Genomic DNA, 72,089 nt, shown 5'->3' with positions numbered 1-72,089 from the left:
AAGGGTCCTTTACAAGGACGGGAATCAGAGCGGGACTTGCTACTTGGAATTGGTGACTGGGCGAGGCGCCCATCCTGTGTAAGGTACATTAAAAAAACAAAACAAAACAAAACAAAAACAATACCTGCAATGGAATACTTTACAGAATAAAAGTAAATCTAAAAGTGACTTAAAATTTTCAGCTCTGATGTGTAAAGAGGTTAGAAGTTGTCACTCTCATCCTTGCCACAATAGTGAAAACGCTGAACCGGCAAAACATCAATACTTTTCTTGTATTCATCAGAGAACTGAGGTTGCAGGACAAACCCCCACCCTGAAATCTGTAGAGATCTATCCTGAGTCGCAGCAACTGAGATCAGCTCACCTGGAACAGAAAACACCAGAGTCCTAAACAGATAGGAATCTGTAAGTGGTCATTTTGAAGAATTGCTGAAGGCTGAGTGTGGCCAAGTGTGTGAATGAGAAACTCCAGGGGCCCAGTCTAAGGGGCCCCCATAGTTTCAAGGGCTGTATCTCTAGGAGTCCCACCAGGTACTCATGGCCTAGAAAGATCCCCTATTGGCTCTATCAGGGGTAGGGGATGGTTAATCATTGTGAAATGCACCCAGAGCATTCTCCGCAAAAATATCTAGACTCTGGGGGAAACGATTTTCACCAGAGCCATAGCCCACCTCTGGGAAAGGCACTTCTGATATTCCAACTCCCTCTTCTCTTCCTGTTTTTACCTAACAGGGGGAGCTAGGAAACACCTGTGATGGTCACAGCTAGGGACATAGGCCTTCAAAGGTTGAGGTTTCATCATACTGTTAGAGAATGCCTCCCACCCCCACTTTACCACATTGACAGGGCCCAGTATCGTCACAGCAAATTACAACTGAAAGAGCTGTGAGACACGGATTCTGTCTGAGGAGAACTCAGCAAATCCCAGAGTCAAGGGAGGAGACAAAAGACAAGGATGCTGGAGTAATTTGAACCTCTGGCACCTACAGCCACAGCAAACATTAAACACAGCCAACTCCTGGCCAGATTAACACACAATCTTACACCACAGGCCTAGACCGCAGATCCCATCACCCAGTACATCATGGTGGGCTTTGAACATAAAATGACAAGGCATGCAAAAAGGCACACACATACACACACACACACACACACACACACACACACACACACAGAGTCTGAAGAGGCAAAGCAAACAGCAGAACCAGAATCAAATACGACACAGATTTTAGGATCATGAGACGGGGAGCCTCAAATAACTATGATTAACATGCTAAGGGCTCTAATGGAAAAATTAGACAACATGGAAGAAAGGATTGATAATGTTAAAAGAGAGATGAAAACTCTAAGGATGAATAAAAATAAATCCACACTCAAACTTTTCCTAGTGAAACTTCAGAAACTCAAGGATAAAGAGAAAATATTAAAAGGTGTTAGAGATAAAAGTCATTTTAACTCAACAGAAAGACAAAGTGACAACAGACTTTAGCCACACCGGATGCTAGAATACAATGGAATCTAAAGGGAGTAACCTGAAGAAAAATAATTATCAATCTGAAATTTCGTGTCCAGCCAAACTTTTATTCAAGAGTTGGAATTAAATAAGAACTTATGGATGCATAGATATATGAAAGGGAATTTTCTACCCACAGACTTTCTCAGAAACCACCATTAACTGATGTTTTTTAGTAAAAAGAAAAAGATAGAAGTAGAGTAGGATAAAATGAATAATGACTAGCACAGAAATTGGTAAAATATGTAATTCTAATTAATGTTTGAAGGTAAACATTATCATAGTAACTATGTTATGAGAAAAATGTGGCTATTCTAATATTCCACATTGCAATGATAAGGACAATGAAGGGCATTCAGTCAGTAAAATGTGCTCGGTTTTGCCTTGTTTGGAGGCGGACGGAGATCTAACATACGCTTAGATACATGTTTAACAAGCTACAGTTAAGAATATACACTAGATATTTAAAAATAATAGGAAAGGCATAGAAAAGTTTCTAATATATTTGAATTGGAAAAGGGAAAAAAAGAAAAAAACTAAAGTAAAACATATGGCTAACAAGCAGAAAAAATGAAAGGAATGATAGAAATAAATGTAAATATATATTTAATCGCAATGAATAAAACAATTATTGTTAGGTTAGTTAAGGCAGTAGGTCAGAAACATTTTTGTAAAACAAAATGACACAAAGATTGAAAATAAATGGATATAAGTAAATATATCAAAATAATACTGATCAAAATAAAACTGATGTGGCAATATTAATGTCAAAGAGAATTTAAGGAGAACATTATTAGAGCTGAGGAAGAACATTAGTTTATAATAAATGGAAAAACAAGGATATTTCACAATCAAGAACTTAGGTGATCTTTTCAGCATCTCCTAAATACTTATTAGGAAAAACTGGCAGAACGAAAGACAAAATTGAAAAAAATTGTGGCATTTTCTACATTCCTATTAGAAACTTTTCTACCAAAAAGACCAGAAGTAAATACAGGAGCAACAGAATTAATAAGTTTGATCTACAAAGAACCTTGGTATACAAGAAATATTTACAAAATTTGAATAAGTACTAGACCATAAAATAATTCTTAAAACATTTCAAATAATTGATATCGCATAATATATTAACTCTGTCCATGATACCAAAAAAATAGGGATCGGTAGTAAACAACAGGCCCCCCCCCAAACCTTCCATGCTCCTAAATAACTAATGGATTTAAGAGGAAAACACAGTGGAAATTATAAAATATTTAGAAGCCCAATGACAATAAATGAACTACGCATTAACACTCACGGGATGTAGCATAAGTGGAACAAGAGATCCATTATAGCATTAAAAGCACTTTTTAAAAAGAACTATTAAAAATACATGAGTTAAGTATTCGATTCAAGAAGCTAGAAAAATAGTATAGACAGAAACAAAAGAATGAAGAAGAAAGGAAGTAGTACAGATAAAATTATGAATTAATAAAAATAGAGAAAATTAGAGATAATCAGCAAATCGGAAGCTGATTCTTTTCACAAGTCACAAAATAGCCTATCCTGAAGTAAGCTTGAGCAAAGAATGGGTCAGAGACAAATCAAGAATGAAAAAAAGCCGGGTATGACTACATATAAGATATTTTTAAAGTCTTTCAAAATTGGTTTGAACACCAACACTTGCCAATAAATTTCACATCTTAGAGGAATGTCGATATCGTGGAAAAGTATAAATTACCAGAACTGACTTAAGAAAGAAGAGAAAATCTAATTTTTTCCTCCAGGATGCTAATAAGCTTTATTTTTTAAGGTATACAACGTGATGATTTAATAGAAGTATACATTATGAAATAATTGCCACAATCAATTTAATTAATACGTCTACCACCTCACAGAGTTACCCCGTGTTGTGTGTGTGATGAGAACACTTAAGATCTACTCTCTTAGCAAATTTCAAGTTTACAATACAGAATTATGAAGTAAAATCACCATGCTGTACATTAGATCTCCAGGTTTACTCATCTTGTAATGGAAGGTTTGTTCCCTTTGGCTAATATCTGCCTATTTCTCCCACTCCCCAGCCCCTGACAACCACCATTCTATTCTCTGGTTCTGCGTTCAACATTTTTAGATTCCATGTATAGGTGAGATCACGTAGTATTTATCTTTCTGTGTCTGGCTTATTGCACTTCGCATAATATCCTCCAGATTCATCCATGTTATCACAAATAACTATATGTCTTTTTATATAGCTGATTATGATGCCATTACATAAGTCACATTTTCTTTATCCACTCATCCGTTGAGGGACGTTTAGGTTGTTTCCATATCTTGGCTATTATGAATAATGCTGCAATGAACATGGGACTGCAGATATCTTGTTGAGATCCTGTGTTTACTTCTTTTGCATATGCCCAGAAGGGGGATTGCTGGATCATACGGTATTTCTACTTTTCATTTTCTGAGGAACCTCCATACTGTTTTTCATGACGGCTATACCACTTTACATTCCCACTAACAGTGTTGAAGGGTTTTCTTTGCTCCACATCCTCGTGAACGCTTATTATCTCTTGTCTTTTTGATAATAGCCATCCTAACAGGTGTGACGTGATATCCCTTTGTGGTTTTGTTTGCATTTCCCTGATGATCACGGATGTTGAGCACCTTTTCATATACTTGTTGGTTGTTTGTACAACTTCTTTGGAAAAAAGTCTATTCAGATCCTTTGCCGATTTTTAATTGGATTATTTTATTTAATTTTTTTTGCTATTGAGTTTTATGAGTTCCTTACATATTACAGATATTAAGTCCTTATCAGATATATGGTTTTCAGACATTTGCTCTCATTCTCTAGGTTGCCTTTTCATTTTGTTGATTTTTTTCCTTTGCTGTGCAGAAGGCTTTGAGCTTGATGGAGTCTCACTTGTTAATTGTTCCGTTTGTTGACTATACTTCTGGTGTCATATGCAAAAAACCATTGCCAAAACCAACGTCAAGGAGCTTTTTCTCTATGCTTTCTTCTCGGGGCTTTATAGTTTCAGGTCTTACATTTAAGTCTCTAATTCATTTTGAGTTAATGTTTGTGTGTGGTGTAAAATAAGGGTCAATTTCATTCTTTTGCATGTGGATAACCACTTTCCCCAACACCATGTATTGAAGACACAATCCATTCTCCATTGTGCAAAATTGAAATTCTTAACAAAGCAAAAACTAGTTCAGAAGTTACATTGATGGTTACAAAAATTCCATCCTCTCTGTCTCTCCTAAGGTCACTGGCATCATTTATGCAACAAATCATTCCTTCAACAAATATTTATTGAAACCCTTACTATGTGTCAGACACTGTTCTAGGCACTTGAGCTCATCCAAGAATAAAACCAAACAACAAAAATACTACCTTTATGGAGTTGAAATTCTAGTGAGGGGAGCCAACAATAAACTATAAAAATAATAAGAATTATATTGTGTGCTAGAAGGAGATAAAGACTACAAGAAAAATAAAACACAGTAAGGGAGATCGAAGCTCTGGTCAGAGGTGAAAAGAAAGAAGGCTGCTGTCATGGAATTGTTTGCCTGAGATTTTTCTGAGGGTGTCCCTCAGAAAGCAGGTTCAGGAGGAGGGGAATCAGCCATGTTGATACGTAGACAGAGAGCATTCCAAGCAGGGGAAAGAGCTCCAGCAGAATGCCAATGGAAACAAGTTTTCAGAATGTTCCAGGTATGACAAAGGGGTCAGTAACACTGGAGCAGAAGGGATTGGAGGGGAGGTGGGGAATAGAAGATGACGTCAGATTGTTAAAAGATTTTTCCTGGTTAATTTTCTCTAAACCACAATGAAGAGAGAATTCTTCAAACCAGTTTCAAAGAGCAGAAAAAGGTTAACAAAAAAAAATACCCAACTTCTTTCATGGGACTGATTTAATCTTGACACCAAAATTAGATAAGTAGAGAACTAGATAATTATAGACCTATCAAACTTATGAACATAGATGGAAAAATCCTAATACAATATTGGCAAATCAAATCTAGCAACGTGTCTAGATTTAATCTTGCCTGAGAAAAGATTTGCTTAAGAATGTAAGGCTGGTACAACATCAGAAAATTTTATCAATGTATAATGTATTAATAAGTTAAAGAATAAAGTATATAATCATTTAACCAACTCTCCACAGTGGCCAGGATGGAAGTCACATATATATACACTGAACAATATGGACTTCCCCTCACCTGGGCTAGAATGGCTACTGCCCTGCTTCTTGCCCACATTTGTAAGCAGCAGTGAACGACATATCTATAGATATTACCAGCCATCAAGGGGCAGGTTGATTATATGGCAGCCTCTCATCAAGGAAGTAGGGAGTAGCAATTTCTCTTCACTCCAACAGGATTTGCTTATTCTGGATTGGATTTGCTTTCCATGCCTACCCTGTTTCTGCCCACAATATCGTGTGGGATCTTGTTGAATACCACGGTGAATGCTATGGTAAGATGACTGAGGCCTCATTCCCCCAACTTCTGGAAGGGTCGGCTGCTGTCAGCTCACAGCTAACAATCTTTCTGGAAATTGCTCCCAGGCAAAAGACCCGTCTTGTCTGAGTTTACAACGCATTCCTAGTGTAGCCTCAGTGACAGTTTGCGGTGGGGTACAAAGGCCCAGCCTTCTTGTTTGAGGGAAAGGCCATCCTGGCTCTGGAGCTCCCTGAAACACGCTCAGGCCTCTGTGGCAACTGCATTTCAGTTGAATTTCCCCCTATGCGTAATCCTCCTTCCTCACTCCTTACACCTGTTGTTCAGGAAAATACGCTCCAAGAAATCTGTACAGAGCTGCCTCACAGTCTGTTTCCCAGGAGATTTGACCAAAGGAAAATACCCAGCTTTGCCATTTTACTACTCCATATTATAATGCATTTGACAAAAGATCCTATTTTATGGAAAACAAAGCAAAGTGACAGCCTAGAATCCTAGAATTCATGACATTCACTGACCCTGCCGCGTGTCCCATCGTGCACTAGAAATTGGCCTTGCAGAGCAGTGGGATGTTCAACTGAACAGTTATGTCATCAACTGAAGGACACCACCTTGTATAAGAGTCCCTCTCTCCTACAAGATGTTTTATATGGTGCTGCTTCTCCCAAGGCTTGAATACAGGAGTTTGAGAACCAGGGATGGGAATAGGAGTGACACCTCTCATTATCGGACCTAGTGATTAGGCACAAAATTTTTGCTTTTCATTCAATGATTCTAGGTGGTATAGTTTTAGAGAACTTAGCACCTAAAGGAGGAATGCTTTTGACAGGGGCCACAATGATCTTTCCAGGGCAGTAGAAATTGAGCATGTCACCTTATCTGTTTAGACCCTCTTGTAATTGAATGGACAAGAAAGAAAAAAATAAGGAAGTCTTGACTGGGTTGAGTAATCTTGATTTATCACGGTAAAATTAAGTTGCTGCTTATGGTAGTCATTACATAAGGCTGTTCTCAAATATGTTTCTTCTAGGCATATGTATTTTCCTAATATGTGAATTTAGTCATGGCCTTGTTGGCTTAGTGACTTGGCCAAAGTCAATGAAATGTGAGAAGTATTAAGATATTTTAAATTATTTACCTTGTCCTCTTTCTCATGCCTCAGCCATCACGGAAGTGTGTGTCAAGTTGGAACCTCCATCAGCCTGGGTCCCTGAAAGACCTTGATGAGCAGAGCCCTTGCTGACTCAGGTTAGTCATATGACATGAGCAACAAATAAATGTTCTTTTTACAGTCGTTGGTTTCTGTAGTCCATTTTTCAAAAATGGGGGCAGGAAGACAATAGCAGCAGGGAAGAGAACATATGCAACCCAGAAGATAAATTTATGTCCTTCCTATTAGTAAAAAGATAATAGGAGGCTATGGCACACCACCTAGGGAAGACTGCCAAGACTCAGAGCCCTAGGGACTAAGAGCTCAATTATCCTGTTATGTAAAGAACTCACACCATGCATGTTGCTGGCTGGGGGTAAATGGAACGTGTAGTAGAGAATAGAAGTCACATGGCCTCATTGCAGACACAGAAACAAGGTCTGTAGTGTTTAACTTTATTTTCTTCCTTGTGGTATTATATGTATGTTTTATATAGGGTGTGATATTTAAGCTTATAATTTAGTCCATATTTATAAAATATCAAGACAATATTATTTTGGAACCAAAAATGAATTAGTATTACCCAAAAGTCTTGAACTTTGAGCAAGATGCAATAATTCATCAGATTTTTGGGAAAAGATGACTGTAGTTTCTATTTCTAGTCACAACATGTTAAAGCTGAATCTTTTATTATGTGTATTTTTGAGACTGTTGGGAAATTTAAATATGAAGAGGACTATGTTATGAATTTAGGTCAGCCAAGGGCCACGATAGATACTTATGTTTGTGGCTGGTGAGTGTGTGTTTATTAATATGCTTCTTATATTTGGAGAATTCCTACAACAGGAGTCCTGCGTCTTCAAAATAGAAGCGAGATCCCAATTTCCCAACCTCCTTTGAGGTATGCGGCTTGAATACATGCTGAAGATTCTGGAGTTGGGTCATCAATATTGTATTGAAACTGTACTGTCCAGGGTGAGCTACTACGTAGGGAAGAGGAGCTAAAGAAGTGGTATTTTCACTGCAGTGAGCCCCAGGGAGTGGAAGACCCATTGTTAGCGACTGCATACCATCCAAAGGCTCTGGCTTTCTAGGACACTCAATGAACTGATTAATATTCTTTAATAAATCTATGTTCTGCTTAACCTTACTAAAGTTGAATCTGTTGTTTGTAAGTAAGAACGCTGACTGAACCAGATGTACATAGACATTTTACATAAAAGGAAACCAGAATCTCCAATACCCGTATTGAAAGCTGCTCACCTTCACTGGTAATCAGAGAAATGAAACTTAAAATAACCATGATATATCATTTCACACTTAGCAGTAGATTAAAATGTTGGATAATTTGAAGTGTTGGTAAGAACTTGTGGAAACAGCAAGTTTCATAACCTACTCAGGTGAAGGTAAGTGATTCAATTTGGAGAAAAGTTTTGGCAATATCTAGTCAATTTGAAGGTGACTCAGTAATTCCACTTCTACATATATATTCTAAATAAACTCTCACACATGTCCCCAAAGGGCAAATACAAGTATGTTCTATTCATCAATGTATTATTTCTAAAAGAGAAAAAATGTAAGATAATTGTGAAATAAATTGTGTTACATTTAATGGCATTCTAAATTAATGAGAGCCACATACAAAATTCTGAAAGCATATTTAGAGTTTAAAAAAATGTAAGCTGGGGATAATATAATTCCATAGATATAAAGTTTAAAAACTCACAACTAATACTGTATGTCGTTTATCTTTGATCATATGTACAAACATAATTAAAATAGGAATGGAAAAGATATACACCAACTTCAGTATAATGAGTAAAATATAAACTTTTTTTAAAATCTGGGGTTATCTACATGGAAGTTGGTTATAGTTTTCCAGTTTTAGATATATTCTGACACATTTAAATTTTAACAAAAGGAAACTAAAGTTGTTTCTGTAATGCCCTCATATGGTTAACAAATTCCTTTCACTTTATGATTAACATCATAGATCTTTTTTTAATCTAAACAAAATATTGGAATTTTAGGTTCACAGATTTCAGCTGAATAAGACAATATTCTCAGTTAAAAACTTATAAATGCAGCTTTCTCTTTTCAGATGTCAGTTTTGCAAGTGAGCAAAGTGTAGGAAATTGAGTGCTTTAGCCTGACCACTTCCCTGCGCACTAGACCGTCAGTGGGGAGGGGGAAGTTTTAGTTACAACTAATATCCCATAGGGCGCCTGACCTAGAGCTCTGTAATACAAGGATTTACTTAAAAATACCAATATTATGAAGAAAAACCAAATAACAACCCCAACAAGCTTTAACTTAAACCACTGAGTTAATCATACTCTTTTTATTCTGAAAATAGCCATGGGGTAGCAGAGGGTAAGACAAGTAAACGCTGAACTCACAATTAGGAAACCCACATCTGAGTTCTCTTTGGAAGTTGTGTGAATTTGATCAGGTTAACCTTTCTGATCATCAGTGTCATTATCTAAATTGAGGAGGTAATGATACTACAGGGATACTCAAGAAAAATGTGTGATAAGGTGGTCAGTATTTGTAAATACAACAAAAACAACACTTACTGACCGATTATCATGTGCAGAAGGGTTTTATGTGAATTTCTTAATTTTATCTTCATGAAATCCTTATGAAAATGTTGATGGTACAAACAATACCACATTTCACAGATGGGGATCTGAGAAATTAAGTCCCTTGCGTACATTTTCAGAATTTCGTGGTGGGTGAGAATGCACAGCAAGTCTGACTGCAAGCACAAGATCATCTCAACAATAGGTTGTATATTTGCACAGTGTAGGGCGTTGTAAAAATATCAAGGTTTGCTATACAAGCCTAAGTTTCCTTTGAGAAAGTCTACTTGGAAATCTTCCTTCCCTCGGTATCTTTCTTATTTATTATGGTTTCCCATTTCAAACAGATGGTTCTGAGCCATAAGAAGCCGGGAGAGCCTGAGCGTCATTGTTCATTTCTGGGTTCCTCATCATCAGTAATCCTGTATAGTCCCTTACTGTGTCTCTCTCTTTCTCTTTTTCTTTTGTATTGAAGACTCTCAGCACTTGTCTCCCCTCGTTACCCTCAGTGGATTTTGTCTTCTGATTTCATTCATGATTTAAGAAGCTATGTTTTCCCTAAGGAAACTCTGAAATTTCTAAAGAAAAGTAAACTTTCTCACAGTATCACTGGAAAGATACTACTACCGAGAGTACCCGTCTCTTGCATGTTCTTGTTATTGGAAATAAGTATCAGCCGGTCACTTCATTTTTAAGTTCCAGCTACAGCTTTGTCACAGGGACCTATGACTCTAAAACAAAGACCACCAGGATGACTGATACCTCCTCCTAAACCAAGCCAGTATTGTCCATATTTTGAAAAGTGTTCATACACGTTTTCATTAATAACACAGTCGCTGGGTTTACTAAATTTGCAATTTTTACTTGAAGGGTCCCACGCAGGCTGAAATCCAAGAAAAGGGGAGGGAGGAGTTGCTTTGTGACCAAACTGGTGATCAGCTCTCCTTTTACCAGGGAAATGTAATCCATGGTCACAGATGACTCAGAGAAATTATCTAGCTTCTACCAGCTCTGGGCATCAGTCTGAGAGAGTGGCTGTATCCCAGGGACAGTGGGGTGAGCACAGAAAAGTTATGAGAAGAGGTCAAGATTAGCATGATGAGTACTTTTAGCTCATTGTAAGCCAGAATATCTCGTCATGGTTTCACTACTTTGTGTAAAGCAGCTTTCATATCCCATATCATGCAGAATGTTGGTCCTATGACATATTCTATGGGAAAGAAGCCCTCTCTTGAAGACACACAAATTACCATATAGAAACATAGTGTAAATTAACATATAGAAAACCTTAAAAAGCCCTCCCTTAAAAAATTCTGTTCAGCTTGGTTTATGCAGTATGCCCCAAACTTATTTGATCTAGGAATACATTTCTCTTATTCCATACTGTTTAGCATCCCCAAAGGAAGCATTTTGGAAATTCCAGTTGCTCTCAGTGCCCAGACATCAGATAGTCATATTAAATATAAATATTAAAAAATTAATTCTTTCTCACTGTTATCTACTAATTTTATGCATCTCTCATTCTACTCGTGAATAACTAAACAATATCACAAATAATTATGTAGCCAAATAGCAGTATCTCCTTATAAAACATTTTATATCTGCATCTAATTTTTATCTTTCCTCTTTGGCTATGCAGTTAAGCAGACTCTCTTTGCCTCTTGACTCTTTGGGTATTTCAGTACATTCACTTCTTTTAAAGTGATATGATGCTGATTATGGAGACTTGTGAAATGTTCATTTGAATTACAATAAAAGCTAAGCTGATTTTACTTTTTGAATTTTATACAAAGAGACACCAAAATTATTGGCTCTAATGAGGCAGACATTTTTTTTTCTCCCCCTGTCTCTTGTAACTATCCAGAGTAGACAGGTCGTCTCCCACTCCATTGAGTCACCCAGGGACCACAGCCAGTGAGGCAGCTCTGCTATTCTCAATCTAGGGCCTCTGTATTTGTTCTGGTCATCTCATTTCCAGGTAGAGGGAAGGAAAAGTGGAAGAAAATCTAGGACAAATACCTTTAAGAAGGTAACCCAGAAGTTACACATAGTATCTTTCCTTACACACCATTAGAGGGAAGGTAGTCACATGGCCACATCTAGCTTCAAAGAAACCTGGAAAATGTAATTTCTTTCTGATGCCCGTGGGACTAAGAAGAAAGAGAAAATAGAACTAAGAATCGGCAGCAACCTGCAATCTGCTATAGTCTGTCACTCTGGCCCATCACATAATAATCTGTACTCTCCTCCCCAAACGTAGACATTTGCCCTGAGGGAGACAGTACAAGGTCCCCTCCAGTTATTGCCTCTATTCCAAAATCCTGGGTCTTTGGGTGATATACAGTCCTCTTGATCAGGCCCAGAGATCGAGGGACATTAATTTGGGAGCTAAAAGAGAATTTGCCCCTCCCCCTTCACAATATAGGATCGTAGACCAAGAAGAGAATAACCCCAGTAAAATCTCCCACTCAGAAAAGGAGAGAACTGCCAACACAATGTAGTCATTGATTACAGCAATGAATGAATACTGCCGGATAGGAATTGAAGTCTTCTTACCCTAGGCAGTAGAGAAAGTTAGTAGGTTAGACACTGGCAAGCTCTCCTGGACGAACCGCTTTGTCCACTGTCCCCATGCTCCTTAGCCGTGCCCTCTGGGAGGTTCTTCCTGGCCCCATATTCTTGTGCTCACATCTGAAATGGGTGGTGGAGGATAAGCTTTCCCTGGAGGACACATAGTTTTCCTAGTATCCTTTCAGAAAACGCAGTTTTGAAAGCTTTTGTAGATCAGTCTTGTAGCCTAAAATTGCCTCAAAAGCTTAGTAGGTTGGAGCCAGCCCCATGGCCAAGTGGTTAAGTTCACATATTCCGCTTCAACAGCCTGGAGTTCGCCGATTCGGATCCTGGGTGTAGACCTAGCACCACTCATCAAGCCACGCTGAGGTGGCGTCCCACATAGAGGAACTGGAAGAACCCACAAGTAGGATATACAACTATGTACTGGGGAGATTTGGGGAGGAAAAAAAAGAAGAAGACTGCCAACAGATGTTGGCTCAGGGCAATCTTCTGGAAAAAAAAGCAAAAAAGCAACTTAGTAGCTTTCCGATCTATTTGGTACCAGTCAATTCCATGTTCAATTAACTTCACCCAAAGTCTTTTCTGGATACCTTCTAAAGTCTCCTTATATGCCAGAATCAGTATTCAGCCCATACCTCTCTCCCTCATTTTAATGAAGATACTCTATGGACATTTGAAACAAAAGGTCTTAGTGAGATACCAATATTAGTCTGATTTCCCTCACAAAGCTAAACCCTTTGGTTTGGCTGAAAGTCTTAACGGCAGGGCTTTGTGAAAGGCTGTGGCAAAACAGCCTTAGCTCTTGTTCTTTGTGATACAGAAGCACTTGTATTTTCCAACACCACTTATAAACTTCGCAATTCTTCCTTGCATTCGTCTTTTTCTTGGTGTGACTTGCTAAAAGCAGCAAGGAGTAGTCGACATACCATAACATGATAAGTCTATCCAAGTGCTTTCCATAAAGTTATAGTCTCCATAGGCACATGGTCGGCATTCTAAGTTGTCAGGAACGACAATTTTACCAAAAAGTTTGCTTTGGCATAATAGATATCATCAGCTTCCCAGCCTGCAGTATCTATTTCTTCACATCCAACAGCTAGCGTCTCAGACAATGCCGTGTACTTTAGGTTTTTATTACGTCAGAACCCTAATTCCAGATACTAATTTTTATTTTAGTTAGGGTCAAGTCTAAGCTTCTATATCAAATCTGAGTGGCTCAAACAAAATGCACGTTTATTTCACTTCCATAAAACAATCACTATGGATAGGCAGTCTCTGCTCTGTGAAGTGATCCAGGTACCTGGCTAGAGGGAGAGTTCTACCAACTCATCAGCTGCATCTAAGGTGTCTATAGTGACAGCCATGTTCATCCAACAAAAAGGAAAGATGAGAGTGAGTAGAGGAATATCGGAAAATGTAGTGTCTAGCTGAGTGGCCATGTGCCCAGGAAGGAATGGTAAACAGATTTGGGAGAAATTCTGCAGTCTACTATAGCTTTAGAACACAAGGTCAAAATCACTATATATACCAAAAAAAAAAAATGATTTGACATGATATATTATACGATGACATGTTCAAATAAACAATTTAACAGAAGCTTAATAAATTCATGTCTCTAACCCAGATAATTAGTTCTTTGAAGCTATGAACAGTACTGTGGCATTTAAAAATGTAGCACCACTTAGGATGAATAATCCAGGAAATTATGTTCTTGGACACTAATAAAAGGTGAATGCTAACAGCTTAATAAATCTCAAAATAACGTCAGTTAGTTTATTCAGTTATGGAAGAAGTTTTCTATATTGCAGTCATAAGATAAAAAGAATGGAAACATGAGATATTTGGGCATCACTTCAGAAAACCATGGTCTGGATGCTTGTCATAAGACCCAATAACAGATCTTTACAATGCCTGTGGCTAATATGACTTGAAAAGAGTAATCAAAGCTACAAAATTCAAAATGATATTAACTTTCCAAAGCCCTCAGATGTCCAGATTTAAGACCAAATGGAAAACACTCCTGAGGCAATCCTATCCTTTCTCATTGTTTCAATTTCTTTCCGTGCCTTGACGACTAAAAAACATATACACCAGACCCACACCTCTCTTCTGAGCTTCCGGGTCTTGTATCCATTTGCCCATGTGATATCTTCTCATGGATCTTCCTATGATGTCTCCAACTCAACATATCCCAACAATATGGTCAAGTCACTTGAGCTTGGTTCACTTTCAGTTTTCTTCACCTCAGTAAATGACATCCTCCTACACCAAGTTGCTCACCTCACAAACCTAGAAATGAATTTTGCAGCACTAAGCCCAGGATAATTTGACATCCAGAATAACACTACCCTTCTCAATACAAGAAAATTATTTTCAGTAATAATCATGAAATGGAATAAACAATAGTAAAGACAACAGAAACTCAGACAGTGAAACATGATTTTATTGAACTTTGCATATATGTAGTCACGCTAGAAATTAAATAATTAATATTTATGATTAAAAATTTAGGATTATAGTCAAAAAGAAAACAATGATTGCTTCATATATTTTAAGCACATTAGCATATTTTCTTTTTAATAAAAACAGGGGGAAAACCACACCTACGTATTTTTTGTTGCAGTAATGAATAATAATATAGTTTCTATTTCTGAACCTTAAATTCTGCAATTTGTCAAAACCAAAATGAATCTTTTTCGCATATTCATGCTTAATAGACAGTACGTAGATTTGTCAATCTTTCTTCACTCGTAATCGATTGCAGAACTTTTCTAATTTTAATTTTCATCATAACAACAAAGTCTTCCTTTTCCAGCCTTGTATTGTCCACCACCCAAGCTAGCACCCGCAAGATCCGGTCCCAGTTTCTGCTGGTACATGGTAGCAGGTGTGGCAGCTCCTTCAATGTCTAGAGGCAGCACTTTCCCCTTAGATCATACTTGGACTCAATCCTACCAATTGATCTAGTGGTCACGAGGGCAGGCAGGGGCTGATCTTGAAGAGAAAGGTATTGTCTTCAAAGGCATCTGCCCCTGTTAAGGACTCGATATTAGTCCTCAGACAAGGATGGAAATTACTATTCTCTGGCAAACGTGAAAGGATCACATTTACAGGGCCCTAAGGTCCAGAGAAACTGGAGTTTCAATATTACCAAGCAATTAAACATCAGAACATCAGAATGAAAGGAAGAAGCAAGTGTAGCAGGATTTCAGATTTTCTGCCTTGGGTGTCTAAACAGAGACTGGTGTTACTGCTAAGAGAAAAGAAGGTGGTGACTGGAATTGAGAGTGAATATGGCAAGTTCGGTTTTGTACCTGAGAAGCAACAACTTAAACACATGCAATAACTAGAAGGACATATGTGACGAGCTAAGCAAGAAATGTGTTCAGGAAATACAGAGTCAGGAGTTAGAATAAATGTATCCAACGTGGTTGAAGTCATAGGAGTGAATGGCATCGCTCAGAGAGTCTATATATGTAGAGAGAAGGAGACAGGATAAAGGTGAGGAACAGAACGCTGGTGAAAATACCTCAAATTAAGAGGGAGAATTCCACAAAAGCATGTCTTACAGATTAATCAGAACAAAGCTGGATAGCTAGGAGAGAGATTCTGGAAAAGGGACTATCCAACAATGTTAAAAGCTGAAGAACACTCAAAGAATATGTACACTGTGAAGAGTCATTGGCTATGGAAGAAATTATGACACTTTGACTAAATTTGCCAATACGCTTTCATAAAGTCTGTGTCTCTGGGGAAGAGGAGCATTGAAGCCTGACTCCAGGGGGAGGGGGGGCGCAGTGCAAGATGTTGACACTATTTTTGTTTTGCTTTGTTTTTGAGATGCTTGGCTGCTAAGGAAGCTGGAGGGAAATGAGAATATTTGGAAAGTATGCTTTATTCTGAAGTCATACGTGAGAGGAAAAGAATCCCAACGGTTGGAGTAGATGATAAGAGTTGAAGAAAACAGACTGAGTCCTTAGAGTCCTCAGAGAGAAAAGAAAAGGAGAAACTGGGAGCCAACTGGACCACTAGACGTGGTTCCACGTACTGAGCAATACACAGTCTCAAGGAGCTCCCCAATAATACTTCAACATAAAAATGAATAAAAAATTTTAAAGGTTGTGAGAAACATATGTATATTATATATATATGTATATATATATATATATATATATATATTAGCCTTATCTTAATGGTTAACATTATATAGAAAATTTCAACTTATTACGAAACACCAGTGATAACTTCCCTTTGAAAAATGCCATATATAAAACTATACTGAATTTCAAGGAATTGCAGTGGCCTAAATTTTATTGCTTGCATGTCTGTGGTCTGTGAGAGCTATCCTTCTTAGCATTCTTGATTTGGTCCTTTTATCAATATACGGCCTGAAAGCAACTTATCTGGATCCTATTAGACTAGTCTTGCACAGAAACCTCTTTACCGAAGATTGTTTAATACTATGTCATAGTCTTTTTGTTAAGGGTCAATAAAAATTAGCCATATACAACAGATGTTAGCTCAGGGCCAATCTTCCTCAACAAATAGCATAAAAAAAAATTAGCCATATAAATATATGTCAACATAACCTGCAAATTCATCATTGAAGACAACGTACATTGTATCCTGATGTGAGGACACAAACATTACCTTCTAATATTTATTTCCAGGAGAAGTGTTTCTCTGCCCTGAAGTCACTATATCTCTTGTAATCAGACAATTAAAATAGCACAAGCCTTCCTGTTCTATTTGTTACAGTTCCAAACAGTTCACTGATAACTTACGTTTGACGTGTCATTTCTCCTTATTTTTTTTCCTATTTCAACAGTGTTCCTTTTCTTTCATTGCTTTACAATTTCATTGCTTTCAATGCTTTTCTTTCATTGTGAGCTCCTTCAAAGACTTTAAAAGTAGACAGAATATAAATAATATATCCATAAACGCATTAAGGATAGATGTACTGTTAAACTTAAGTCTGAGATGGGGTGCTTGTCTCCAGTCTGGAAGACTTTGCTAAAGTACCAGTGGATGAGGATTGTTAAATTCTTTGAGTGCAAAATATGGAACTCTAGATATTATGACTAATCTAGCCCTCAACCATTCAAGATAGATTCACCAAAAGGACTAGATTTATAATACTTGGAAATGAATCTTCCTGATGCTTAGGAATTTCCAAAAGACGTGAGTGCAATGAATATACGCATTCACTCTCCGGTCACTTCAAGACCCACAGAAATCCATAGAAGTCTTTCATGTACAAAAAGCAAAATGAAATAGGATGGAAGAAGAGAAAATAAATTAAAATAAAATAAAAATAAATGTGAATTCGGATAAATATAGAGCCCTCAGATGATGCCAATAGCTTCTTCAAAGCAATATGGTAAAGTCCATTTTCTTTCTATGTGCCCAGAGGGCTCAGAGAAAGGACATGCCTCCCACTATTTTAAACATAATTTCAAGGACTTCAGATGGTGGAGAGAGGAAAACTAATTGTAAAAAGATAAAGCCTCTAGAGAGTTTTTGTTGATATTGCCTTCATGGAAGAGAAGTTTAAGACACAGTGATTATTAAAACAGGAAAACTCATCCACGCTCTCATTAAAGTAGATAACAAAATGATTTTGCTTAGAGCAACAAATGTGAAATCTCTTAATTTTCTTCCTAAACCATGTGACTCTTTAGCAGCTTAGATAAAAGAAGCAGTTAGAGCAGATGAGCATCAGATCTCCCGTTAATGCAAAGTAAATTGAATTCTAGAGAATCTTGGTTCTTTCAAGTTGGCTGAGGGTACCACAGTTCAATACAAAAACCATTATGCTTACTTACCACGCTACAAAGTCCTCCAAATCGTTTATAAGGGCTGAGCCCGAACGAATGGCCCCAAGCTTGCTTGCCTCATTGCCAATAAATCCAAGCCCTCCTCAGACATTATTGAATTATTCTGGCAGTCATACACAGCACAGATCTCCTTTCTCCTCTCTTTTCAAATCTCACAGTTGCCTTTTCTTGCTGACTTTTTCCTCTTCTTTTACCTGAAATACCCCTCATTTTGGCTACCAATGTCCATGTTCCTACAGTGCTTGGCGTGCACCCTGAGGTCAAGGCAGGGTACCCTGCAATCAACAATGATCTGCGGGAAGACCCAGCAATATATCATAATGGAACCCCACTGCATCCCACTAACTTCTCATTTCACACCTGGGAAACTCTCCATCAGAATGATTTAAGATTTCTCTCCATCCTGAACACTCACAACTGTAGAACCGGCTCTCTGTTCTAGCGCCAGGAGAATGGACATGCCTGCAGCACTTTCATTTCCACTTACCCGAGCTAACCAACTAGAGTGATACCAAAAGTAACCCAAATAGAGGACAAATTTAGTCTGGGGGATTATTACAAAATTTCTCTCTTATCAAGTATTGTTATTTTAAATTTGAATTAAACTTATGTCGTTATCCTTAAAGAGACACCAAATGAGATGGAAACATACTGATTAGAAGATAGTACAATTCGGATGTTGGCCATCACAAATCTTTGAAATGAGATACAGCTGGTATGTGGGATTGCCTGGGTCAACCTGGTACCATGGCACCCTGTTTAAGGCTGAAAATTGTTTCCCTGAATTTCTCTTCTATGCGATTTTGGGTTAGAACTGGTCAATGAGATGAATTCACACCACATTCTAGGGTGGTCAACTACCCTGATTTTCCCAGGACAGAAGGGTTGCCAGGGATATAGGGTTTTCAGTGCTAAAACTGGGGATGTTTTGAGCAAGCTGGGATGGTTGGTCACCCTCGATTTGGAAAACAGAAGTGATGCCAAGATCATTATTCTTGGAAAACCATGGGGGTCAGAGTGATGAAGAGATGCAGGGGTCTCCAGCAGGCCCCAGCTCACCTTTTCTTGCCTCCTGTTCTGATTCTAGCTAGTCTACCCAATCTCTGGCCCTGCCTCCTATTGGCCAATAGGAGCCACAAGCCGAACACCAGAGGCTTTGCTGCAAACTCAGAGGCAATGTTCCCACAGGAACATGGGTTGCCATAGAGGCAGCAGTTTCTACAGAGCTAACCACTGCTACCGACCTCTCCACAGGCTTCCCTTTTGTTGTTCTTACCCCCGAGGCCGAGGCACGTGGTGGCCCCTATATTCTCACAAGCTCCGACTTGCCCAGCTGCACCAGGGCTTCACACAGAATTCGTTACTGTTACTCTGACTCTCTGACCTTCACTTCCCAGCTCCTCCTACTTCTAGATAAGCTCCAGTTCCTACATTAAATATCTTATTCCCATAACATTTGTGGCGACTTGGTTTTCCTGACTGATCTCTGACTGACTCACCTGAGCACTGAGTAATCCTGATGTGGTAGCAAATAATCCCACTGCAGGAATCAGAAGCGCGCATCCTCAGGAGCCTAATTACACGCTCACCCACAGTGACTAAACTGGACTGCTTTTTCTTCCAAGAAGTTAATCCCACTGTCCTCTTCTCCCACTCCCAGTTTTTCTTTTCCCTAATCACTCAATCCTTTCAATTTTAGCCTTTCTTGCAACTTGTGAATTTTGTATTTATTTGTGTGATTATTAATTTAATGCCCGCTCTTCCTTACTACTTCACTGAAGGCTGGATTTGCATTTGTGCTGTTCAACAGCACATAAACTGTCTACCTAGAGACTACAGAATGCCTGGCACACAGTAGGTGCACAATAAAATACAATGAAGACGTTTAAGTGAATAAATTAAAAGAATTGCGATTTGGAACCTAGGACTCTCTTTAAGGAACACACAGCTGTAGATTTGTTCCTTAAGTATTAACCACAACATGCATCTTAGAAGAAGGAAATAAACAACCTCCAGCTCTAGACCTTGAGAGCCTTTTTACATTCCATCAGCAACATAACCCATGACCAGATAAATACTTGTCTTCTTTATTTCCCCCAACACAGAGAGTCAATTACAAACTTCTGTTAATCTCCTAAGCATAATGTACAATGTGAAGTCCATTAAAGGCTCAGAAGTTAGCAAGCCAGGAACAGAGAGTAACGTTGATGTTATTAAATGAATAATGGCTCCAAATTGTCTGGAAGAGGAGAATTTTCCTGGGTTGCCATTTGGTTTGTTTGTTAGTTGGTTTTAAATCATTTCATGGGTCAGGAAGATACTCTGCCTGCATGAATACTAATGTCCCAACAAGGCTACAGAGGAGGAGTGGGCCTCAGTAAAAGTTAGTAACAAATTGCTTTCCGGATGTCACTTTGGGATTTTGCCTTCTATAAAGTTCTGGAAGTCGCTGTAAAACTGTAACATCAACTTGTGCTAAGTGGATTTAAAAGTCTGTTTATTCCCCAATCAATAGGACACCGGGTAAAGGAGCCAGCCCAACCAAAACTTGCCTCAGCTCTAAGCTGGGAAATGCAATTCCTGAGGCCAAACATTTTCTAAGTCCAGTTTCTATTTTACTTTCAGAGCCAGTCCATTGCGGAGATCACTCATGTTTTTGTGACCAAAGTTGTTAATCACTCTCTGAGTATTAGCCAGAAATAGTTTTCTGACTGTGTCTTGGGACCTGTTCATCAGCCCAATCTTTCAGACATCTTCTCTCATCTGGTTATGTAAGAGGCAGATGGACACTCAGAATGATGACAGAGACTCTCTGAGAGTCACCACCAACAAGTCAAGTTCAGCAGTCACCGCCCTCTATTCACTGAGGCAGGGAAGTTAACAAACACAGCTCTCCTCAGAAAGTTACCAACATCTCACGGTGCATGGATCTGTGAGCAACCATTGCTCATTAGAGGAACGATGCCCATCCAAACACCATGTTCACTGTACAGATGGGAAAATGAAGACACAAGCAAGGAAAGGGACAATTATGAGATTTTATCTCAAAATAATAACAATAAAAATAGGGGCCAGACTCGTGATGTAGTGGTTAAGTTCATGCACTCCACTTCAGTGGCCTGGGGTTCACAGGTTCGGATCCTAGAGGTGGACCTACACACCACTCATGAGGCCATGCTGTGGTGGCATACCACATACAAAACAGAGGAGGATTGGCACAGATGTTAGCTCACGGCCAATCTTCCTCACATACACACACACAAAAACAACAGTAAAAATAAAAATAAAATGACCTCTTCTTAGGTCATTATTCTCAGTGTCAGAAGGAAATCTGCTTTTTTGTGAGCTACAAGTCACCTGGAGGGATGGAGGCACTGAAGACAAAAATGATGCATTGAGTGGCAACTTGATAGAGTTTTGTTTGTTTGCTCCCTGGACTTGGACACCTTTGCTAGACTCAGTGAGTCCTGGGCACAGTTGTCTCATGTAGTATAAATCAGGATGGGGCCAGATACTTTCCCTCTTCCTAGTCCCAGCATCTAGGATTCAGGATTCAGGTCTATTATCTCAGCTCAGCCAGTCAGATGCCTCTGCCTGGGATTCTGGATCATAAAGGAGTAAAAAAATAAAACGCAGGGACAGTTGAGAAATTATTCAGTAGGAGAACAGAGTGGTACCAGGACTGTGGGACAGTTGAGAAATTATTCAGTGGGAGAACAGAGTGGTACCAGGACTGTGAGACGACAGGGAGGAATTTGAGGTCCAGGGGCAGTGGCGGTGAGTGTCCAGTGCCAGGGCAGCATCCTAACCAGACCGTTCCAAGGCATGACTTGTTCCCGACTGGGATCTGTTCCAGTCTCTCCTTCCAAATGCTTCACCATTCTTCGTTCCGGCTCTTTTCTCAAATCTGGTTCTCCAGCCTTCATTAAATTCAGAGATGATATATTCCTCTTATGTTTGGTTTTGCCAGAGCAGATCTGTGACTTCACAGTCTGGCAGTGGCAGTTATGATGAGGCAGAAAAACCTGTTCTAGATGAGGTAAGTGAGGTCTAATGTTGGCTTGACTGCTCAATGGCTGTGCAGCCTTGGGCAAGTCAATCCCCTTCGCTAACTTCCTTATCCTGTCATAAAAGCACATTAGAATAGATGATTTCTGTCACCCCTACAGTATTACTGCCATCTTTTCCTTAGTACATTGTTATTGATGCCTAAGATGATGTCCCTAAAGTTCTTAATATCTCCAATGAATTGATTCAACTTAACAAATCTATTGAACACACATTTTATGTCAGGCAGCATGCTAAATGCTGGAAATGTAACAACAAGTAGATCAGTCATGGTTTCTGTCCTCTTGGGGCTTATGAGGAAGACACAAGCAACTGCCAGTCAGTTTCCATGGAGTCACGTATGCATTACGTTCTGAAAAGGATGGGATGTACTCAGACAAAAATCAAATGGGGGCCTACCCAGATTTTGGGAATCAGGGAAGTTCCCCCGGAAAGTGTGACTTCTAGACTTTTCTGGCAAGAACTGAGGGATAAGTTAGATACGATGGGGAGACAAATTGTTCCAAACCTAAGAAACCGTACTGACATCTAAGACCAGGAGATACTGAGAGGGACTGCAGAGATGATGCTGATGATGTGAAAGAGGTAAGGAGGGGCCAGATCAGACTGCACTAGGCAGGCCCCATTCAGGTTTTACCCTAAAAATTAGGAGAATGTTTTCAAGATCAACTCTCCTTCCTTCCTTCCTCCCTCCCTCTCTCGTCCCCCTGCCCCTTTCCTTCTTTCCCTCCCTCCCTCCACCCAGGCAAGAAAGTAAACAAATGTGCTTTAGAATGATTTGCAGCAACACAAGTCGAACATATTTTTGGAATTAACCAGAAAAATTAAATTAAATTCCCCATTCCTTGAGTCTCTGACGCCTCTGACGCCCTGAAGTTTCTCTGAAGGTACACGTTGAAGCTATTCCTTGGGGAGCACTTACCCGGCCCTCAGTGCTAAGCTTCTCACAAGGCATACCTTTCTGCTCACCTACCTCAGGCTTGGGTTATTTGATGCAGATTTTCAAAAATGGCTCATGGATTACGAAGGTGTGAAACTGATATGGAAACCCACTGAAACAAAGCATTTGAACACATGCTCCCCTGGGGTCCCTGGAGCATCTTTTTCCCAGAGGGCGCCTCATTTTCACAAACAGCCACTCACACTTTGATCCTCAGAGCAGATAAGAGTTTTGCTACAAGAAAAGTAGAGGCAGTTTCAAGAAGAGTTAATTTTACCAGTTTCCCCCACAATGTGCTTTTTCGAAGGACATGGAACCCCTAAATCAGCTTAAAGAGCTTATAAACTTTGTTTTCTTAATGAATTCCCATGTTCTTAGGTTTCCTGCTTACTCTGAATCTTCTCCTTTGATCAAGACAGAGTCTATCCGTGTCCCTCCGAACATCTGACACTCAGAACCACACACATGTAAGATGTGATCCCTCCCAGTGCCACAGCACAGCCACTCCCTTGGCCTGGACTCTGCCCTTATAGCCATGTAGTTGGTTTGCAGTGGCCTTCTTGACATTCACATCACGCTGTGGACTCCCACTGAGCGTGCTATCAACAAAATCTCTAAGGCTTTATCCCACACATTGCAGTTTAGCCACTTCTCCCCCATCTCGTGTACAATTTGACTTTTGAACCCAAGTGCAGGACCCTCCATTTATCCCTATTAAATTTCATCTTGTTGGATTCAGGCTATTGTTCCGGCCTGTCGAAATCATTTTAGATCTTGGCCCTGTCAGCTGTCTCCCTCCTTGCTTTGTGTCATCTGCAAATTTGATCAGCATGCTTTCCATGTTTCCATCTAAGTCATCGATGGAAAGGTTGAGTAGCACAGAGGCGAGGACAGGCCCTCTGGGTCACTGGAGATTGCGCTCCAGGTTACTGGTGATCAATCAATCAGCATGCATTGAGGACTGTCTTTCATCCAGGTTCCAGTTCACTGAGCTATATTATCATCCAGCCCACATTTCTCCATCAAGTCCACTGCCATATCAGGGGGACTTTGTCAAACTCCTTGCTGATATCCAGTACCCTGTGCTAGAACATCCCTTTATCTAATGATATAGGGAGACTGGGTACAGAAAATCTACGAGCACTACTGCAAACATTGATAAATACGATTTATGTAGAGCAGGGATTCTATAAGAGGGTAGTGACAGATATAATTCTATCATTCCGCTAGAACATGAGCTCCCTAAAGCCAGGAAGATTTGTCTGTTTTGCTCGCAGCTCTTTCTCCAGCACCTAGAGCAGTGGTTAATGATAGTAGATACTCAAATATTTATTAAATGACTTAATTAATGAACACAGCTTGGGGTTAGCTGTAACCTAATCAATTCAAAAAGCAAAATATCTGCCTATTTCTAAATGAAGGAATGATAAGAGAGAATGCTGGATTTACTCCCTGTCACCTAGAGCAGGGATTAGCAAACTATGGCCCACAGGTCAAATCAGGCCTACTGCCTAGTTTTGTAAATAAAGTTTTATTGGAACACAGACATGTTCATTCATTAACATATTGTCTATGGCTGCACTCATGCTATCACAACAGAGTTGAGTATTTGTGACAGAGACCATGTGGTCCACAAAGCTGAAAATATTTATTATCTGGCTCTGTACAGAAAAAGTTTACTGACCACTGACCTAAGGACTTAAATCTAAACTCTTGATATCTAAGACTCTCTATGATCTAACTGTTTGTTAATTTTCCTACTAATCAAGATTAATGCTTTGGAAAAATATCCCCAAATGTATCATGCATATTATTTTCCCTGAGATTTTTTCCCACTGTTGGATACAGCCAGAATGTTCTGTGTTATCCAAGTCTTTTTCAACACTGCACGTGTACACACATAAGAACGATATGCAAAATAAAATAATTATGTAGCAAACCTTTACTGAATGTCTACTATAGCCTGAGCATTGTATTAAACACTTTATAATCTTCACAATAGTCTTGCAAAGTAGATGTTGTTATCCTATTTTTTTCTATTGAGCAAACTGAGGAATTGAGCAACTTACCCAATGATTCATAGAGAATACGGGGTTTGACTGAAGTTTGAGCTAAGATTTGTCAAAATCCATTTGCACTTTGGTTTGTTTTTGCTTATTGCACGTTCAGAAATAAGCCGGTTTACAAAGGGGGAAATGGGACATGCCTAATTTTATAAAAATCTTGATTTGGGGCTTAAAATACAATCAAATTAATTTTTAAAAATCTGTTGCTGTTTAAGTCAAAGTCAATTTGATTTTGAAAAGCCATTAACTAGCACAAATTTACACAATAAAGTAAATTCAGAAACTATTCAGTTAAAAAACTATGACAGCCATATTAATGCAATTGTATTTCAACTATTCTAAATATAAGTTCATTCATATCCAGCCCTAAATCATACTGTGCTCTTCACTCAGGCATCTCCCATCCCATCTGCCAAGGCACAGATGGGCTGGTCTGTGCCCACGAGCTCTTCTTTACACGCTGTATGTAATAGCAACAATGACAAACCTGGTGTGTCTGTCAGGAGCCTAACACGTAGCCCAGTTCTTCCTCCCAGTATCTTTGGGCAGCAAGTAAGCAACTGGCATTATCTAATCATAGTTTCTATTTATGTCCCTCCACTTCACATCACTTCTCTAGGCCAGGCTCGTTCTCTCCCTCCACTGATAACTAGATCTGAGCTTCCCCTTAAGATCATATTTCATCAGCTGCTGGCATGTCTCTTCTACTGCTAATGCCACACTGATCTTCTTTGGCCAGTGTCCAGACCTTCTTTTTACCACCTTAGGAGCTACATCCGAGCCAGGCTTTTCTCTCTACCCCTGACCCTTCCATATGCCCCTTTCCCTCACAAGCTCCAGCATGAACCCCCTGGCCAGATTTAATTTTTTATCCATGTCTACTCAAGCAGACATGAAAACAAAAATAGTATTTCCCTGGAAAGAGCTTCATTTCCCGTGGCCAAACTTAGCACTGCTCTCACCAGAGAGAAGCACTTTCCAGGGTTGGGCTGAATCCCTCGAGTGGACCTAGAGAAACAGTGAGACAGATGTAGAGAAAGGGAAAAAAAGTCTGCTGTGAAAGCACGTGTAGGATCTTCTGGGCATTTTGTTAAATAAACACCATAGGGTAATTCAGTATTTATGGAAGGATCAAACCCAACCTCAAAGATGATAGGGCATCAGCGAAATTTAATTACTCCCTTAGGCATCTGCTGTGCAAGGGAGTGTTCACATGACAACTTGGGTGGCTTGTTTTTATGTATTGCTTCTCTCCTCCCATGAAGGCTCTGATAGAAATGGCTTGTGGACGGAGGTGAGTGCATGTCACAAATAGAACTCACCCCCATTCACTCCAGTTCTTACTCAGCAAAAGGGAATGTGTGTCAAGTTTAGGAGATTAACCAGTGTTTTCTAGGGAGAACTGATCAGGAGGCCAGTTGCTCGGGACACTGATGCCAGGACAGACCCCTGCAGAGTTCCACAGTTCCTCAAGAAATAAGAGTGAGGGCGTCTGAAAGAAGGAATTCACAATCTGAATCTCCCTTCTCCTAACATTGCAGTGTTGTTTGCAGGATACTATAAAGGATGGGTAAGGAAGGCGAAATTCTCTCTCTCTCCAACAAGGAAACCCCAGAAGAGCATCTGTAGATTCCCAGAAACCCTTGGCATCATTTCTGGGCCATAGGACTCTGGTTGAAGGGCTGAAAAAGGTCTGCAGCTTTTGCATGCACACACTCTTCTGTTTTAGGTCTCTAGTACCTATCTCTGATTAGGAGTCCACAAGCAAGACTGCATTTGACACTACAATCTGGATGGAGCCTGCTTGAGTCAGTCAATAAACACAGACAGCCTATTCCATACTGCATTCACCCTGAACACCTCCTCAGGACAGAGCCTGTGTATTTGCGCAGATTCACAAGAGATATGATTCTCTCTACTTCCCCAAAATAGAGTGCAGTAATGTGTTTATATGAACTCTTGCTTACATTTAATTTCACAAATAGGTCAATAAATAGATCTCTTCTAGGGATGATGGAATTTCTGGGCAATTAATATGATATTTCTTAGAGAATTCAAGTTCATGGAGGTGGGAAGTCAAGATTTGTATGTTAGACCAATGACCACCATTCTGGACCACACTTTCCCCAACAGAAAGGTAGTGGGGGTGTGTATGTGAGAAAAGATTAGGCACTAGCCGACACACCTGGATTCTTCTTCCTACAGCCCCTCACTAGCAATTGCCTTCCTGTGACCTGATCACTGAAAAGCACCGTCATGCCTCCAGTGACTGAAGACTCCGGTAATAGTTCTCGATTCTTGTTCTTCTTGGCCCAAGCCTCATGTCAAGTCAAACCGATAGCTACACTCAGTTCGTCTACCTCCAATATATGTCCTCTGTGTTTCCCCCTCCTCAACATCCCAAGGCTTTTGCCTTGGTGGACTAGCCCCTTCTCATGTTTCTCGTGGCTGGTAGCAATCACTCTCTACCTGGTCTCACTCGCTCTAGTCTCCCTACCCAAGCCCTAAACAGCCCACCACTTCAGATCCATATCACATAGAAAACTCATGACTCTTCTTAAATACAAATCTGGCCACAGTATTCCTTTGCTTAAAATACTTCAAAGTCATTCTACAGCTAGAAAATAAAGTCCAAGTGTCTCCTCAGATCCATTTCTCTCTGTAGCCCCAGAATCAAGCTCACTTATATACGATTTAAACTTTTGAAAGGAGATGATAAATTGCTTTTATTTAATTTTATGGACTATCAGGTATATTTTTAAATTTTGAACTTTTAATTTTATGTTAATTATAGATTCATGTGCAGTTTTAAGAAATACTGCAGAGAAGTCCCTTGTACCCCTTAGAGTTTCCTCAATGATAACATCTTGCAAACTATAGGACACTGTCACAACCAAGATATTGACGTTGCTACAGTCAAGATACAGAACATTTCCATCACCACGAGGAGCTCTTTCATTGCCCTTTAATAGCCATATCTACCTACCTCCCTTCCCTCTTCCAACCCTTTTCTCTAATCTCTGGAAAACTACTAATCTGTTCTCAATTCTTATAATTGTATAATTTCAAGAGTGTTATATAAATAAAATCATACAGTAGGCAACCTTTTGGGATTTTTTTCATGAAGTATAATTCTTTGTGGATTCATCCAAGTTGTTTCATGTATCAACAGTTCGCTCCTTTTTATTGCTGAGATGTATTCCATGGTATGGATGTACCACAATTTTTTAAATCATGCATCTTGTGAAGGATATCTGGGTTGTTTCCAAATTCTGGCTATTGCAAGTAAAACTGCTTTCACATCTACATACGGATGTGAGCATAAGTCTTCATTTCTCTGGGATAATGGCCCACAAGTGCTATTCTGAGCTGGATGGCAGTTGCATGTTTAGCTTTATAAGATAATGCCGAACTGCTTTCCTGAGGGGTTGTACTATTTTATACTGACACCTGCAATGTACAAGAGAACCAGTTCCTCTACCTCCGTGCCAGCATTTGGTGTTGTCACTATTATTTGTTTCTAATTTTAGCTGTTCTAATAGTTGTAGAGAGTTGTTTTTACCTAATGGAAGATGTTGATGACCATCTTTTCATGTACTTGCTCATTATTTTATATACTCTTTGATAAAATGTCTGTTCATATCTTTTACCTGTATTGTAACTGAATTGTTTGTTTTCTAAGTGATGAGTTTGGAGTGTTATTTATATATTCTGAATAATAAATCTTTGTAGGATATATAATTTGCAAATATTTTCTCTCATACCATAGCTTGTCTTTTCATCCTGTTAATACGGTCTTTTACATAAAAATATTTTTAAATTTGATGAGGTCTAATTTACCATTTTTTTCTTTTATAGATTGTGCTTTTGGTGCCATGTCCAAGAGTTCTTTGCCTACCACTAGATCTCAAAGATTTTCTTTCTGTATTTTTTAAGTTTATAACTTTACATTTTACATTTAAGTCCATGATCCATTTGGGGTTAAATTTTTGTCAGATGTGAAGTTTAGATCAAGGGTCTTTTATCCTTTTTTTTCTTTTTTTTTTTCCTGCCAATGGATGTCCAATTGCTTTAGCACATTTGTTGAAAAGACTTAGCAGGCACTTTGAAGTGGTGGTCTCTCCATTTGCTCTTCTCCTTTGTTTCCCTATCCATTGAGGGCTGCCTTCTCTGCCTGCCATGGTGCCTTGCCTCCTGCCTTTTCACCAAGACCTCCAAAAGCCTTAATTGTGACCTTCTACCAAGGCCATGGTCTCTGGAACCTCCCCACTGCTCAGTGCCTCTTTAAAGAGAAGATAAGTACATCCACAGGGGCAGGACTGTGAATCTTAAAAAATCTTCAAGAATTCCAACAAGAACTGCCCTCTCTACTGCTGGCTCAATTGCCTTGCCTTCTCCACTACCTACTTCAACAACCCTCATCTCAAAGAACTAAAGAAATATCACCCTTGCTTAGATGTGACAACTCACTTGTGGAAATAGGATTTTTAAAGCAACATGTCTGGAATTCCCTGGACTTGGTTCCCCAATTTCACAGCACATCAGACTGTGTCCTGGCTCCTTGTTTACTACTCCATTTTATGGCTGCCATATTGAAAGAATTTGTCATGCTCAGATATCTGGCTCACATAATAGACAAACACTTGTTTACATCCTAATGGAAGAGACTATCAGAAACCATGTGGGCTCTCCTTTGCCTTCTCCATTTCCTAATGTATCACAGATGTCACAGCTGTACTCGCTCATAGCATACGAATAACCCTGATTTAAAATCATCGAAATCTATGTGTGCTTGAGGTAACATTTCCACATGGAAGAATGGCAAGGGATATTCCTTCCCTGACACATTCTTGAGGGGAACAGTTTAAGCTGAGATAGCATGTGGAGACAGGATGAATATTATTCAGAAAATCCCCTGGGATTTCTTGGTCTGGCCATAGCACAGTTCAGTCCCTTAGGCTGTGAGAACATGGTCTCCGAGGTCAATCGTGAATCACTCTATGATTGTTTCTGGTTTTATTTCACTAAAGCCTGATATGGTAGAGCATGGAGCTGAGAGCGCTCTTTATCCACGGGTCCATTTTAACGGGCCCTGGTATTTCTGTCCCTGTCCATTCTTATTCAATGTCACTGTCATCGATGAATTTGATCATACATTGCCTGAGGCGCTTTCAGCAAATTGGACTTTTTTTTTAATAATAAAAAGCTGACAAATGAAATGTTTAAAAATAAGATGGTGCTGATTCTGAGAATGTTCTTGGAGTGGATGTGTGAAGAGTGGAAAGGTCTCTATCGGGCTTTTTTTATGCTCTTCCATGACCTTAAACATTCCATATCTATTTAGAAGTGTCGTCCTCCATTTTTTTCCAGCTATTCAAACATTTCTTTAGCGCAACTACGTAGAAGATTCTGTCATGGGCACTAGTTGAGTGGAGGAGGAAGGTACATATATGATTCAGTCTCTGTCCCTAACTTTTCAACCTCCTAAGACTCTTACCATCCTTCAATACTCACTTTTCCTAGAAGGTCCATCTCAATCACTATTACACATAATTCTTCTTCCTTCAAACCCTTCATAAATTCATGCTCATAACAACTATCTGTCATATGCTAAGGCTTCTCTGGAACTCCCTCTTGTATAATGTTCACATAGTATTAGAGAAATCTTGTTATTTAGCATCTCTGGTGGAAGTTCCATCTCTATCTGCGCCCGCCCCCGACACTTCATAAATTCTCCATCAGTAGGGGCCATTTTAGCTCCTCTGCAATTGACAGAATAAATTTGAGGCCTAAAGTTTTATCTGCATTGACTACCTGGTTGAACTTTTGTTTTGTCTGTTTATTTAGTTTTCTTAATGTATTATGTATTGCTGGAAGTTAAACATCTTTGTTTATAAGCTGGCTGGAAGCTTTCACCGTAGAAGTTCAGGTGAGAGTACTTCATAACGCATCACTTGATCACTTCACTCTCTCAAGTTTTCAAAATTATATGACTTATTTAAAAATGTTTAGCAATTTCCATTGCCTTTAATTGCATTTTCCTGAATTTGGTAAGGAATTTTCCAAGGTCACAATAACTTTTTTTCAATGTGGCATCATAATATAATCTTGTAAAGGTATTAAAAGCAATCATTAGGAGTCCAAATTTACATTTAAATCAAGGGAGTATAATGCCACCAATGCAAATTATGTAACTGAAGTGCAAATCAGATAAACAGTCACCTCCAATATAGAGGGAAATTTTCCATTATTTAAGTGATAATTTAAAAAAAAGCCATCACAACTTACCCCTCTGCTTGGCCACTGGAAAGTTACTCTTGACAAAATGATAAGATGCATCCCAGCTTCCAAACTGATACAACTCGAGGACAAAACATGTGTCTTAGAATCAAAAATCATTGCATATTTATTATTCTGATTCCTCGATGATGTTTCAGACATCAGTGTGAAAAACCACACCACCAATCAACTGTAGTAGAAAATAAAGTACGCGAATGCCCTGACAGATGCCCTTGCAAATGGTCCCATCCTTATTTACATAGAAAATATTTAGATTTAAATATTATTTAGACAGAAAACACCCAAGTAACATACCTGCAATAATTGTGCCACAGTGTTGTTTCTGGCAGTAAATAGGCCTTTAGCATGAGGATTATGTTAATCTGGCTAGGAGTTGGGCTCTGTTTAACACTCCTTGAGGCTAGAAGCAACAGAGGCTCCAATTTCTCTGGTGGGATTGTTTTCTCCTCCCCTCTATGCTGTACTCCTCCTCAGACAGAGTCTGTGTCTTGCAGCTTTTTTGCCTACAATCCACTGTCATCATTACCGGAAGTTTGTTCGTGTGGTGTGTGGTGGTAAGGGGTAGAGGAAGGGTGTTCCATAACCTTCTATTTGAGGCTCCGTCTTTAGTGGGGCTGTGCCCCAGGGGTGTGGACCTCAGAGGTGTCTGTCCCTCCTCCAGGGGTAGAGCCTTCTCCCCGCTGCCCCAGATCTCTTTCTTAGACACAGAATTCCCAGTCTAATTCCTTGAAGCCTTGTCCCCCATTTACCAGGCTTTTCTTTTTCTCTTAGGTGAGCTAGGAAGGCTGGAGTAGGAGGCAGTGGGGCAGAGTTCCCTTGCCCAAGCGGGGATAAACTTTCAGAACTGCCCTCTAGGGAAGTCCTTCACCCGGGAGATTAGGCTTCCGTTTGGGAAGGTTTCACCATAGCTCCTTTTCTTCCCCCATCCCTGTCCTGCCAAGACTTCATAAGCAGCCTTCTCAGATCCTCCTCCTGAGGAAGTGATGGGTTCCTGAAGGAAAACTCTGGGAAACTAAGTAGACCCCCTTATGATAGGAGCTTCTCACTCCCGTGCTAGTCCAGACTTAGACTCCAGCAATGTGTCAAAATCATCGTCTAAGTGTTTCTGCCAGTTTACGGTCCCGGCCCCTTCTGCTCCGGGTAAGCAGATCTCAGTGGATGTATCTCTCCAGATGAACCTGACTCTCCAGATTTCAGGGTGATGGTTTCCGCTGCAACATGAGTTCTCTGATTGATCCAAAAAAGTCATTGATTTCAGCTTATGCAGCTTTTTTTCACTGTAAGGACAGGAGTAATGACTCCCAAGCTTTGAGCATATCAAAACTGAAACCAGAAGTCCCTCCATCTGTGTTTTGAATCTTGTTCCTCCCGCTTCCTTAGAAACCTTACCCAAAACCACTAGTTTCTAATCTTGGCTGTGCATTGGAATCACTTGAAAAGCTTTAGAAATCAGTGAGGCCTGGGCTCCAACCCCGGAGGGTCTGATTTAATTAGTCTGGGGCTGAGAACAATTGCCCTATTGATCATACACTTTCCAGATCAGAGTGATGTTTTTTCAAAACTTAAATCTGATCACATCAGTCCATCTGTTTAGAACACTCCAGTGGCTACGCATTTTTCTGTTCTGTTTAAAAAATTCTTGTATGGTCTACAAAATTCTCTACAGTCTGACCACTGCCTAATTCACCACCTCCCCTCACACCATTTTCCCATACCGGCCCTCTTTCATTTCCTAAAATGCACTGTGCTCCTTTTCCCTACATTCATTTGTTACACAAATATTATTGAAGACCTACTATGGTCTAGGCACTGACTGGGGTATTGAATATACAGCAACGAACATAAAAGACCAAGTGCCTGTGCATAGGAAGCTTACATTTTTGTTGCTAGGAAGATAGACATTAAACAAACAATGTATCTCAAGACTTAAAATTTATATGTTTACACACAATGTTGTACAGCATATCTCTAGAACTTAGTCATCTTATATAACTGGAACTGTATACCGATGAATAGTGACTCATCATTTCTGCCTTCCTTCAGCCTCTGGCAACCACCATTCTCCTCCCTGTTTCTGTAAATTTGACTATTTGAGATACTTCGCATAAGTGGAATCATGCAGTATTAGACCTTTGGTGACTGGCTCATCTCACTTTGCATAATTTCCTCCAGGTTCAGCCATGTTGTCATAGATGGCAGGATTTCCTTCTTTTTAAAGCTGACTAATATTCCATTGTATGTATACACCACGTTTTACCCATTCGTCTGTTGATGGATATTTAGGTTGTTTCCAAATCTTAGCTATTGTGAATAACGTAGCAGTAAACATGGGGATACAGATATCTCTTTAAGACCCTGATTTCAATTTTTTTGGATATATGGCCAGAAGTGGGACTCCTAAATCATATGGTAGTTCTACTTTTAGTTTTTGGAGGAACCTCCATACTGTTTTCTATAGTAGCTGCACCAATTTATATTCCCACCAACAGTGTGCAAGTGTTCAAATTTCTCTACCTTCCCACCAACATTTGTTATCTTTTGCTGTTTGGATAATAGCCTTCCTCACAGGTGTAAGGTGATTTTATTGTGGTTTTGATTTGAATTTTCCTGATTACTAGTGATGCTGAGTGTCTTTTCATATATCTATTGACCCTTCACATGTCTTTGGAGAAATGTCTGTTAAATCCTTGGCCCATTTTTCAATTGGATTATTTGGGTTTTTTGCTCTTGAATTGTAGGACATCCTTATATATTTTGGATATTAGCCCCTTATCAGATATACGGCTTGCAAACATTTTCCTTATTCTGTAGGTTCCCTTTTCACTTTTTTGATTGTTTCTCTTTCTGTGCAGAAGCTTTTTAGTTTGATGTAGTCCCACTTGTCTATTTTTGCTTTTGTTGCTTGTGCTTTTGGTGTCATATCCAAGAAATCATTGCCAAGAGCAATGTCATGAATCTTTATAAAACAGGGTAAAGGAATAGATAATGGTGAAGGTGGTGGTGCTATTTTAAATAGGAAGAACAGGGAAGGCCTCCCTAATAGGGTGACATTTAAACAGAAATCTAAATGAACGAGGAACAAACCACTGAGATGTTAGAAAATGAAAGTAAAGGAGAGCAGCCAAAAATGAGGCAGACTGGAAAGAGATCTGTCACTTATAAGAGAACTATTCTCAGTAAGATTTGCATTGAATGGCTCTTCTTCTGAAGATCGTCTCAGTAAGTGTAGCATAGGTCTGCTGGAACTTGAGCAGAGAGTTATAGTATTCCTAACTTGAGACGTCCTAGAATGGAGGTCAGGGCTTCCCAAGTACTTCAAAAGTGAAGAGAAAGGAAGGAGCCACAGAAAGAGAGGAAGCCCCAACAGCTGTATATAAACTCTACCCAAATCCTTGGTTGAACCTCACCTGAGAATATCTTGGGATATGCCATGGACCCAAAGGAAAGCAAAAGGTAGGATACTGAATGAACTAAGCAGAGATTCTGTGTGCTACCCATCACACAAGACACAGAATTTGGAGTTTGAGTCTAGACAAGTTAACTGCCAGCTAGAACAAAAATACTCTTCAGAGGACGATGATAGAATCCAGAGTTTCTATAATATACCAAACATAGTATCCAGTATACTATAAAAAATTATTAGACATGTAAGGAAACACGGAAATATGACCCATAGTCAGTAGAAAAAGCAATCAATAGTAACTTATCCTAAAAGAATCCAGATGTTGGAACTAACAGGGAAGGACTTTAAAGCCACTTTTACAACTATGTCCAAAGGTTTAAATGAAAATATGGTCATGATAAATAAACAGATATAGGGGAACTATAAAAGAAGACTCAAGTAGAAATTTTAGAATGAAAAGAATAATAGCTGAAAGAAAAAAATTTCACTAGATGTGAGTAAGAGTGATTGGAGATTAAAGAACAAAGAGTCAGGAAACTTGAAAAGCTATCAATAGAAATTACCTAATTTGAAGAACTGAAACAAAAAAAATATATAAACAGTCTTAGTCACCTATAGAACAAGATCAACTTATCTAAGATACACATAATTAGAATCCTAGAAGAGAAAGAGATTGGAGTGGAAAAGAATAATGACTGAAAATTTCCCAAATGGTGTAGAAAATATCAACTTCCAGATCTAACGAGTTCAACAACCCAAAGAAGGAAAATTGCAAAGAAAACTATACCTAGGAATATCATAATCAGATAACTGAAAAGAAAGATAAAGAAAATTCTGAAAGCAGCCAGAGAGAAATAGCACTTTTTCTTTTAGGAGAATAGCAATACGAATAATGGGAAACTTCTCATCAGAAACAGTGGAGGGCAAAAAAGAGCAGAACAACATTCATAAGGTACTAAAACAATAAAAAGTTTCAATCCAGAATTCTATATTCAGTGAAAAAAATGTTTAAAATGAAGGTAAAATAAAGGAGATAGATTGAAGAAGGTTCTGCTAACTAAATTTGGAACATTGTGAGCATCAAAATAATTCACTATTCAGTTACAAAATACAGAATGCAAGAAATAGGAACCCATGAATTCCTAGTGATAATTAATTAATTAGGAAGGCAGGAAAGAAAGAAGAAGAAGAAAGAAAAGAAGGAAAGAAGGGAGCAAAGGTAAGACCAGAGGGCACTGGTTTACAATAGAATGTAGAGGGCTCACGGATAAATATGCAAAAAGTGCTCGAGCTGGAAAATAATTGTTGTACAGTTGTCAAAGCAAAGATCAATTCAGGCAAGAATCATCAGCGGATTCTAAATCTAATGTGAGGAATTATGATGATCAGGATATGTGCAGGGCTATGATTTCCTTATTAGTTATAAGGGAAAAAACCAGAAATATTTCATTAGAAAAATCAGACTACATATGGGCTGGTTGATCAAAACTTCATCACCAGGGAGAAGACAAGAGGTCATCACATGCCTCAGATGTGATCACATCCTGAAAATTACATTTCTCTTATGTGATATTGAGGCCTGGAATGCATAAAGTAAATCTAATCAGGAGGAAATATCAACCAAACCCAAAGTGAGGATTGTTATAGTCTCTTAAATTATTAACGTTTTAAAAGACACACACACACAAATAGCTAAGAAACTCTTCCAGATTAGAAAATACTCAAGAGACATGAACATTAAATATAATAATTGATCCTAGACTGGATCTTTTATTGGAGAAAAACGCTTTAAAAGCAATTGGAACATGGATGGTACACTAGATAAAGTATTCTATCAATGTTCAATTTACTGAAATAGATAACTATCCTTTGGTTGTATAAGAGAATATCCTTATTCCTAGGAAATATACACTGAAAAATTTAGGAGTAAAGGGAACAAAGAGAGCACAAATGATAAAGTAGTTTGGCAAAATACTAACAAGAATTGAATATTGATAAAGTTTATAAAATTATTATTTTTAATAATCTTATAAATTTAATGAAAGCATAAAATTATTTCTAAATAAAAAGAGTTTATTTAACGAAGAGGAAACAGAAATTCTCAAACAAATACAGAATCCTTTACCCGCAGACTTGCACAATAAAAAGTGCTAAAGGAAATTCTTCAAATTAATGCAAATTGAGAGTAGACGGAAATTTGGAAATGGAAACAATAATGAATAAATTTAAAAATATACTTGAAAGTATTAAAAGAAAATTAGAACACCGAAAACTATAAAACATTGTTGAAAGAAATCAAAGAAGACACAAAGAAATGGAAAGATATTCCATGCCCTTGGACTGGAAGAATTAACACAGTTAAAATGTCCATACTTCCTAAAGCAATCTATATATTCAATGCAAGCCCTATCAAAGTTCCAACAACATTTTTCACAGAAATAGAACAAAGAATCCTAAAATTTATATGAAACAACAAAAGACCCCAAACAGCCAAAGGGTTCCTAAGCAAAAAGAACAAAGCTGAAGGGATATATCACACTCCCTGATTTCAAAATATACTACAAAGCCATAGTAACCAAAACAGCATGGTACTAGCACAAAAACAGACACACAGATCAATGGAACAGAATCGAGAGCCCAGAAGTAATCCCACACATTTAGAGACAGCTGATATTCGACGAGGGAGCCAAGAGCACACAATGGAGAAAGGAGAATCTCTTCAATAAATGGTGTTGGGAAAACTGGACAGCCACATACAAAAGAGTGAAAGTAGACCATTGTCTTACACCATGCACAAAAATCAACTCAAAATGGATTAAAGACTTGAATGTAAGACCTGAAACCATGAAACTTGTAGAAGAAAACATAGGCAATGCTCTTTGACATCAGTCTGAGCAGCATGTTTTCAAATACCATGTCTGACTGGGCAAGGGAAACAAAAGAAAAAATGAACAAATGGGATTACATCAAACTAAAATCTTCTGCACAGCAAAGGAAACCACCAACAAAACGAAAAGACAACCTAACAATTGAGAGAAGATATTTGCAAACCATATATCAGATAAGGGCTATTCTCCAAAATATACAAAGAACTCATACAGCTCAACAACAAAAAAACCAACAACCCAATTAAAAAATGGGCAAAAGATCTAAACAGAGATTTCTCCAAAGAAGATATACAGATGGCCAACAGGCATATGAAAAGATGTTCAACGTCATTAACTATCAGGAAAACGCAAATCAAAACTACAGTGAGGTATCACTTCACTCTGGTCAGAATGGCTACAATTAACAAGACAGGAAAGACAAGTGTTGGAGAGGATGAGGAGAGAAGGGAACCTTCGTACACTGCTGGTAGGAGTGAAAACTGGTGCAGCCACTATGGAAAGCAGTATGGAGTATCCTTAGAAAATTAAAAACAGATCTGCCATATGATCCAGCTATTCTATTGCTGGGTATTTATCCAAAGAACTTGAAAACACAAACGCATAAAGATACATGCACCCCTATGTTCATTGCAGCATTATTCACAATAGCCAAGACTTTGGAAGCAACCTAGGTGCCCATCAAGGGACAAATGGATAAAGAAGATGTGGTATATATACATAATGGAATACTACTCAGCCATAAGAAATGATGAAATATGGCCATGTGTGACAACATGGATGGACCTTGAGGGTATTATGCCAAGTGAAATAAGTCAGAGGGAGAAAGTCAAATACCGTATGATCTCACTCATAAGTAGAAGATAAAAACAATGACAAACAAACGCATAGCAACAGAGCTTGGATTGGTGGTTACCAGAGGGGAAGGGGAGGACGGAAGGGGTGATTAGGCTCACATGTGAGGTGATGGACTATAGTTTTCGGGTGGTGAACATGATGTAATCTACACAGAATTCGAAATATATTACGATGTACATCTGAAAGCTATATAATGCTATAATCCAATGTTACTGCAATAAAAAACAAAAAGAAAATTAGAAATTGCAAAGGAATAGATTAGAGAAACTGAAAACATAGCAGTAAACACTATCCAAAGTGAAATACAGAGAGAAAAGTTTGGGAAACATTAACACAGTAGCAATAAGTAGTCAGGCAACTTCAGGCAGCCACGTTACATGTAATTTGAGACCCCACAGAGAAGAAGGATTTAAAAAAAAGTATTTGAAGAAATACTAGCAAAAATTTTCCAAATTTGATAAAAATTATAAGCCCAGAAATCTAAGCTCAAGGAACCATTATAGTATAAGAAACATGATGATATCAAGTCGCATCATAGTCAAACTGCTTAAAACCAGAGATAAAGATTTAAATCTTAAAGGCAGCCAGATTTAAAATGTCATATTAAGTACAAAGGCACAAAGATAAAGATGAGATCAGATGTGTCTTCAGAAACCATGCAAGTGAGAAAAGTGGAACAAAATCTTTAATGGTGTCTAAAAGAATAAAACCGTAAACCAAAAGTTCTATACGCAAGGGAAATATCTTTGAAAAAAAAGATGAAACAAAAGTTTCAGATACAAAAGAACCTTAAAGAATTCCCCACCAGAAGATCTGCACTGCAAGCAATGTTAGAGGAATGCCTTCCAGCAGAAGGACAATGACATCAGATGGACACCTGGAGGGACAAAAAGGAATGAACACAGGCAGTGATACCTGCCTTGGTAAACAAAGTTTTATTCTTCTTATTTACATCTCTTAAAAAATAATTGACTTGTTAAAGCAACAAATAATATATTTCAGGGTAGAAGTAAAAGATACAAAAACACAAGAGCACTAAGGATAGGAAAAGAGTAATAGAAATACACAGTTGTAAGATTTTCATGCTATCTGTACTTATAGATACATCAATAGCCGCAAACACCATGAAAAGACAATGAGAGGTATGTCTTCCTAATGGAAGCATGTGACATCACCTATGAAGCAGTCTTGCCAAAACAAAAAAAAAATGGAATCTAAATTTAATCAACTTCTAAACCTAACTACTGATTTACAAGAAATACGAGGACAGAAATACATGTTAAAGATACCATATGGATTCAGACAACAAAACACAGACTTTCGGAAACTCTACAGGACAAATAGCTCAGTTTTTTGCACAAATAAGATGCCAGAAAAAATAAGAGAGAGAGAGGAAGAACTGATAAAATATTTTTAAAAGACACATCAAGCAAATATTTATGGATTACATGATATAATACAGTGTTTAATATTTGCTTCAGATTAAAATAAAGCAACACAGGGGTATAGTTAAAACATGACTGATCATGACTTGATAATTGTTGAGGTTGGGTGATGGGCACGTGGGGTTCATTATACCATTCTCTCTACTATTTTACATTTATAGTTCATGATAAAATTAATTAAAAAAGGAAGGTAAACAAAATCTAACTTATAAAGCAAAAGAATTAGTAAAATATTTTACTTCCAAAAAGTATTCACTATCATCTGTTTAAAAAGAAACAGTTTCTTCAATGCTTTAAAGCAGTTGCCTTATAAATCATTCAATATTAAACTCAGGGCAGGGGAAGGGGGATACACAAATATGAATTATGGAGCCCACATGAATCAGAAATTGAGCATAAATGAAGAATAACTGCCTCTGAAATGATAATTCTGGTTTATGGTAAAGTGGGATTGGCTTAACAAACACCACCTCAGGATCAGAACTATTTTGCAAAGCAAAGTACACTAGCAAACAAATACGTGAAAGATGTTTACCCTTTAGGAAAAGACAGGCATAGGTGATTGCAGCCAAGCCCTAAGCCTGTTTGTAAACACTGATACTATATTTTCACCGCTTCTCAGATTGTGGTTTAAACATTTGACATCTTTAATGTCTTTCAAAGATATTAAATGTTGCAGGCGTGTGAAAAAGGTCATATATCTTTTCTGATTTGTTGTCGACATTGCTGGCAAATGCGCATTTGTGTGCAGCCATCTTTAATAAACTGCTGGCTTCCTGTTTGTTATATGGCTTCCCCACTTTGAATAATTTATTGTCCCTCACATTATTGGCACCACTTCTGAAAGATGTGAGTGGAAAGGGGATTCTAATATATCATGTTAAAAAACTAAGAGAAAATTCTAAATCAGTACATTATTTTAAACAGCTTCTACTCATTAGGGAGGAAACTTATGAACCCAAAGTAGAATGCCTCCCAAATCTACTCAGTAAAGCAACGAGGAGCCACGGAAACGGGTTTTTCTTTTGCTCACCGTTCTAATGCTGCTCTGCAGGTATCCAGAGCTCCGTGAGCTAAGTCAAACGGTCTCCTAGGTCTTACTCTTTATTTTAATTTCATTTTATAAGGGAGTAAAAACAAATAAAAGACTCAATCTTCACATCCTCCTGATAGGGGACTATGCATTAGTTATCAATGCTGCAGATAGAAATACCTTAGCATCGTGCACCAGGGTCTCATCTTGACTGGCTGTTGGAAGAGGTCATCGAGAGGATGTGACCACTGGTTGACTCCAGAGCTGGACCCAGGCAATCAGTGGATCCTTACCCCCTCCCCTGTCCTTGGAATGTATGTTCTGCCCACTGCTCCCACACTATGAGCCAGTTTCAAGGACACAACCTTGAGAGCGTAAGGTGGTGTTGAGACCATCTTGGCTGTGCGTGCAACTAAACCCCATTAAGGCCTCTATCTAAACTTTTGAGATTCTGGTGGGTAGATGGGGAGATCTATTCATCTAGCTGGCACACAAGACAAGCCTCGTAAGTAAGTTCTGTTGGTTAGTAAACGTCAAAACTACCAATCTGGACCCTGCCTCTTTCTGCCATCTCTCTTTGCCCTCTGTGCATGAGGGCCAGTTTCACGTTTCACCCTGATTGCAAACCAAAATCCTGAGGTTATAAACCAAAACTGGCTCCTAATTAGATCAACCTTCCTGGACGCAGATCTGCACCCACAAAGTAGGGCCAAACTAGGACCTCTGACTGGGAAACTTCAGCTCAGTGTAACTTAGGGAGAGTTAGAGCTGTTGAGATTAGAGCAGACTAAATTTATGGGTAGTGAGCTCCCTGTCACTATTCGTTGAAAAACACCTGGGAGACGTGCTCTAGATCACTTGTTCTTAAGACTTGTAAGGGTTTTGGATGCCTATAGAAATGCAATAGAGCTATGAAACTTCTCTATGTAAAAATACATATATTAAACAAAATATTTCATAATATATTAGGGGCTTATTGATCCCATGCACTCCATCAATGGTTCAGAATAAGTTTCTGCATTTGGCAGACTCTTTAAGTAGATAACCCCCAGGGGCTCTGTCTGCTCGAAGATTCTACTGTTCGTTAGGGAAGATTTTTAAAATAAAGAAGGATTAAAAGTGATTTTAAATTATTCCATCTTGTCCTCTGTAATTATTCATAACCTGGCAAACTGGCCCTGATTATTCAACATCTTTCTCCCTTTGGTTTGAACACCCCATGAAATTTCTCTTTCTGGCACATTTACTCAACTTGCTGCCCAATGCTTCCCATTTCATTTGTCCAAATTCAGTGTCTTTCACATGCCCTTAGTTTCTCCTTCCACTCAGAAGCATTACCTGGTGTTTTAGGCTTTGCTCATCTCCCCTCATCCAAACTCCTACAAAACAAAGTCTGGTGCACAATTCCACACATAGTTATATTCTGTCCTATGCTGTTAGTTTCTCTGTCTTGAGTGTATGTTTGATTTCTGAGAACAGGCTGTAATATTCTAGATCATAGGAACCTAATCAAATTTTCTTCTGCTTTCCCATTATGCCTAGAACACACATTAGATACTCGAATTAATAGATACTTACTGACGAAAATTTATTCTTTGGCTTCTGTCTATGATGGTTTCACCAAGGCTTCGAGAAACAATAAGAATTCAGTGAGAGTAATTTAAAGGAAAGTATTTTGAAAGAGAGCTAAGAAGTGAGGAACAAGCATTGTTTGATGTACAAGAATCAATGAAGGTTTAGAGTATTCTAGTTTATAGGAATAATAATTAAGGGAAACTACAAGACCAGATTAAAGAGTTGAAGAAAAGACTAATGAGAGAAAATAGGTAACTACATTTTTAAAAGTCTTGTGACCTGATTTTTAATCTTTTTTTTAAAAGCTGAAAAGAGTTATCTTACAAAAATTATTTTTAAAAACATCTCTTGAACTTATTTGGCTCAAGGAATCATTTAAAAAACATGAAGACTGTGTTAAATCCACTATGCTTATAATTGTCTGGTATCCACTCCAGCCTCACTTAAATGGCCCATTGTCACCTTAAGAGGAAGGTTTTACTTTCCTTAGTTATAAATATTCTCAGTTGCTGTTGTATTAAACAAGGGGTCAGCACCACTGGAGAATAGCAAGTCAATTGTGAATTCTCAGCCTCGGTGTCTAATTAGAGGTAGTGTATGGAATGCCTTCCTTAATTACTTTGGAGTCATTGGGGTATTTCATTAGTCTCAGTTTTTATCTTGTAACTTCATTCATAAAATATGTTCCTTATCAATTAGCTCCACCGGGAACAGATCGCTGGTCCCGTGCATCCTGCTCTCTATGTGATCTCTCAGCCCCGAAGGAGAAGGTCCGAATTCCTCTACATAATAACACTTTCAACTCTATTACCACACTCAGAACACCATGAAGGGCAAAGAAAAAACGCAAGATATTAGGTTGCTTACAAGATAAAATGATGTCGCCATATTTTCCCAGAAATGTTAGGTAAAAGAAGTTAAACAACACATGTTATTTATACAAAATTTGATCGTAGGTTCAGTCTATACTTTTCCTGGGATCAACAGAAGTGGGCTCCCCTGAGATGTTTCACAAAGAGAAATTATAATACTCTCTCTGAGTATGAAATTCTATCAATACATATATTCAATCAGAAGAGAGATCCACAGGTCATGCTAAATAGAAAGATGGTTTCAAGGCAGAAGAACACTAAATTCAAGGCATTAACGTGGCTGAAGAACACTAGGGCAGGAAGGAAATGCCATAGAGATAAGTACAGGCATTGGCAATGTCATCTGATATGCAGGACCCTCTCCCAGTGATTCAGGCACACCAGGTCCCTGGGCAGGTGTTATGGAGATGGCGTATAGGGCTTGATCTCTTTAAACATTTAAATCCTACAGCAAACCCCGTTATTCTAATTCCATCCTCACAAAGAAATTTCTGATTAAAATTTGGCTTTTAAGTTTCCTTGATATTGGCAAGGGCATGGTCCAGGTTGGCTTTTGGACCTATCTATTACCTCGTAATATTAAACTAGAAGTCCTTCACTGAGAGACAGGATTTTGATGCCAGATTTTTGTTCTTTCTTCTATCTTTGCTTATTTAAAGACCATTTCCATAGGAGAATTTGGAAACAGGGGGAGGAGCTGCTACATTCTCTGTGACATCTCTCAGCCTTATGCCATCAGATCCAAGCAGTGGACTCTTTCTTGCTTCCTTGCTACAAACTTATCTAAAGGTCCTTTGGATTGTCTAAGGCAGGAAATATGTTTTCAAGGAATGGAAATCCACTTGAGGTAGCATCGTAAAGAGGTTGTATTAGAAGAATTCAGATCTCATGACATCCAATGAAATAGTGATCCAATCTCGGGACTCTTCATCTATTGATTAGCTGTTGCTGTGTAAAAAACAACTATGAAACTCAGTGGTTCGAACAACAATTATTAAATTGCTTATGAGTCTATGAGTTTGGTGAGATTTGATTGATCCAAGTTGGGCTCACTGGGCAGTTCTGCTTCAAGCTGCAGTGGCTGGAGTGACCATGTCTCACCACAGTGTGTCAGTTGGTTGTGCTAGCCTCCTCCAGGGGTCTTTCATACCCCCTAACCAGAAGGTGAGGTGGGCCATGCTCTTCTTGTTGTTATAGCAGAGGCATAAGAGGGTGAGCTGAAATTATCATGGCTACTTAAAGCCTCGACTCAGAACTGGCACACTGTCAGTTTGACTTCATTTAATTGGTCAAAGCTATTGAATTGGCTAAATCAAATAGCCAAATCCAATATCAAAGGAAAGGGAAATATACTCTGCTCTTTTGGTAGGAAGAATTGCAAAGTTTTATGGCAAAGAATTTGGATAGATAGAAACGTAGAATCAGGACCAATAATGCGATCTCCCACATGTGGCCAATTGCACAGCTACAGAAGCCCCAGTGGCCTCAGCAGCAGCAGTGGCCGTTTTCAAATCTTTATTCTGGTATCATGATTATCTCGACTTACCACAAACCTTCATGTTTTCTGTGTCTCTCTAGTTCAAGTTTTCAAAAGGAAGAATCTGACTACATCAACCCGGCTTATCAGTGGATCCTCTAGGGTCAGGAGTTCCCTGGTTCGTCAGGGACAAATCCTCTTACAGAGAATGCAAGCAGAGAGACAATGATCACATACACACCCAGTGGTTTTCTTTTGATTTCCATCATTTTCTGTTGGCAATTCTTTTGGTTTCTAGTCATTTGGCTTCTCTAGGGGGCATCTGTCCCCTGAGATATACACATTCTTCTTTTCTAAGATTTTTATATTTATAGAAATTGGTTCATTTCACAGTATTTCACAATTACTAATGACCACTTCACCATGGCCAGAAAATGATCTAGTCTTCATCTCAGCAATGTCTTAAGACTCTTCATGGAATGGATTACGTCTTTGGCCACTCACTGATCCCTGACCCCGTCCACAGATCTTTCCTCTCTTAGAGACACAACTAGAAGTAAATAGATGCTCGGGTAGCAGCGTCATCTTTCCTTACATCATTTCTTTGAAGGAGCAAATTTTTCCATCTCAAACTTCCGTAATATACACATTACTTAGAGAAAGCTTACAGTCCAAAATAAAAATGAGGTCAAAATCAAAAATAAATAAAAAATATTTTTCCCTAATACAGTGTTTCTGCTGTTGTTCAAATGTAAAACCACCCACAAAATATAGGTAATATTTGAATGTGTTGATGGAAGGTAGAAATCATCTATCAAATAAGTTGACAGAATACATTTTAATCTATTGTCATTATCTTGAAGGAAATGGTACCATTTTAGTCGAGAATTTGCTGAAAGAGCAATGAGATGAAGGTCCTATTTAAGGCATGATTTTCCTTAGGGAAAGACACTGGGGAGATAGAGGAACCCTAAGTGTGAGCTTCCTCTGCCTGAGCCAATTATGGAAAACACAGAGATATCCTAATGTCTAAGTACTATGTACATGATATATTGTTATTTTGTTCAAGGGCCTTGAGGCAAAAGAGAAATCAAAATAATTTTTACAATAGCACCTGTTTGAAAATAAGCAATTTATTCCATCCTTATAAAATATTTATGGATTTCAAATGGATGTCCTTGAATAAGGCCATTTCACTTCTGTTCTCCACTGAGGATAGGTTAGTAAGAGAAAACTCCAGACCTGTTTCCTATTAACATAATACAGTTCCAAACCCTTTGTGAAAAAGCAGCCACCCAATGACTTTATTTACTAAACTTCATTCTTAATGATTCTGACTTAGCAGTGATACAAGCAACTGCTCGTGCATCGTCTCACCCTATTGAATAGAAAGGAATCACTTCTATGCAATAAAATAATTTGATTTCCATTGAGAAAATGTATTTCAAAAGACCCAAGAGATTGAAGGAAACTATTACTTTTTATTACCCATATCATAATGTTCATCTTAATTACTGCTAAAGCAGGTTCAGAGATGTAGTCTAATTGAATGTATAACTTTTTAATTGAAAAGGGGAAAAGAATGAGATTTGAGTTCTAACAATAGGGTGGGACTCCAGTAAAATCCTTCCCTTCCAAAAAGCTTTCCTGGGAGAATCGAGGTTCTTAAAGATGTCCTAATTGTCAGGTATCAACCTTGCCCAAATAAAGTATTTTGGAATTTGGAGAAATGAGTCAGTGTTGTATTATCTAAAACCAGGGTTTGATCCAGGTCAAAGTGACAGGACACCGTGAGTAATGTGGCAAACCAGTTGAGACTACTCTCAACTCTACCTCTGATATTTTGACCCGTCTCCAAGCAGAAGATTTCATGTGTTACATTAAGGATAAAAGATGCGGTCCTCACTTACCTCGCTTGGTTAGTCAAATGACCATGCTGTGTTCGTGAACTCCGGTGAGAGGGCTCCCCGTTCATTCTTCTAAGCCTCCAACCGAAGGCAAATGGAAGAGCAAATTTCTAGGACAATTACGGCATCAAGAGCAATACCTTGGGACCATTGAAATTTGGCTTCCTGACAAGAATAAGCATCAGGAAAATGAACTCTGGTGTGACCCCTTTCCTCCATCCTGAAAAGTGGTAGAGATTCCTAGAAGTCTGTCCAAATCAGTTCAAAGAAGCAGAAATCCATCAAGGTCTCTGGGCCTTTAGTTCTGCCCCTATAACCCAAAGCCTTAACCTTCTGTTTACACTTAGAAACAACAAATAGTGATCTATCCATTTTTGGAATCCTAAACTTTTAGCCTTTCTAGTATAGATTGAGGAAAAGAAACTGCTAGTAGCATGATTGCATTATTACTATACCTTTCATCTGTAATTGAACACTATTTCCTTCATCTGTTTTATTTTTCCATATGAAATTATTTGATATTTCCCTGCTGCACAACAATGGAACATGCAATAGCTAAGTTTACTAAAAGAACATCCAAGATTCCGTGGGAAAAAAAATTATTTGTGATAGAAAGCTTATGGTTTAGATTGTTGCTATCTGGGTATGCAAATGAACATGTAACTTTTTTCAGACATTCCATTTTGCCAAAACATCAATTAGTCTGGCTCATCAAGTCCCCTCTTTACATTCTGTATCATGTATTGGACATGTTTCTATTTATGCACCAGAAAACACCACTCGAACTTTCCACTGAAAACAGCCTCTGAATACGTAGATGGTAATCATATGCTTAGACAGCAGAGGAAGCCTTTCATGACTATTTTTAATGTATCTATAACCACTTCAGATGTCTTTTTGGAAACCAGCTGCAGAATCAATGTGTTCAAAATGGTATTGTTCAGCCATTGCTATGTATCAGCTCCCATTAATTTCTTAAAGGCCAGGTTCTATGCTTACACTGAGGCAGAAGGAGTAATATGACTTTAAGGGTGTGGGTTATAATTCAAGTATGATTGTATTAGCATAAAAGAACATAAGCTGCTTTTTCTGAATGCAAACATGGTCCCTAAACCGAGGATGTAAATTAGTATTACAATGAAAGCCGCCAGAAGGACAGAAGTTGGAAGTGTTCTCTTCTCTGAGCAGCAGGAGACTGTTCAGGTCCTGCTGTTTTGAAAACCTTTCTCCCCCCATGCAGGCTGCCCTGCTAAGAGAAATCCATTTGAATATTTTGGCAATCACAGAGGCCCCCACATAAATTATGGATACAGAAATGCAGAAGACAGTCTAACAAATGGAACACGGTGGAATCTGTTTTTCCGCCTCCATATGGTGTCGACAGAATGCCACTTTGTTTCTCTGGGAAACAGCTCATCATTAAAAAATAAATAGCATCTTTTCTGTGGGGAGAGAACCCACAGTCATTATTTTGAAAAATAACAAACAGGAAGCTCTGTCCTTTCATCTTACAATCTCTTTTTTTTCTTACGTTATTATTATCGCCGCAAACATAGACTTTTTTTTTTTGTTTCCAGGAAAACCCATGATGGCTTGTATCTTGTTGGTGCAAAGGAACCCAACATCATGTTACCCTAGACTTGAGAATCTAAGTCCAAGCACAACACACACCATGGAAAATCACAGCACTTCATTACAGATCTTCTTCTTTCCTTTGGAAAAATTATTATTTCAACCTAACATATGGATTTCACCTATAGTTAGATGTCATGCTTATGGACTTAATGCATATAAACTAGCCTGGTGTATGGAAAGTTTAACAATTTTCAAACTGAATTCAGATGACGTTATTATTGTTTATGGAATAAAGTTGTTACTGGAATTTATTCTATAATGTATTTGATAATTTACCCTCTCCTGGACCCAGGAAATTTCATCACATTCCATTACTAAATGTAACGCAAAGCCTGTGAATGCCTTTCTCCCTCCTACACCCGTTCTCTGGGGTTGTCCCCTTTGCCCCAAAAAAACCCTTCTTACCATACCTATGTCATCCTTCTATAAATCAGACTGCAGAAAATTTCTATCTGTAAACAAACCAAAGTATTTTCAAATCAGCATAATTCCCAAAGTGGTTTCACAAACATTATTTTATTTGTTGTTCAAATAGCACTCAGATAGGGGTAGGAAAGAATATCATTTCTTCTTTGCAAACGAAGAAATGGAAAGCAGGGGTTAAATAACTAACCTGGATATTAGCATCAAGGTTGGACCCTGGTCTTTTGACTCCCAGGCGAAGAGAACAAAAGGAGACCTTCATCATTCCTGCTCATCTTCCATTGTTGCTTCAAGGATGATCTCTGACCATGTGGCTAGATTGGCCTTGTTATTGATAATGCATGGCCTACCTATATCACATTGGCATATATCTTAAGATACAAAAGGAAAGTTAAAGTTTTCTTAAAGTCAGAGCAAAAGAAAAATACACATCTGTAAGTATTATACTATGTTTCAAATGTAAACCTTTAGGATTCTGAGGCCAGAATTGTCTACTCCCAATTGGTAAACTCTATGAAATAGGATTTGAGGTCAAAAAACTGTTGGAGTTGATAAGACGCTTTGTGTTATGGTACTTTAGTATACTGTTCTTCTAAAACAAGCAATAGTTTTATAATATATTGTGCTGTTGAAATGATGACTAAGAAATTTTCACCAACACCCAGTCAATGAAGAGAGCACGAAATCTGACCCTCCTGTGGACCGGAAGTGAGGAACAGAAGAGGTCCATTGCCTCTTCTCCCCAGGCTGTCTGTCAACACGAAATTCTATTCTGCAACATAACGTTGAGTTTCTGCCAAACTGAGTCCTCACAGCCTCATCTGATCGAATGCATTTTTATCCCTTCTAAAGAAAGCTTATTCAAAAATATAACTAATCTCAGGGTGCATATGTTATTTTATTTCTCTTCTTCCACTCTTCCAGGTTTGTCCTTCAATACTCCCTCAATTCATATTTGGGACAGGGATTTTGCAAATTAAGAAGCAGGACAATACTTTCTATCTCCAAAGTGCCAAGGCGTATGCTTTGTTCCTTGTTACTGGAAACACTGTCCTCAAGAAATTACATACAACCAGCAGATAATTCCACAATGTTGTCAACAGCTTGTCAAACTTGTCAATAGTAGATGCTGATGGCTACGTGGCACCTAGGGCACCAAGCCAAAATGCCATAACGTGGGGCAAGCACCAAAAGTACACATTCTAAAAATGAAAAAAAAGAAATCTATTGCGTTGTTCAGTGTTGTTGTAAGTTTGCTCATTCTCAATTCTATGGCATGTTTTGTACATATCATTTGTAAGATAACCACCCAGACAGGGGACTGAATAAATAGACTGCAGCTTTGGATGTTATATCTGATGGAGAGTGAGGGAAGAATACATTTTGTGTTATTATTAAATGAAACCTAGTCCCCAATCACCTACATCCAGCATTGTATGATATTAAGCATGAGTTCCAGACCTAGAGGAAAAGATATGGGGAGAAATATATGGAGGAGGTGGTCTGGGAGGAAGCCAGACTATATTATTTAAGGTTGCCCCTTATTAAAAGAAAAATAATTGAAGTTATAGTAACTGTAATTCATTAAAATTAAATGCAACTAAAAATGTAGTTCTTCAATTGTAGTAGCCACATTTCAAGTACTCAATAGGCACATGTGTGCAGTGGCTACTGTGATGGCCAGCACAGATACAGAGTATTCCCATCATCACAGAATGTTCTACCGGACAGCACTATTACAGGGAGTTAAACATTTCCATGTGGTTATTTCATTCATCCAATGACTCCCTTTATTGAATGTTTGCTTTTCAAGGGAACATCACGCAGGTACGAGAGATTTAGGTGTGACCTCCTTCCTAAGACTTGTTCTTGGTTTGTTGCCTAGTAAAACACAGGCAGTGTACGATGACAGACTGTACAGAGCTGTTTCTAGTATTATCTAGCTTTGAAGTGCTCAGTAAGTGGTTTAATTATACTAATAGTCATGCTCACTAGATTGTGTCCGTAAATTTAGACCTGTGAAGCAATTGCGGAATCATCTCTTCCCTCATTATGTTAGGGAAGGGTTTCTGCTTTCATATTTGAGTTGCTAGCAGCACCAACCACCACCACAAAAATGATTGTTCATTGATTAATATGAGCCAGGTGCATATATGTGTAGATTCAAGTCCTGCTTTGTCTACATCTCAGTGAGTTGTGGACCCTTGGAATAGTTACTGCACCTCACTAACACTCATGTGCCTAATATGTAAACTGGAGATGATAATAGTCCTTGTGAGGATTAAATTAATGCTGTACAAAAAGCTCTTAGGACAGTGGCTACAACAAGAAGAGTACTCACTAAACGTTGGCTGTTTTTATTACCGTTTCCAGGCACTATGGCAAATACTTTACATCTATTAGCTTATGTTGATTCTTACAGCAATACTATAATATTTATGTATACATGTATGCATACATAAATATATGTATACATGTACATGTATACACAAACATACGCTATCATTAGCCACATTTAAGAGATAGAAAAACTGGGACCTGTAGAGGTGAAAGAATTTCACTAATTTAACACAGGAGGTAAGAGGTGCAGCAGGATTTGGCCCAGGTGCTGATTTAGGGCCAGATCTGAGCAAGGAATTTTAATCATGGCACCAACATTGTGGGCTTATTATGGGGATTTTATGAGATAATGCAGGTGAAAGCATTCAGCACATATATTTTCCGTGATTATATTATTATTACACTAAGGCTCATTAAGAAATGTTTTGCACTTTGGTAGTAATTTCCGTGTTTCATGGTGAGGGGGTGGTTATGGTGTTATTAGGGTGGAAGTTGTAGCTGATGTTTTAATATTACAGAGCATTTTAGAGCTATCTAATAATGCATCTTTTATGGTCAATATGTCATTTCTCCTCTGAAACTTCACTGTACTTAAAATAATAATAACAGTAATGATAATAATAACAATATAATTATATTCAAACCAACAAGTAAGCAAGTGCTGCCTAAAGAGTGGCAATGACAATATATTTCCTTTGGAGCCATGAGCTGTCCTTTGTACAAGAGTCTTAAATGAAACGGAAGGTGATGGCTGTGTACAGGGAGATGCCCCCAGAAGTGGAACTGAAGTAAGAGTTCTGAACTTCGAGAACTACACCCAGCCAAGGTTGTGCAAACTCCCCGCTGAGCTGACGAGGAATATCGTCAAAGGAAATGCGCTGCAAACCACAGCTTTCCAGCGTGTTGTTCCAGCCCGAAGCAGACCGTTAGTATTAGCATACAGCAACATCAGTCATTTGGGAAGGCACAGCGGGGGAGAGGGTATTTTTTTATGGCTCCTGTTCAGAAATGTGTTAAACGACAACTCTGGATACTTAAGCTGACTATTTCTGCACCAAATAACCTGACCTGTGATAAGGCAACTCTTTAGGAACCAAGCTCAAATCAAAGAAGCCTTAGTCTTAGCCGCTGAGGAAAAATAAAAGGCAGTGATTAGAGACCATTTGGAAATTTGGGTTGAGGCCGTATGATTGTTATGGTGAAAAAGAATAAATGGCCTTCTGGCAATATGTAACATTTTTCCTATAGCAAGGAGAGTAAATAAATCTAATTTCTCAATCTTTCCAAGCAGTATAGAATGAGATTTAAAGAAAGAAACTGCATGGATATTCTGAAGAATTTTGATAATGGTTACCTAAAGGCTGAGAAGAGTCATTAACACACATGGTGATTTTAATCAGGATCTAAGAAAAAATGTGATTGGTTAAAATGATAGGTCAAAACAAATGGGCTGCATTTTAACAAAAATCAAAGTTAATCCTGCACAGGGATTGCAAGTTTCCATTTCCCCAATTCCCTTGGTAGATATGGTTTAATAAGAACTCATGTGGAAAATGAAGCATGGGCCTTAGTGGCCCATAAGCTAAATGTAAGACTACAGTGTGATGCTGCACAACAAAATTTGATGTAACTTTGGACTGTGTTAAAAGAGGTAGACTATCCAAGTCATAGAAGGTGATAGATAGAATACATTCTGTGCTGGAGAGATAGAATCTAGAGTCAGGCAGCTTATACACAGACAGGGGAAAATATTAGGATGACAGGAAGTGCATCCTCCAAAAGAAGTTAAAGGAAGTTACATGAGCAAGACGTGGGAGCCTGGGAAACAGGAGTTGGGCAAGTGATGCTTGAGGGCAAAAAGAGAAGAAATTATATCAATTTGATAACAATAATTATATGTATGCACATTTTAAATTGTGTTATTGTATTCTCAAGCTGAGTACAACGTGGCCTGGATCACTGTCTGCGACATCTGCCTTCTCTGGGATTGTTCAATCCAGCTGAGCTTGACTCACTTTGGGGCCACATTTTCTTTCACCTTGTATTGTTTATAATTAGTCTCCTCAAATCTCCTGGGAGCATTTCCAGGCCAGGGATCCTGTCTTGTTTAGCTCTATAATTCCCACAGCAAATGGAACTAACTCCAGGAGGCCCTCGGTGACTATTTGTTGATTTCCTCCAACATGTCCTTTTTTTGCTTTAGGTTAAACACTGTTCACAATCTGGAGCAGACTTTCTGCTTCAACTTCGCTGTTCCTCCTGATCTTCCATATGGGCCATCAAGATGTGTTATCGTTAGCAACCTCTTAGATGCCTTAATTGGAGAAGTTAGGCATTTGGTATCAAGGGGACATAGAATTCAACTGAGTCTAGATACTCTAGTATCTACTTTTCGAAATCCAAAAGAGGAAATAAAAAGGCTTTGGGGTAGCAAAAGCTATAACTTAATTGGTAACACCTGCAGAGAGCAGGCGACAAATGCATGAGGAGGATAAGGGATATCTTCAATCTTTTTTTGTTGTCATTCCTCATATACACATCCCTATTGAGCAGTATGCCTCTCGCTGAGTCAAACCTGTTCAGGAAAAGAGAAAATATCAAATAGAAAAGGATATTCTAATATTAACAGCACTTTCAGAAATGCAGTTGAAATTCTTAATAAAAACTATTTCATCTCTTTCCTTTCTTCCCATCACAATCTAAGTTATTGAGGGTAAAAATTCAAATGAACATATCTTAGCAAAATATTTATTCAAATAGGAATGTTAGTGATTTTCAGATGCTTGCCGGCAGAGTGGAAACAGAAAGATAAACGACTCTCTCACCCTATTCGGGAGTTATTGTTATCTTCCTGCCTGTGATGTTCCCTCATTATCGAGGGGTACACAAATCCAGGCAGTGCATAATTTGGGAACCAAAAGTAAAATAGTAAAACATTTCTCAAGATGCTTTCACCATTTCACCATTTTTTTTTTAAGAATTTAAATGCAGGAAAAGAAGCATAATTCACATTGGCTCTTCCCAGGCATTAAAATTCCAAGCACAAAACTCTGTGCATCGCTTCTGCATGGGATGCTACCAACACTTTGCAACGAGCAGGCTGGAATCCCAGTCCGAGGGGTAACTCCCAGGCCTTCTGGAGAGATGCTGGTCTTGCTAGAGTTCACTCACCACATTTTACAGATCGTCCAACTGAGGTTCAAGGATGAGGGGCAGCCAGAACTTTTCTTAGAGCCGTCTGGGGACAGTTATGAAATGAACATCTTCCAGTCTTCTTACCAATGGACAAAATAATCAGCTGGGCTGTTTACTTGCATTTTAATCAGTCAGCCAATCAAGTCTGAAAAAAGAGCTTACTCAATTAGGCTCTCAGCCCTGCACTTCATTCTGCTGTGTAGAAGGAAGAGAGCAGTGTGCACTTCTGCCCTCTAGGAAACGTGACTGAGACACCTGAAACAATGAGAGAACAATACAGGACGAGAGGCAATTAAGACAGAAAAGGTTACATAGAGCCATTATAAGTGCTTTGAAGGGCTGAAAGGTGTGGCTCCAGCAAGGGCAGACAGTTGTAAAGGAAGGGCCCTTTCTCTGTGGCTTCATTATCGCCCTTTCCACCCCTTCCTCGCTGCATCAACTGGGATGAACAGAAACGAACACAAGCTGCTTCAGACGTGGCGCCTGCTGCACAGCTGCCAGGCGCATCTCTCCTTCTTCCTGTTCACTGTCCGGCTGGCTCTGTTTTGGCTGATACTCCTGTTACTGCCGGAAATCCCCTCCACTGGCCCCTTTCCAACTCCCCTCAGGTCTGTGTCCACACCCCCCAGGTGGTTTCCTCATGGACGCCTCGCTTGCCAATCATTTCCTTTGTCTGCGTTTCACCAGAGTCCATCTTCTTCTGTAACGAGTGCCCTCTTGTTAATGTCTGTGGGGGTCCCCAGAGGGCCGCACGGGCCATCAGCAATTACAGTTGTTTAAAAATGAAAGATTTTAGTAGTCCTGAGGATGGTCTCAGGGGTATGAGACGGCAAATTTCTCCACTGGGACTAAATAAGGCACAATGAGTTGAGGTCCACATCCTCAAAATACAATGTGCTTACTTTTGGTACATATAGAAAATGTGAACTTTTGGTCCCAGACTGACTCATGAAGAAAAATAAATAGTTTTTTTTTTGTTGAACCTCTTTGCTCACTCTCAAATTATTTCTTCCCTCCGCACTCTTGTTCAGACCACGTGTCAGCCAGTGGCCCTCGTACCATCCTCCTTATTAGATCCCCTGAATGTAAGCTTCTGGCAAAAGAGAGCTTTTACAAAAGGGGGAAAAAAGAATAATTATTTAAACCTGACACCTTCTTATGCCTTTATTTTTTTCCAAACTAATATGTCAAACTAATTCAATTTATCATGTCCATTTTTCTCCAACAGAAGACACAGATCTAAAGTAAATGAATATGCTCTAGATAATAAGGCAGGCAATGCAAATACATAGTCAAATTTAGACTATTCCAGGACTGTAATATAACCAGAGATATAAAATTTTAATTCCAAAGTTAACGATTCATATATCACTTGTTATCTTCACCTGTCAACACTTCTGACAGCCTATTTTAATATTTGGTATTTTTTCATACTTTATCTTGTATAAAGAATTTTATCTGTTTCTCACTGTATTCCTCAACACGGAAAAAAAAGGTCAGACTAGAGTTTTAAATTTTAGGTATGGAGGATGATAATGATGGTTTCTAGTGACAAAAAAATTCCTGTCCTCATGAGAAAAGACTGATTTCTCTTCAACCAGATCAGCAAATAATCACCAGAACCAATTCTAAAACCATCCTAATTGATCAACGACGACTTCACATGGGTAACTAGGTTTTTGAAAGCCAGCCAATCACTGACAGCCCAATATTTCTGAAAACCAGCCAATGAGTAACAATGATTTTCAAGTGATCATGCTTTCACAGCTAAAGATCAGGCAATACCTGGACACTCTTGTTTTTGAAATTCTATCATTCCCTGAACTCCACAATTCCTGAAGCCCTATATAAGGTCAGGTCTCTGCTTTGTTCAGTGGCGCCTCAGGAGCAAAGCTGTCCCTTGCTTGACAAGCAATAAATTCACATCTTTGTTTCAGATATGGAGTGATGGCTGCTTTTGTTTAATTTAATGCCCCACTAGTATATCACATTTAAAGGTTTATTCATTTACTTATTTATTTATACCCCCATTTATTTCAAATAGAATACACAGTAATTAAATTTCATAAAAATGAACCAATGGCCCAAGCTGCACTGTGCAGAAGATGGGTCTACAATGAAATAAGCCAATGAAATTGTCTGTTTAGACTTGTTGTTTTATTCAAATGAAACATCTCCATCAGTCATTCATATTTCTGGTGCCCTCTCCCAATGGCTACTAGTAGCTAAGCTTCCAGCAAATTATCACACAGTGAGAAGAGAGATTATAGAATATCATCATCATGTAACACGGTGGGCAAAGTCAGGACCACCAAGGTTAGCCTCCTTCTGAGAATGTTCAGATACTATATGCTTGAAAGACGTTCCCAATATTTATCCAATTTGTTCAAGATAAAAAGTAAGAGAACAAGAGTGAATTATTTTCCTTATATATATTTGAGGTATTTGAAATCATGAAATCTCTATTGAATAGCAGTTAGTTTCTTACAACAAAAGACTTCAACGAGACTGTGCGTAGGACACCATGTACCATTTTGTTTAAAGTAGACATATAATATTTGTTAGAGGGTTTCCAATAAGAATACCATTACATAATTGTATACATTGTTGTCCTCTTAAAGTTATTTTTAACTTTTAATATTTTATGCTATTTTTAGATTGTCTTTACCTATGTTTATTGCTGTAAAAGGCACAAAGATCTGTTGAAGACGCCATATAATAAAATGACTCACGTATGATATGATAGCCTGACCTCCGAAGACTTGTTGTGTCCAGAGAGCTCATTTTCTATGTTGTAAATGAGAATCAATTCCCCTAGCACACTGTGTTTAGCCATGATAATGTCACGACTCTCCAAGGTTCTTTATATCCTCTGAGCAAGCTTGCCTGCCATCTCTACATGCCCAAATCCTCTCCTACCTCTCCAATTCCTTATCCAAGAGGAAGGTACATACTATCACTTCATGAGATCCCCTCTCCCTCCTCTGAGCTCACATCCACTGTCCCAGTAAATGCCTTCATTTATTCATTTACTCAAAAACATTTCACCTTGCTTGGAAATATGCAGACATTCAATAATGACCACCTGTTGCCTCGTGTTATACTTATCTGTGCACCTGTCTTAACTTCCCTCATCAGTTGTTAACTTCCTTGAGTGCCAAGGATGTGCCTTTTCCATGGTATGGTGCATAAGACATGCCAAGTGGATGAACAAGATTGCCTTTGGCCTGGTGGGAGGGCTCACAGGGGGTGAACCAAGTAACCAACGTGTGATTCAGTTATCAAACAAGTATCTGATCTAGCCTGGTTTATTTTGTTCACCAAATTTCCCTAGAACGGTTTTAAAAATGTTCCTTCTGCAGTGGATGAATCATGAGCCCTCTAAGAAACAGCAGTTGAAGCAGTGTATTCATGGAGTGCATGAAATAAGTTTTAAAACCTCGAGCTATTGGTAATTGTCAATCATTTTTAAAAGTGTATCAACTGAGTTCCTACACTGCTAGAACTCCGTGTGCTTGAACATCCCTAAGGACGCCACATATTCCCGAGATTATCGTGTTTATGGATCACTCAAAAGCATGGAAGCGACCTCACGGAGGCTTGTTAAGATAACTAACCGTAACCAGCATCAGACAGGAAAGCTAACGGCACTAGACCATTTGTCCTTTCAGTTTGGAGGGCAGAGACTAGTGGCGTTTCTTCGTGATGACTAAAGGCTGCAATGCGTATATTTAGAACTGGAGTTTTTATTAACACATACACCACCTGCGGCTGTTTAAGAAAAAGAGCCTTGTGCTAGAGAGTGAGAAAACACCTGTGGGTAAGACAGAACCTGTGTCCTCAAAGTGCTCATATAGGCCTCTCAGTCTCCCTTGCTCTGTGGTATTTGTGGGAGGGGCCCCTACTTGTATAGGTCCCCCGCCCCATGCAGAACCAGGGCTCTCTGAACTTTGTCTTCACTCGGCTCCGGTTGGCACATCTTCACCCACCTCTCTCCCTCTGTGGAGGTGTCTCCCAATACTATGGATTCTATTCCTTCCCCTCTCCACCTGTCTTCTCCGAGAGCTCATCTGCTTGCAGCACTTCCTCTCTCCCCAGGATGTAAATGACTCCCAAATCTATCTCTCCACTTTGCATGTCTATCTCTCTACATCACAGGGGACTTACTGCATGCTGTTGGCAGGCAATCATTACTCAGTAAATACTTGCTGCCTGATTGTAGGATAAGATGGAAGTAATCTTCTTTCAGGTAAATGCATAAAGGACTTTTCTGGGTCAAGATGGTCTTGCCCTTCCTAAATTCAAAACTAGAGAGAAAAGGATGAAATTACTATAGGTAAACTCCTTTGAAGAAAGGATTGTGTAATTTTTGTTCAGCATCTGCTGTTTTAGCTGCTCAGCGCTGCCTTCTTGTTCTGAGATTGCCTCTTCTCTCTCCATTCTACAGACGCAGGGGTCAGAATACCATGTGATCCTGTCCCCTACCCACTGAGTCGGCACTTAACCCAAACTAGGCCAAAGACTCCCTTTCCTGGGATTTTTAAATTTGAAAGTGATCGGCACGCTCCTTGCTGGTGTCTGAAACCAGAAAATATAAAACTCCATGGATGTTTTCCATCATCAAGTCACTGACTCAACAAATATTTGCTAAGTAACTACTGTGTGCTAGGCACCATGCAGTGAAGAACCAGAACAGAAGTCCACTGCCTGCTAGAAGAGGAAGACAGACGAGAAACAAGATGCAAGTAAACATAAAGTATGTCAGACGCGATCAGCCAGAAACCCATTGTCCAAAGAAATACTTACCTGTGAAGTCCAATCTCTGACTAGGAAGGAACAGAAATAAAGCGAAACTGGAATATTCTTTGTAACAAATGCTATTTCCCATTCTCATTGCTATGGTTTTAAGCATGAAAATGACAACAATAAAAGTAACGGTAGTAATGACTCCTACTCAGAGAAGGGATTCAAAGGTCCAGCAAGGCCTTCAGCACAGTTGGTATCTCAGTTAATCCACACACCTGCCCCTTCAGATAAGCACTATAAAGTAACCTGACTTTGTAGATGAAGAAGTTGATGCACAGAGAAGTCAAGTAGTCTGGCCAGCATCACAGGGTGAGTGGCAGAACCTGTGTTAGAACCCAGGCTGCCTCTCCAGCAGAAGCCCTGCTTTCACGGCTCACCGGGCCGTACTGCCACTGAGCAGCCTCATGTCTAACACCTGTATAGAACCAAGTACATCTTGCCTCAAAGAGCTCGCAGCCAAACTGGGGAGGCAAACCCATCGGGGACAAGTGGGATATGGTTGCTGCCATTACGCAGACCAAATTATGCATGACGATAGAAAAATGTGTGTAGACTGGAGTTCTCAGCTCCATTTAGCCTTCTGGAGTCAACCAAAGGCCAACCCCACCTACTTCCAAGCACGGCAGCTCTGACCTGGTGCCTGCTGCTTCTTCTAAAGGCTGGATAGAGGAGAACGACCTTCCGGGTGAAATGTGGAAATGGCAGCCCATTTTTGCCCTGATCCCTTGAACCAGTTGTCCTGGGTGTTTGCTGAAAGTGCAGGAAATGAGGTGGCATGGCTTCCGTCCACCTCCCTGACCTAACTGTTCTCTACGACTTACTTAGGAATGTTCTTAGGACTTCCTTCGGGCAAACACACCACTACAGCCAGCGCTGAAAGATGTCACTCCAAATATTAATTCAGTATCAAATGGAAAGATGCTTGTTAACTCTCTGTCAAACGCAAAATTATATTCCAAACTACAAGAACTTTCCTGAGATTTTTAATTTTTTTTAATGAAATACATTTCCATTAAATTGGCTGCCAGCGAATTAAAGACGAGGAAAGCAGTAAGTGCAGTTTTCTCATTCAGTCCTTCATTCTGCTCTCCCACTTTTTAACTCCCCATTTTGGCCCTCCTACTAGAAAAGCCCAGGTCAGGAATTCTGTTTCCTGAGGGCCCAGAGCAGAGTGAAGTCCTAAAAGAATCAATGGCCTGTGGACCCAGCAGCAGCCTACAGGGAAAAGGGTGGGGGCAAGAAGAGGGGGCCAGAAAAATGGAGCAGAAAAGTGGGTTAGGAAGGCATCTTTAGAGTTCTCTTAGAAAGTAAAGTGCCTGGAAATTGAATGTCAAAGCCCAACCAGGTTTTACTTCCCTAAGGGCACCTTTTCTCATCTGGAGAAATATTAAGTTCATTTTGACACTGCTCTCCTGGAATTCGCAATTGATATCATTTCTGGGAGCAGCAGCAAGGCCAGGATAGGCCCCCTCCTACATGGGGTCTTCCCAACCCCCTCTCTTCAGGCAGGATTCATCCTGCTCTGGTCCCCCCAGCATAGGCACCCACACCTCCCTCAGCCCTCACAGTGCACCTCCCTCCCTCCCATCCTGGATACACATGCTTGGCAGTTCCACTGGCTGGATTACAGAATTCTAATCATCAAGAACCTGGTCTCGTTTATCTGGAATCCCCCAGAGTGTGGAAGAGTGGAAGAGCATGGGCTTTGAAGTTAAGCAGATCTAGCTTAAACGCTGGCACTTACATCCAATAGGTGAGCGACCGACAGGCTATTTAGCCCATCAGCAGTTCCATTTCCTTACCAGTCCAAGGAGAGATAGTAATACAACCACGTTGCTGTGACCATTTAGAAAAACCTAAAATAACTCACGATTTTTAGAAGATTGCTGTACTGGGCATATTCTGAACTATTTGAGTGCATTGCTTTCTTTAATCTTTATAACAGACCATAAGGTAGATCCTGGTATGAGCTTCATTTTATAGATGTGGAAATTGAAGCTTAGAGAAGTTAAATAACTTGCCCAAGGTGCTTAGCCTGGAAGACACATAAGAATCATCATAATAACAATAGCTATGCTTTATGGTACATTCACTTTATGCAGAGAAGCGCTAAATTTCTTACCTGTGTTATCTCATGTGGTCCCCATTTTCAACTGAGGCAATTGTGTCTATAAATATGAAGTAACTCACCGTGGTACTCAATCATTATGTACCAGAGGAGAGCTGTAACCCCAGGTCTTTGAGTCGGAGTCTTTGAGCTTAATCATTACTGACTCCCTAGAGATGGCAGTTTCACCATGTAGTAACCACTTAATATATTTTGCTAAATCAAATGGACACTATGGGGAGTTTTCCATTCAAATACGTTACATTTCTTATGAAGAAAATATAGGTTTCAAATCCTATGCAGAGTGGATTTGATTTTCTCTTTAGTTCTTCATGGATAGAGGCTTACGAGAAAAGTCAGTGAGGAAGAACTGGGGTATGCAGTACTCAATCTCAATTGTTCATCTCTTGAAATGAAGGCCAGCTCCCCATCTTCTTAATTTGGGAAACAAAATCCACAATATTCATTACAGGCTCCCGAGCTGCTAGAATCCATAGCCATATTTTTGAAAATGAATACAAAGCACCTCTTTGGCAGGTGTCTTCATTGCCTAAACAATGGTAGTAATATAAAAAACCAGAAGGAGAGGGTTGGTTAAGCATGATCCCTCAACTTGATAAACATCACGGATCCATGAAAGCAGCAATTACGAAGATGAGAGAGAAGCACAGGGGAATGCTTAGAAGGTTTACCATAGGATGTTAACTGATAGTATTCAACATAATGTGCACTCTAGGGTCGCATCTATTTAAAATATGAATATCTACGAAAATTAAAGTCAGAAGTTAATATAAAAGGAATTAAAGATTTGTGTTACAATGGTAGATTTCTGGATCATGTTTTATAGATTTAAAAAAAAATCCCATTGTTTTGACAGTAAAACATCAGAATTAAACACTGCAACACACTGTGGACACTGCCCCAAAAGGAGTGCCAGGGAAGAACAGGCAATGACTATTCACAAATATTTTTCCTTGCTATTATTTTCCTGCCCCATAGACACAAGAGAGACTAACAAGAAAATCAACACGTGTAGTAATAACTCGCTCTGTGGCCCACAAGACATGTCTATATGCTACTTTTTACCTGATGCTTATGTAAGGTAGCGAGATGCTGTATATCCTCCACTGTACTTTTCAAGTGAAATACAGAATATTCAGGAACTGCTTGTTCACTGGGACACAGACATAAAATGATGGGTCCATGACTCGAGCCAAGACTTTTCACGTGCAACCCAGGCTTCTTTTCCCTGCACCAGCCATTCTTTACACTCCAGTGATTGCAAATGGCTGTGTGTTCATTTGGGGAGTGTGCAGTCAAGCTTATAGGTTCTAGAAGTATGTTTCGTGTTTTACTTTTGAAACTGTCAGTTTTGGTTGGAGGTGTGAATAACGTTATAAGACTGAAAGAAAGATGCCATCAGAAATGGGGAGACATTTAGAGCAGAAATAATTCCTTTCTTCACTAGGCCTTTTTACTGAAACCCCTTCTGGGCTGGCCCAGGAGAGCCTGAAGAGGGTGCCTAGTTGTGCATTTCCCTTCTTTTCTCCTGAACAGGCCTTCACCACCAACCCCTTGATCCTTGAAGCCCCACAGCCCTCTGAGAAAGTAAGGTTTGTCTCTGTGCTCCCTTCTGTCAGACTCAGAGCTTTAGCCCTGATCCCTCTGCAAAATTAAAGGCTTAACTCCTGTGTCAGAGAGCAGGACTGGGGAAAAGCAATGGGGAAATCATAAATTTGCACAATTCTGTTCAACAGCCAAGATATCACTGCTCCCACCTTTACTGTCTGCATACTTGTGGTCCCCAGCATCACAGGACTACCTAGGGGGGCGGTGGGGAGGGAAACATCAGCTCTGTGCAGAGCCCCAGGTAGCAGGTAGGGCGGACAACAGCCAGAGGGAGGCACTCTGCTGGAAGTCTTCTTTATTTCACTGAGAGTAAAAGGCAGATGCTCCATGTCAAGGGACCAACAGTGCATGCCACATGCTTCCCCTGCCCAGCCCCATGTGAAAGAGGCTCGTGTGTGTGTGTGTGTGTGTGTGTGTGTGTGCACGTGCACATGCATGAATAATTCCAGGAAGCCAAGTCAGGTCTTTTGAAATGTATCAAAAAATCTATGTCCACACTAACCTGGGATCTAATTTCCTACCCCAGCCTCCCTGTTTAATAAAGTGAGAGGCTGCCTATCTCACAGCACTTTTCCTTTTATTCAAGTTAAGCCTTCCCACCTGCCTTGGTTGTAGGTCATGATCTTGGCTGCTCCCTGCAGATTGAAAAGGTTGACTCCTAGATCTCTACGTGACCAGCTTAATTCTAGAGAGACTGTCTGAAGCACTTCGCCGTGGTTCAGTTTCCACGTCATTTATCACTGACATCGTCTCATGCATGAAAGTGCAAGAGATTTAAGGAGCTGGCATTTGCTCACAAGGTCTCCTTCAGTGGATCGGCGCCTAACACGCTGCTTAACTCGCTCTGCCACCGAAACATAACTCTCCTCTCCCCAGCATTTCTGTCTTCCCACGGAAGAGCATAGCCCTCAGCAAGCAGAGAGCTTTATTCGGAACTCTGAAGTCCTATTGTGCTGAATGGTGCATGACACCTACGGGGTTAGGTCACAACCTGTCTTTGCACTCCAAATCCCAGGCCTCAAAAACAGCCAGACACAGCCTGGTTTTTGTAAAAACAAGTCACCTGAACAACCAGGAAATCTTCTGACACTACATTGAACACAAATCAAGAAACCACTACTTCTTTGAGTGTGAAGAGAACTGGGTTTCATGCCTCATTTGGATTTTCACTTCTTCAATTTATTTTCATTCTCCAACCCCACCACTTTTCTTACTCTGTTAAAACTTTAAAGGAAAATAAAATCAAGGACAAAATCTTGATGAGTCTATAGCTGGTTTTACTGGATTCCTCATTCTGGAAATAAGAATTTCTAGTTTCACAAAAACTAGCCCCTAGAAACAGGATTCTCAGGGAAGGGAGTCAATATTCCAGACTGTACAAGTACAAGGAGCCGTACAAACTAAGTTTCCCAAACCAGAAGTCACACGGAATCGACACTTTCTCCAGAAATGCAGACACTATATTCTGAAATATTAATATTCTGTTCAGGCAACAGAATGTCCTCCCACAGGTTCTACACATCTCCTTCCTGAGTTTGAAAGATCTCGTGCAGAACTACCCTGTTATAAAGGCACTCCAGGCACTAGCCCCAACACACACGCACACACACTCTCTCCACACACACACACACACACACACACACACTCTATTCATAAATCAGAAAGCCGATCAAATAAAGCTGCGTTTTACCCTATTCTTCCACATGCCTCCATTATACACACACAAACACATTTACACATGCGAGGTTTCTGATATTTGGTCCTATATTGCCTCAATTAAGGAGACACTGATTTGAACATCAGAGTCCTGTGCCATTATGATCAGCCATTAAGAGTGAGCAGCTCTCTGGAAGGACATGTATTAATCTGCTAAGACTCCAGCTTATACCCCAGAGATAAAGCTTCTGTGGCATTTGTATAATATTAGATTTAATAAATTATTTTTAAACTTTGTCACAATTATATGTGAAGACATCCCATTTTATCTGTTTCTAAGCTACAGAAAAGAAGTAATGAGTCATTACTCAATCGTGCCCATATGACTCAGATTTAGATTTCTCTGTTTCACTGTGGATCTGCTCACATGCTCCTTTTCTGTGTAAATGTATGTTCTGTCCGTTTCTATAAACTAGGGCCTACTTGTAGACTAAATAGGTTGCAATTTGTTCAGTTAATTGCAAGTTTCTAGGAAGTGCCAATGTCTAATAATGCCTGTTCCCACAGGTTAGAATTAGTGACAAAATTCCATGATTCAAGAAAATTCTTTTGGGTTAAGGAAAGTCTCCAATTTCCTTGTTAAAATGGAAACTCTCCTGGAAGGTATATTACAGGAGTCAGTATCTGGCATTTATCCCTCTGAGAAATTTGTATATGACATCCTTTATTATACAGCAGACGTTATATGGACCAAGCAGGAAAGGGAAAAAATGGGTCTGGAGTGTGGGCATTACATGAAGGGTCTTAACATCCATGAGGCAATAGTCACTCAGGGAAGTAGGTGGAGAAATGGGGAGGCAGAAAGATGCCAAAAATCATTGATTTTCTTCTTTGCCTATTGGTCATATTTCAAAGCTGCTACCTGTGAGTTAGGTCAGAAAAGAAGGGTTCCCATATGGATTGCTGTCATATTGCCAAAGAAAAATTGTTCCAGACAGACTTAAATAGTCAAGGAAGATTTTATTTAAACTATCTCAATAAGGGAGAGAGATTGAACTCAACTCCACCAAAACAAAATTCTTCAGTGTCGAATGGTAGGAGGTTTTTAAGCACTGGGATGAGCTAGTAGAAACCTACTGGAAGACATTAGCAGGGAGGGTGACCAATGTGGTTAAGCTGTCTGTGTTTGTTAATTGCCCCTTATCAAAGTCAGGCACCTACCCTCCCTCAGAGACTGGGAGATAGCGTGCTATCTTTCTCTCTCTTTTTGTTTTTTTTTTTTTTTTTGAGGAAGATTAGCCCTGAGCTAACATCTGCTGCCAATCCCCCTCTTTTTTGCCTAGGAAGACTGGCCCTAAGCTAACATCCGTGCCCATCTTCCCCTACTTTATATGTGGATGCCTACCACAGCATGGCTTGACAAACTGTGTGTAGGTCCACACCTGGGATCCAAACCAGCAAACCCCAGGCTGCTGAAGCAGAACATGTGAACTTCACTGTTGCACCACTGGGCTGGCCTCTATCTTTCTTGATAATTCATTTCAAAGAGATGGCTCCTAGGTCCTTGAGAAAGACTTTCCTGGGCTGAAAAACTGGCAAGAGGCTGGGAGAAGATTTATATTTCAAAGGAGCAGAGAAGGAATTTACAATTGCAAGTTTCCTAAAATAAATGCTCTAAGAAAGGGGAGATCTGGGGCCAGTCTAAAGTAGTTAAGCTGAAGGGAATGCTAAGGCCATCTTGGTCAATATATAGTAATATCGGTGAACATATAATGAGAGCTTACTAAGTTCTAGGTTCTTCATATGCACTACCTCATTTAACAGTAGTGTTGCATTTCCTTCATTTTCAGATGAGGACAGTAAGGGCAGAGAGGCTAGGTCACTTGACCATTGTTACGTAGAGCTCAGGCCATTTGACTTTGAAGTCTGCAATCTTAACCACTCTCTGTAGCTTCCTTGCTGTTGGTATGGTACACAGTCAACCCTGGCACCTCAACATCTGACCTGAAAATGGATCCTGTGGCAGACATACCCTAAGGTGAGCCACAGTGAGTGACACCTTGTGTGGTTCCCTCCCCTCAAGTGCCGGCAGAACTTGAGACTGCTTCCAGGTGATGGACTATGTCAAAGGTGATGGAATGATCGCCTATGATTACGTTATGTTATATGAGATTCCATCCTACCAATCTGGCCTGAGAGATTCTCCTACTGGGTTTGAAGAACTGAGCTGCCATATTATGAAAGGGCCTATGAGAAGGCCACAGGGTAAGGAACTGTGGACAGCCTCTAGAACTGACAGCAGCCCTCAGGTAACAGGCAGCAAGAAAATGGGGACCCCGGTCTGAATTCTTATCTGAATTCTGCCAACAACCACATGAGTTTGGAAGAGAGCCTTGAGCTTTAGATAAGAACACAGCCCAGCCAACACCTTGACTGCAGCCTTGTGAGACTCTGGGCGGAGGACCCAGCCAAGCCTTGCCCAGCCCCGTGACTTGTGTTTTAAGTTACTGAGTTCGTGGTAATTTGTTCCCATTCCTGCTGTTTTGTCAGTGCTCTGGCTCTCATTTACTCAACAACCTCCTAACAGCTCTTTCTGTCTCCAGTTTTACTCTCCTCCAAGTTTGCCAGTCATGGATGTCTTTTGAAAATGTATAACCTGATGTGCAATCTTCAATGTCAAATGCAATACTAACACCTAAAAATCTATAGGATGAAGCCCAAATTTATCAGTATATTGTAAAAAGCCCTCCCCAGTTTGGTTCCAAATTACCGTATATTTCCTAATCTCTTGCCACCTGCTTCGTGCACTTTGTTCATCCATCTTTTCAATCAACCTACCGTTACCTAATGCCGACCTTTTATCAGAGATTGTTCTAGAACTCTATAAATGAAACCTAAATGATAACCTTTCTTCCAAATGGGCCTCTAATGTAGTTGAAGAGGTAGACAACTTAACCACCACAATTCAACAGAAAAAGTCCATGGCTTGAAGAAATCAAATCCATTCCAATTCCACCACTTCTTGTTTCTGAGAATTTGGAGAAGTCAGCTTTTGACTCTGAACTTCAGTGTTCTTGGTCGTAAATATTGGAAATAACACTTAACATCTCATAGCATCATTGAAAGGGATTAAACTAGGTAATATAAATAAAGTTATGAGCATAATGCTGAATGCAGAATGAAAATCTAGTAATTATTAGTTAAGTTTTGATATTCAATTTGTGTGTGTATTTACTGACAAATATATTGCATGCAAAGGGGGAAATAAAAAGGGTCATAGAGCGGGTGGCCAGGCAGAGTGGTCAGGGGGAGTAAGCATGGAGGCAAGTCTTGAAGGATGACAGGACTTAGACCCAAACGTGGGAAGTTTCCAAGAAGAGAGGACAACGTGTATGAAGACACAGATGCCTGAAACGGCAGGATGTGTTGCAGACACAGTAGTTGGGCTTGTCTGAGAAAAAGGTGCGTGTGGGAGAATTAACTTAAAAATGGTCTCATTTATTTCCCAATACCCATCTTCACTCTTCTGCAAGATAAATAAAAGGATTATTTATCTGGTGCTTACTACGTACCAGACATCATTCTAAATGCTTTATGGCTATGATCTTACTAAGTCATAAGTACTAGGTACTTACCTAGCACCCAGGGAGACAGGTACTAATAATACCCCTATTTTGCAGATGAGGAAAGGGAAAGCAAGAAGGGGTAAGTATTTTTTCTGTAGGTTGTATGACCAGTAAATCTTAGGTCTGAGATTTGAAACCATGCAACGGCAGAGCTCTTTACTCCAGGGTGAACACATTCCCAAAGTCCACCCAAACTAACAGACACAAATAAACATACAGGCAAGGAAGCAAATAAGGAAAACAATTGGTAAAGCAAATCGTTAAAGCTTACCTAGTTGACTTTCTTTAACACAAATGAGAAAAATGAAACTCAGGGAGGCTGAGGGCTCTTCCCTCATACTGAATGCAGTAAATGGCAGTTACAAGGCTAGAATCCAAATGTCTCCAGCAACACGAATGAACTTATGCTGGGTCAGTGAATGCATGTATGTATACATGATATATACCCAAATATACGTGTTTACATATACATAAATACACACACATATACACATATGTATGCATGTTGGGAATATTCATTTAGTAGAGTGAGTAATTTGGTAGGTTTTGCCTCTTGAAGCTGTGTGCTTAGTATTTAAAATCAATCAAATATTGATTGATTGGCTTTCCACTTGAAAGCAGCATTGAGAAAAGAGCCTCTCTTACCACTTTAGAACATAAGCAAGTAGTATCAGACGCAGTATTTTTTACAAATATCTTGAAGACTTACTGGGAAAAAAGGAATATTTAAAATGAATAAAATAGAGACTTTAATGTATATATGAAAAGGTGTGTATTTTAGAATACAGATAATTAATTCAAAAGACCCAAAGTCACCATACGTAATTTTTTAAAATTTCTCAAAACACACTTCTAAATGTATGTGGCTTTCACACATAATTTCTTCATTTAACAAATATTTCTTGAATGCATTTAGTAAATGCAGCATACTGCTCCTGGGGATTTGGGATATAAAGCAGGCACGATCCCAGCCCCGGTGAAACTTGCACTGTAGCAGGGGAAGAGAAAAAGTACATAGTACATGTAACAAAAATTATATAATACATTATATTGTGGTAAGTTCCAGGGGAACAAGAAAATATAGATCGGATGAGGGGGGCCTGGAGGTGGGGGCTGCAGTATTAAATAGAGGAGTCAGGGTGATCCTCTAGAGAAGATGATGACCGGAAAAACTTAAAGGTGATGAGATAGGCAGTTAGATGTCTGGGATAAGAGCTTGTCTGGCACAGGAAACAGCGAGGGCAAAGGCCCCGAGGCAGCAGTGTGCCTGGCATGTTTAAGAAGTCCTAGGGAGGCCAGTGAGGTTGAACCAACATGAGTACGGGTAAGACATAATAGGAGGAGAGACACAGAGCCAGATCATGCAGGGACCTCCACCCTGCTTTGAAACGGAGAGCCACAGTAAGGATTTGAGCAGAAGGCAGTCACAACCGGACAAACATCTCAAAGTTTTACAGGGAGAACTGTATCAGAACTCTGTAATAATCCAAGTGAGAAAGGCTGGCGACACACTGTACGATGTTACCAGTCTCAGAGGGAAACTCCCTTCACCATCAAGCATCTTGTTTCCTGTAGATTGTTTGAAAGCTATCAGTGTAACAAGAGAGTCTATTATTGTTGCTTTTAACAATAAATTCTATTCCTAATTCTCTAAATCATTTTTAAAATCCTGTGTGTATTGAAGTTTATAATACGCTTCTTTTGACTTACTATGATTTTTGTCTTTAGTTTATTTAAATGTAATGAATTACATTAACTGATTTTCTAATATTAAAATAATCTTGCATGCCTAGGGGAAACTCTTACGGTGTTTTCTTTCTTTGATGCTTAGTTCCTTTTTTTTTTTTTTTTTTTTTGCTGAGGAAGATCAGCCCTGAGCTAACATCTGTGCCAATCTTCCTCCACTTTATGTGTGGGTCACTGCCTCAGCATGGCTGATGAGTGGTGTAGGTCCTCACCCAGGATCCGAACCTGCGAACTCAGGCCACCGAAGCAGAGTGCGCTGAACTTAACCGTTATGCCATGGGGCCAGCCCCGATCATGCTTAGCTACTTTTGACCATGTACTGGACTTTTTCATCAAACAAATTTATTTGTAGTAATTATTTCAGCCATAGGACAAAGGCAGTTTTTTCAGAGAAATTCTGTGTTTGCTTGCCAACATTTCATATCGTCAAGTTTCTGAATTTTTTGCCGTTAATATATTTCCTAATATTGAGGTGGCATCACTCTTTTGACATAAAAATCTATTTTGTCATAGTTCATTATTGTTTAGGACACCACTGAGTTCTATTCCTTGGCATTTATTTCAGATCTTTGGGTCTACAACCAAAAGTGAAATTGGTGGGCTTTTTTTTCTTGTGCAAGCCTTTTCTTATTTTGTTATAAAAGTCTCATAGACTAAGTTGGATGATTTTCTCATTTTTTATTTTCTGAAATAAATTATACATCATAGGAACTTTTAAATTGATCTGTTAACTACTTCTTTGTTTTCTTTTTTCTTCTTCCTGATTTCTATTGGACGAATAAAGATTTGTATAGTTTGCTTTTTCTCCACTTTGGTTTGAAGCTATAAATGATGCTACTAATCTTCAAATACCTTACCCCAATTTAACTTCACATTTTTCTAACAAAGTCTAAAGCTATTCAATGTTTTTCTCCTTTGCAAAACTTGTCAAAAATCTTAGCATGCACTTAAAATGCACAACACTCCCATTATGTTATTGCTGTCTATATCTTTAGTTTTACCTTTTTATTTTTTTTATTTTTTATTTTTTTCAAGATTGGCACCTGAGCTAACAGCTGTTGCTAATCTTTATTTTTTTTGTTTTGTTTTTTTAATTTCTTTTTCTCCCCAAATCCCCTCAGTATATAATTGTATATTTTAGTTGTGGGTCCTTCTAGTTATGCTATGTGGGATGCCACCTCAGCATGGCCTGGTGCCATGTCCCTGCCCAGGATCCGAACCGGCAAAACCCTGGGCCGCCAAAGCAGAGCACACAAACTTAACCACTTGGCCATGGGCCAACCCCAGTTTTACCTTTTTAAACACACAAAAATTCTTTTTAATTTACAGGCATAATTTTATTGTTTCTACACTGGCTTTTTTGCCTCCCCTTCAAACTCTGAGTTCACATCTTCTCTACCTGAAGTGCACATTGTAATAAATTTTTTGGTATTATTCTGTAAATGGCAAGCAGTCTTCGTGTGACTGAAAAATGCCTTTGCTTTACCCTCACACAGGAATGAAGATTTAACTGAGCATAAAATTCCAGGTTAACGGTGAATTTCCCTCAGGATTTTGAATATACGATTCTATTGTCTTCTGGACATTCTTCTGGGTGATGTTTGCTCTCAGTCAAATTACAATTCATGTGTAGGTAATCTGTCTTTTATTTCTGCTGGCTTTTAAGATTTCTCTTTCTCTTTAATGTTTTACAATTTCACTCTTACATGTCAAGCTGTGTATTTGTTTCTCTTTTTTCCTAGAGGCATTTCTTGTGTATTTTCTGACTAAGGAGTCAGAGTTTCTTAAAATCTGAAAAATTTTACCCGTCTTCATATATTGCTTCTCTACCACTCCACCCATCTTTTCCCCTAGAATTCCTGCGAGACATATGGTGGATGTAGCAATCTATACTTCACTTACTTAATGATTTTCCAGTTGTTACTTTTTCTGGTCACTACTGGATTCTGGGTGAATTCTGTGGCATCATCTTCAAATGACTGTTTTCTGTTG

The sequence above is a fragment of the Equus przewalskii genome, chromosome 14, assembly GCF_037783145.1.
Source record: "Equus przewalskii isolate Varuska chromosome 14, EquPr2, whole genome shotgun sequence".
Lineage (NCBI taxonomy): Eukaryota > Metazoa > Chordata > Mammalia > Perissodactyla > Equidae > Equus > Equus przewalskii.
Note: the sequence above shows the minus strand (reverse complement) of the source record.